This window comes from Camellia sinensis, chromosome 14 (assembly GCF_055761805.1).
Source record: "Camellia sinensis isolate YWXY chromosome 14, ASM5576180v1, whole genome shotgun sequence".
In the NCBI taxonomy this organism is placed as follows: Eukaryota; Viridiplantae; Streptophyta; class Magnoliopsida; order Ericales; family Theaceae; genus Camellia; species Camellia sinensis.
Genome location: NC_138974.1, coordinates 62881512 through 62953600, shown reverse-complemented (window position 1 = coordinate 62953600; position 72089 = coordinate 62881512). Strand labels below are relative to the sequence as shown.

At 36.5% G+C, this 72089-nt stretch overlaps 2 protein-coding genes and 1 long non-coding RNA gene across 5 annotated transcripts; 2 read left to right on the top strand and 1 right to left on the bottom strand.

The window, feature by feature from the left end:
* Positions 1–2861: 2861 nt before the first annotated feature.
* Positions 2862–3398, top strand: LOC114297212 (uncharacterized). Its single transcript, XR_014350552.1, has 2 exons — positions 2862–2946; positions 3129–3398. It is a non-coding gene; the product is annotated as an uncharacterized LOC114297212 (long non-coding RNA).
* A 21097-nt stretch (positions 3399–24495) lies between these two features.
* Positions 24496–31169, top strand: MIK (pfkB-like carbohydrate kinase family protein). 2 transcript variants are annotated; one of them, XM_028241600.2, is made up of 2 exons: positions 24496–25751; positions 29658–31169. In XM_028241600.2, exons 1-2 carry the CDS (start codon positions 24894–24896, stop codon positions 29943–29945), a joined length of 1146 nt encoding a protein of 381 aa, XP_028097401.2. In that variant the 5' UTR covers positions 24496–24893; the 3' UTR covers positions 29946–31169. The 2 variants fall into 2 exon arrangements, with proteins under 2 accessions (XP_028097401.2, XP_028097402.2); XM_028241601.2 differs by having other exon boundaries at positions 24743–25751; positions 28983–30370.
* LOC114297209 (peptidyl-prolyl cis-trans isomerase CYP20-1) lies at positions 30987–34921 on the bottom strand. Of its 2 annotated transcripts, XM_082905642.1 has the most exons (8): positions 34383–34917; positions 33944–34022; positions 32585–32656; positions 32425–32472; positions 32248–32271; positions 31841–32023; positions 31598–31673; positions 30987–31325 (listed from the first exon to the last, which is right to left on the bottom strand). In XM_082905642.1, exons 1-8 carry the CDS (start codon positions 34458–34460, stop codon positions 31187–31189), a joined length of 699 nt encoding a protein of 232 aa, XP_082761768.1. In that variant the 5' UTR covers positions 34461–34917; the 3' UTR covers positions 30987–31186. The 2 variants fall into 2 exon arrangements, with proteins under 2 accessions (XP_082761768.1, XP_028097403.2); XM_028241602.2 differs by lacking the exon at positions 32585–32656 and having other exon boundaries at positions 34383–34921.
* Between the last annotated feature and the right edge of the window lie 37168 nt (positions 34922–72089).

Sequence of the window (72089 nt, the reverse complement as noted above, 5' to 3'; positions counted from 1 at the left end):
ATCAAGTCACTTTAGCGGTCATGCTAATAAATCCAAATGAGCTCTTAATAAGCGGACGGTAATGACGAAAAAAAGAAAAAAGAATCTCAAGGTATTTTAAACAACTTTCACATGTTTTTATACACTTTTCATATATTTCAATGCACTTTAGCATGTTCGGCTAATCGCAACTAGTTGGACATATTTTCCAACTTTAAAACGCAAGCTTGTCATAGCTCTGAAGTCTGCTCAAAATTTGGGGACTTGGACAGAATCAGTTGCAAACACTTATGCATATGCACGTGCACAAATACTAGATAATTCATGAGTAGGAAAAGATGCTTGTTGTATGTGTCAAAATTAGGATTGATGTGTGGCAGAGGATAAAGGTTAGACTTGGTCATCTCGTATTGTGACACAAGGGTCATTTGGATTTCTCCTTATTTCAAGCTTAGGTACCCTGACAAATTTCTTCCTCCAATGTGATAAACACTAAATCACATCACCTCTCTAACACATCACATCAAACTCAACCCAAACCCAACTCAAACCCACTAATAAGTCAAAAAGTGCACTTTTTTAGGACATCCCAAACCAACCCTAAACTTTCATCTATTGTTGGTGCTTACACCTCTTCCACATGTCCACTTGCTTGATGTCTCCTTGGATTCACTTGTTATTTATTTTGCATTAGTGATTTATTTATTAAGAATCCTTTCACCACGATGTGTTCATTCAAAAGATTTATGATGGAATCTCCCCTGCACCTAAGGATAACCTTTGGGCATACCTGTTACTCTCTTCAATCTTAGATGATTCCTTAATGATATCTTGCATCATGGTTGTAGTTTATAATTGGACAAGTGAAAATTTTCTTGGGAATACAATCATTCAAGATGTGCTTTAGGTATATATCAACATGGAAAAATTACTTATAAAAAAATGACATGCTAAAGTCATTTACAGTCATTGGCTCTAGAAGAGTGAGTTTCAAAAAAAAAAAAAAATTGACAAAAAAAATTCAAAATTATCTCATCGTAAATAGCTTTGGGAAGGTTGATTTTCTTTAGTAATAGTTAGTCAGGCACTTGGAATAGTGTGAGAATGTATCCCAAAAAAAAAAGCTTTGGGAAGGTTGATTTTCTTTAGTAATAATTAAGTCAGGCACTTGGAAGATAGACAAGGATTGCCAAATTTATGACAGGTCCTGTGGGCCTTGACTATGCTAAAGGGCCTTCTTGGTGGGGGATAGTGTGAGAATGTATCGTATATATTCTAGAAATTTATTTTATAGGGTAATGCTAAGGGATACAAAAAATTTTATCAAATATCTCACATGGGTGTGGCGTCTATTTTTTTGTGAGTCTCACACCCATGTGAGACATTTAGTCATTCATTTGGTAGAAAATTTGGAGCCTATAGTATTTTTCTTGTGTATATATTATAGATTTAATATAATCACAACCATGCCTAATATATACACAATGTATTCAATTGTGTGTTTCAATTACATCAAGACCTTAGTTTATATAACTCTAACTCCTAAACCAAAAAAGGAAATATAAGATTTACATAATCACAACCGTGCCTAATATATACACAATCAGAATTATATCAAATCTATAATATATACAATATATTGCTAGAATATATACAATATATTCTCACAAATAGATATCAAGATTGCCTAGCCTTGCCCGCTGTTAAGGGCTAAAAAAACCCTGAGTATGGCAATCCATGGTCAAGGATCAAACTTTCATTCCATGTTTTCATCAAAATGGATAGAAGGATTCAATGTTCTGGTTGGCCGGCTTGACCTTCAAATAGTAGGTCAGATTGTTCTACTAGATATCTCTACAATTGTAAGTCTGGCAATATATGGTGCTTAGTGCTTACACATTTGCATGAACTTGGATGTATGCGAGGGCTCTTGAAACACATATTTGGTAGGTTATGAAGCATTTGTTTATTGACATGATGAAAACCTCTTACGGAGTTTAGGCAGTCTCGTTTGGGAAGTAGTAGTTTTAGTCTAAAAATCAAAAAGTTATTAAAAAAAATCAAAAAGCCTGTAACCTATACCAAAAAGTCAAAGATTTTCTTTTCTCTCTACTTTTTGCACATCTTTTCGTAAAAAATCAAAAAGTCATTCCAAACTTATAAGTTTTTTTTATCTCATATTTTAGCCAAAAAATCAAAAAGTTACTAAAATAGCATGTTCTCAAATGACGAAACTCATGGAAGCTTTGAGTGCATTGGGAGCTGGAGATACAAAATATGGTATATGAATGTTGAATTTTTTTGTAGTATTTTGTTAATGCCTGTAGTGGAATAGTCTCACCACCAGCTCATAGAAGCAACACTCGAGTGGATAGGGAGCTAGAGATACAAACATGGTATATGAAATGTTGGAATGTTTAAAGCACATGTTAAGAAGTTTAAAATGCTTATACATCTTGTATTGTAGTGTGTGCAATAAACATTATACAAATATTTTAAGCTTCTTAACACGTGCCCTTAAGACACATATTAACAAGACCTTTTTATGCATATAGGCCGACTTTTGCAAATAAAGTTTCTCTGTCCCGTAGTGAAAACTCCATTATCTATTTTTCCGACTCCTGTTTAGAATTGCTTGATATCATAATGACATTCAGTTTTTGCTACTTGATTTAGGCAATCTTCACTTAAATGGTTTATCAGGAAAATTATAAATTATAATGGTAATGGATGTTGAAGTATGTACTTCTCTTTAGTTTCCCCTATATGCTTGACTTGTTCTTTTGGTTTAATTCTGATTGGCACTCACTCCACTGCTATCATTGCATTAGAATGTTACATCTAGTTTTCAAATCTTATTTTTTGTTGTTTCTACTCACAGCAGGTCTCAGGTTTAAAACAGCTGTTTGTGGTTGCTTTTCAACTTCCATGTCGAGGGTTGCAAAGAAAGTTACATCTCAATGACAGGTAATATAAACAATTTTATTGTTGGGGGTTATTTTTTCAACTTTTCCTCATATAGCATTTTCCTTCTTTGGAGTTATGACATATAGGAATTAGGTACTATGTTGTGGATTGAATGCTTTATATTGCATGAGAAAGGCCGAAGAGTACCAAAGTAGTGTAGGGTTTTTCATCTGAAATTGCAGGAATTGATATTATGTAGTTTCAATGGTTTATGCCAGTGCCCCAGATAGGCTACCTGATTCTCTGGTTCTACTTAGGACCTCTGCAACAAAGGTCAATTCTGGGAAGGGGTTTTGTGTTCTAGGCATGCAGGTTTTATTATTTTTCTTCATAACTTGGAATACAGTTTAGATAATTAAATAAAAATATAAGTCATGAACATGGCCGAAATTAACTATTTTGAATAACAATGGGAGAGTACTGAGGAAAGACTTCGATTTCTTTGTTGAAAATTATTTATCTATTCCTTTTGTTTCCAATTTTTTTTTTTTTAAATGATAATCTAACAAATTAATGGTGTGGCGATTAAATTTAAGTATCAAATTTTTTATACATGCATTACAAATTTGATATCAAATCTTTGGTCGCAGGGGAGGCTTAAATGTCTTGCTACCGACAGTCTTAACGACTCTAATAAGAACAACATAATGTTAAAACTAGTCCAGCACAGATTAATATTAAAACTAGTCCAGCATACATTAATGTGTACTAATAAAATATTTAAATAAGTAAAAATAAAATAAAATATAATATTTATTGTATATTATGTGCTAGTCAAGTGGTAAGAGTTTTCTTCATCAAATTTAAGATTTAAAGTTCAAGTCTCACTTCTTTCATTTATCTAATTTTTATTTTATTTTTTTACCTAGAAAAATAAGAGACACGTGGCATAAGAAGAAGCAACCAAAGGCCAAAGCATTTATATATATTTTAATATACTTTTTTTATATTTTTCAACGGTAAAATTATTTTAGCAAATTGTCTCAAACTAATACATTGCTGATCTATTAGATGGTATTCAAATTTAATTCTTACAATATCATAATTTTTATATAAAAAATGATATAATATTTGAATTTTTTTATTTTTATTTTTTTGCTAGCACATTTGATGATGATTTAAAATGTTAATTTTGTATATAATAATTTTTTTATAAGAATATATTCTCTATCTTTTTCTAAAGTCTTCTTCCTCAGATCAAATTAAGTGGTACCCGGGAACCTCAGAAAGATAGTTTTGTCAAGACAAACCCACCGAACCGAATCAATAAATGGTGAACCACTTTCTACGATCCGCAGTTCAATGCAATAATGACCGTCGATCTCGCTTTAGTGCCCACATTTCCACCTGGAATGGAAGTGTGTGCAAATATTACGTGTAACAATGATTTCATTTTATATGGTTTCATTAATTCATAAAAAAATATATAAAAATTACAACTCAATTATACAGTTGTCTCAATATAAAATTTTTCATTCAATAGAAATATTAGGTTATTTAAATTTTGTTTAAAATTTTAATAAATTTTAATTTAACAATTAAAAGTTTGACCGCTTTATATGTCGATTTTATTTTGAACCATGAATTGAACTTGTTTAGATATATTTTCTGAGTACCAACACGTGGCAAGGTGACGCCGACGTGTGCCACGTGTCCTGATCGTTATGCCGAGGTCATCTTAGTTAGGCCGAGGTTATCTCCGAAGATATCGGAATCCGAGATAAACGGATAAGAGATAAGGGACAAGAGTCCTAGAATAAAGAAGAGACTTAGCCAAGATAAGGATAAAGCTCTTAGAGAGTTTATCTTTATCTCTTAAGGAGTTCAAAGTAAGTACTGAACAGGAATCCATAAAAGTCAAGCTTCTATTGGGATTAGGATTGAGGTAACTATAAAAGAGAGGCACCCACGTGGGTCTAAGGTACGTAATTTATATTCTGTCTAGTGAGTTAAGCACTATTGATTATCTTTGAGAGATATACTGACTTGATCGTCGGAGTGCCCCCGAGTGGACGAACCACCGCCGGAATCTTCTCTTTCTGTTACAGGTTAGCCAGGTGTCATCTATTCTACCAGTGTTCTCCAGCTGAATACTGAGTTGGGCAGTGTGATCGGAAAATCACTCACACAATTTGGCGCCGTCTGTAGGAAAGAAAGTAGAATAGATGGGCAGTAACGGGCAGAAGGAAAAGATTGGGGACGACACTCCTGCTGGGAGTGGGAGACCTATTGACCTTGATATCACAAGAGACGAATGCAATGCAAAAACTCGTGACCAGAATCACGGGGTAAAAGACGTCGGCCAGACTGGCGACGTACCAAAGAAACCTGATCAAAGCAGGTACTATAACGAGGACGACCTCCAGGTTTGGAAGGATAGGTGCCTACGGAGGGACGAAGAGGTAAAACAGATGGAAAACAAACTGGCAGACCTGTAGTCGGTCGTCAATTTCATGATGCAAAACAACGTCATGCAGCCACCGTTCCCGCTGCACGACACACCGATCCCAACAGGCAATACCCAGAAAGGAGGACAAAAAACAATCCCCGTAGCCCCTCAGCATAACGAGAGCAAGAGATACTCTCACCGACCTTCTAGGGAGGACAGACGAAGAGAATCAAGAAGAGAAGAATCACGGAGGACGCATTGCACAAAGGAGGCAGACCCCAAAGGACATCGAAACGTTCAGGGACAGGCGCTGTGCTTTGACACAACTCATGGAGAAGGGTCGAAAAGGGCTCACCACGAGGACGAGAGTAGTATACCGAAAAGACTGAAGTCAAAAGATAGCCGAGCTCCTGAGCGGAGCAAACAAGACTTAAGAGATTACCTCAAGAGGAAGCAACAGAATGCCGAAGCCGAGGTAACCTTCCCAGATAAGCCGAGGACACCATTCTCGGTGGAATTGGACAGGTTTGAGGCACCAAAGAGATTCAGTATGTCGAGGTTTCAAATATACGATGGTAAGTCAAACCCCAACTTCTATGTTGGACTATACTTGAACTCAATGGCATTGTATAGTGGAAACGAGTCGTTGCTCTGCAAAGTGTTTCCCTCATCCTTCGGAAAGATTACATCAGATTGGCTCCACAAATTACCAAAGGGAAGCGTGAGGACTTGGAAAGGCTTGGCTGAGATGTTTGTGGCTAGGTTCGTAACAAACAAGCTATAGCCATTAAGGGTGAACGCGTTGATGGCTCTGAAGATCAGCAAGGATAAAGGCCTTAGGGCCTATGCAAAAAGATACTATGAGGTATTCAATCGAATACCCGAATGTAATCAAGAGGTGGCAGTCGTATCTTTCAAAAACGGCTTGAAAGACAACTGTCCACTACGAAAGTCTTTGGCAAAGACATTGCCAAAAAGTATGGAAGAACTCATAGCAAGAATCGAGAAGTACGCCAGAGCCGAAGAAAACACATCGGGGGCTAAGGAGATAAAACAAGAGAAACGAAACGGCTCGCCGAAGCGAGGCCGAGGTAACAGTGGATCGAGTAAACAAGAAGCAGAACTGAGGGCCACACAAGCAGTAACAACTGTGTTCCGAATCCCAATCTACAAAGTCCTGGATCAAATTCGGAACCAGCCCTATTTCAGAACGCCAGAGAGGACTCCAGGAGAGTTCATGGGAAAAAACATTAGCAGACATTGTGCCTACCACAATGAAGATGGGCATACAACTCAGGGTTGTAGAGCCCTGAAAACACATTTGGAAGACCTAGTGAGACAAGGACATCTGAGAGACCTTGTCGATGAGACCAGGACAAGGGAAGAACGGGCAAGGTTACCTCAGGCACCAGCAGCCCCACCTCCCCCAACACAACAGCAGCAGGCAGGAGGACCTCGGGTAATCAACGTAATCCACTCAAAGGTCAACGAAAACGAAATCCGAGGAGAAACCCAGAAGGTAAAACAATTACGACGTGTCTACCAAGTCGGGGAGAAAAGACATCGGGCAAAAGAGTGCCAGGGACCAATGATAACCTTTACTGAAGCCAACCTAGAGATGGTCCAACATCTGCATAATGATGCCTTGGTAGTATCCCTCCAAGTTGGGGAGTGCCAAATGAAACGCATCTTGATTGACCAAGGAAGCTCTTGTGACATCATGTACGTCCGATGTTACAAGGAGCTCGGCCTTCACCCAGATGATATGGAATAATCCAATGGCCCAATGGTTGGGTTCAATGGAACGCCGACATGGCCACTGGGAACAGTAAGCTTGGAGGTACAGGCTGGCACCAGGAAGATCAAGATAGAATTCACCATCATCGATACACCCTCCCCTTACAACATCATCTTGGGAAGGCCTTGGTTACATGCAATGGGGGCAGTTCCCTCAACATTACATCAACTATTGCGATTCCCAACAGAGCATGGGATAGAGGAAGTCAGAGGCGATCAGCTGCAGGCGAAGAATTGCTCCATGGCAGCAATGAAATCTACTTGCAGCATACGAGAGCCAGAAAAGACAGAAATTAAAGATGAGGACGTGGAAGTCCTAGAAGACGTCGGCAAGGAGCCAGCCGAGAAGAGCGAAGAGGCACTAAAGAAAATCCTCGTCCAGGAGGGGGATGAAGAATGCTTCTTTCTTCTCGGCTCGAGCTTAGCCGAAGAAGAGGAAAAAGAGTTAGAAACTTTTTTGAGAGCAAATATTGAGGTGTTTGCTTGGACACTTTACGAAATGCCTGGCATTGACCCCGAGGTCACTTGCCATAAACTAAATGTTGACAGGTCGGCCAAACCTGTAATTCAACGAGCCAGAAGACCGACGTTGATGCACGTCGAAGCAGTAGAGGAAGAATTAGACAAACTTCTGGAGGCCAGGGCCATTCGAGAAGTACACTACCCGACATGGCTATCCAATACAGTGGTGGTAAAGAAGAAGAACGGTAAATGGAGGGTCTGCGTAGACTTCACCAGCCTCAACAAAGCCTGTCCCAAAGACAACTTTCCTCTACCCAAGATTGACCAGCTAGTAGATGCCACTTCAGGGCATGAAAGAATGAGCTGCCTAGATGCCTACAAGGAGTACCACCAGATAGCTATGTACCCCCCAGACGAAAAAAAGACAACGTTCATCACCCCAAAAGGCTTGTACTGTTATAGAGTAATACTTCTCCGGTTGAAAAACGCAGGAGCAACTTACCAAAGGCTGGTAACCAAAATGTTCAAACACCTGATCGGCCGAACAATAGAAGTCTACATCGACGACATGGTCGTTAAGACCAAGGAGCCTGAGGGTTATCTCGCCGATCTAAAAGCAGTCTTTGAAATCCTTAAAAAATATCGGCTCCGACTCAATGTATCGAAGTGTGCATTTGGAGTTAGATCTGGTAAGTTTTTAGGATACCTGGTGACTAAAAGGGGCATCAAGGCCAACCCAGATCAAATCAAGGCCATCCTAGAGTTGAAGAGCCCGACGTCGGCAAAACAGGTACAGATGCTAACTGAAAGAGCCGCAGCCCTGAACAGATTCATCAGCAGGAGCTCAAATAAGTGCAGACTTTTCTTCAACTTGGTGAAGAAAGCCACAGACTTCCTGTGGACAGAAGAATGCGAAGCCGCTTTGGCCGACCTGAAGAAGTACTTGACCACAGCTCCAATTCTTTTAAATCCAGAACCTGGGGAGGAGCTGTTCCTGTACTTAGCTATTTCAAAACATGCAATAAGTGCAGTGCTAATCCGAGAAGAAAAATGGGAGCAAAAGGCTGTTTACTATGTAAGCAAAACCCTAACTGATGTAGAAACGAGGTATCTATCCTTAGAGAAATTGGCACTAGTTTTAGTAATGGCTTCAAAAAAGTTGAACCATTACTTCCAGGCCCATAAAATTGTGGTGCTAACAGAGCACCCCTTGAAGTCCTTACTACAGCAAGGAGACCTGATAGGAAGAATAGCCAGGTGGGCGACCCTAGGCCAGTATGACCTGGAGTACAGGCCAAGGATAGCAATTAAAGGCCAAGTTCTGGCCGACTTCGTGGCCGAGTTCACGCCAAGTTCCATCAAACATCGGGCTCCGTCGAGCCAAGATGAACGATGTCCGGACAAGCAAGGAAAAACCCAGGCAAAGGCGAAAGAACAAAAAAAAGAAGAAAAACTCAGACCCTGCAGCATTTACATCGTCGACTCCTTTCGACTGTTCATTGATGGGAGTTCAAACTGACAAGGAGCAAGAGTAGGAGTAGTATTGATATCCCCAAATGGGCAGGTACTAGAACAATCAATTCGTTTGGGGCTCAAGGCCTCAAACAATGAAGCAGAGTATGAAGCACTCATTGCAGGACTGAAGTTGGCAGCAGCAGTGCAAGCAGACGAGGTAATAGTTTTTTGTGATTCACAACTAATAGTTAACCAGATAACAGGCGAGTTTGTAGCCCGAGATGAACGAATGTCGGCTTATGCAAAGGAAGTCATCAGACTGTCAGCCTTGTTTCAGAACTGCCGACTACTTCAGGTAAGCCAAGATGATAACAGTCACGCCGATGCGTTGGCCAACCTAACTAGTGTAGTACAACCTGGAAAAGCAAGGACGATAATGATTGACTACCTGTTGAGCCCGAGCATCAAACCAGTAACCACAGAGCATGAAACAATATGCGTAGACATGGGACCAAGTTGGATGGACGCAATTGTTGCGTTCCTAAAAGAAGGAAAGCTACCAGATGACCGCAAGGAGGCACACAAGATCAGATTGAAGTCGGCAAGATTCAGTCTAATAGCAGAGGGACACCTCTACAGAAGATCCTTCACTGGACCCCTTTTAAGGTGCGTATACCCTTTGCAGGTTGAAGATTTTTTGTATGAAATCCATGAAGGAATTTGTGGAAGCCACGCTGGGGGCAGATCACTCGCCCATAGGGCCATTATCCAGGGATATTGGTGGCCTTATATGCAAAAAGATGCAAAAGCCTACGTGAAGAAGTGTGAACAATGCCAAAGGTTTGCACCTTTGATATACCAGCCAGCTGCTGACCTGAACCCTGTATCCAGTCCTTGGCCTTTGCCCAATAGGGCATGGATCTCGTTGGGCAATTACCCCAAGCAACTGGACAAAGAAAATACTTACTGGTAGCAACGGACTACTTCACAAAATGGATAGAAGCTGAACCTCTTGCCAAGATCCGAGATGTGGACGTGAAGAACTTCATTTGGAAAAACATTATCACCAGGTTTGGGATTCCAAGAGAAATTGTTGCAGACAATGGAACTCAATTTGACAGTAAGCTAATCAAGAACTTCTGTGCGAAATTCAAGATCAAGAACTACTTTTTAACTCCAAGCTTTCCACAAAGTAATGGACAAGCAGAAGCATCCAACAAAGTAATTCTAGATGGAATAAAGAAGAGGCTGTAGGCAGCAAAAGGCAAGTGGGTACACGAATTGCCCAATATACTCTAGGCATATCGGACTACGCCGAGAAGATCAATAGTGGAATCCCCCTTCGCCATGGCTTATGGCACAGAAGCAGTCATTCCGCTGGAGATCGGCATCCTAGGAATCAGAACCAAGGGAGTAGAGAACGGGACTAATGATGTACTCTTAGCCCGAGATCTGGATCTTTTAGAAGAAAGAAGAGAGAAAGCTGCAATCCAGCTCGCAGCATACCAGCAGCAACTTGCAAAAGCTTATAACAAAAAGGTCAATCCAAGAGAATTTCAGATTGGTGACCTCGTCCTAAGAAAAGTCGTCGGCAACAAGAAGGATCCCAGAGAGGGCAAGCTTGGCCCAAATTGGGAAGGACCCTATAGAATCATCTCGGAACTGGGTAATGGGGCATATCGGCTTGAAGATAATGAGGGCAAAGAGTTGCCAAGACCTTGGAACACTTGTAATTTGAAATTTTTCTATCATTAGAATTTCTTTGTTCCTTTGCCATTTGCCGAAGTAAATAAATAAAGATTCAGTTCTCTTTTCAAGATACTTGACATTGTCTCTAGATTACATGCATAATGAGAACCCAAGTGGAACTCAGGTTCACATTAGGGGGCAGAGAGAAGACAAAGATGTTTAACACTTGTTGAAATTTGTAGCAATTTACAAGTTGAGTTAAACTAAAATCATTGCTTAAACACTTAATGAAATTTGTGGACAATTTACAAGTTGAAGTTAAGCCGAAGTCACTGTTTAACACTTGTTAAAATTTGTAGACAATTTACAAGTTAAGTTAATGTCACGACCCAAACCTGTCCCTATGGGTTTAGCATCATAACCGGCCAGTAATCCGAGACTATCGAAGGCTTGCTTAATAGTAATACAGTAAAACAGAGTACAGGAGCCTGGCGGAAGCCAATACAGTAAATAAACAATGTCCAATGAGCTGTGACAATCTGTATGCCAAAAAGACTTTTCATGCATACATATATATATATATACACTTAGAAAATATGAGGAAGAAGAACTCCGAAAATATGAGGAAGAAGGAATATATTTCTGTTATTTTCAAAACTTCTTATCTTACAAGACCAAATGACACTCCTTATATAGGAGATATTACAAACATCATTATAACCCATTATATGCCACTTACATATTATATATTACCACTATCTACCACTATCATATTATATACATGCTACTATCTGCCACCAACACCACTATCATATTCTATACATGCCACTATCTGCCACCAACACCACTATCATATTATATACATGCCACTATCTTATTATATACATTAACACAAATTTCCAGCATATACACACAGTGCAGAACAGTATGTACAACATTTATAATCATTCAGATCAGGGACCTAATCCCTATTAAACAGTACAGTAACAGTCTATACAGTTAACAAAACAGTTACAGAGACAGGCAGGGAAAATTAAAACACCTCTAAACCATAGCTTGACAGGCTCAGAACCTCGCAGTGAGGCACAGTGGTTGGTTTGACAAAAATGGAGCTTACCCCGACGCTACTAGCCGCGGTCTGGTGCCTGTACACCTACATATATATATGAGCAGTGAATAACATGATGCGTAAAGAGGTTTAGAATGAATGTCCTTACAGTAATGAAAACAGTTCATTAAATCAATATTTCAATCGTTCAGTCAGTGCAGTCATATGTGGTACATCCATTAGCATAACAGTACAGTAAACAGTAGGTCTTGAAAGACCGAACAGTCAATGATGGCCATCAATTAGTAAACAGTAGTGGTTCCAATAAGGGAACCGACAGAGATCTCTGTAACAGTAACAGTCAGTAACAGTAGTTGCTAAGAATGCCACAATACAGTTCAGAATAGAGGACATACATTCATTCTATTAACAGTATCAATTCAGAAACAGTGCAGTTCAATTGTTCAGAAGATAATCATTTTTGAACATATCTTTACACAGTTGTTACTCACAGAGGTCCGAGCTACAGTTAGGCTAGAGCGCGTCCCCAGTCGCCAACCCTACACAGTTTACAGATTGAACACACACTAAGCTACACAGTTGGGAAAGATAATAACTTAATCCCTATCTTGACTCGATGTTGTTCTACATCTATATCCTCATTAAGATGCCTTAAACTAGGCCTAAGAATGCCTAGGATGAAATGAGGATGCAAAGATTCACTTTAAAAACATTTTTAGAATTTTCAGAAAACAGGGTTCCAGCTCAAGCGTCGATTACTCTGCTCGAGCAGAAATGCAGACAAAAGTTTCCGCTCGAGCGGAGACTTAGACGCTCGAGCGTACTGCAAAACAGTCAAAAGTGCTGGATAGGTGAAAATCACGCTCGATTGGGCGCTCGACATCCGCTCGAGCGTAAGACACAAGGTCACGCTTGAGCGTCAATTACCCCGCTCGAGCGAACACCAAAACAGTGCAAAATACTGGGAGCACGAATTTTACGCTCGAGTGCCAGTCACTCTGCTCGAGCGTGAGTTCAAAATCTGGAATTCCTAGATTTGAACCTCAAGCTCAAATTCACCTTCAAATGTGTCAAATTCGATTCCTTTGGGCCCATTTCCTGGAAAACACTTTAAAACTCATAGTTTAACATGATTCAAAGCTCAATTTGTAAAATCAAGGCCCAAAGGTGAGGGAATTAAACCCAAATTCAACCAACATTTCAAGAACATGCTGAATGTGTAACATGCATGAATTCAACAACTTCAAAGCTTCAAAAGCTAGCTTAATTTAGCCAATTATTTCCAAAACATGATGAAATCATGGACTATACCAATAATATAAACATGCATGTACCAAATTCCATGTAGTGACCCTCAAAATGCTAGGATATAAGCATGCATGTATGGAATGAGCTTCAATTCAACATATAAGGACCAAAATCACTAGAGGCTCAAGAACCATGCAAGAATCAACTCAAATACACAATCAAGAAGGTAATTACTCTACCTTAAGTCTTGTATTTAAGTGTAGACACTCAATTTGCACAAATCCTCTATAATTCCTTCAAGTTCTCTAGCCAATTCTCAATTGAAGCCAAGTTCTCATTCTCTCACTTATCTCCTACGGTTTGGTCCCTCTCTAAGATGAACAAGAATGATGTGTATCAAAGGCTCCAAATGTTCCATGTAATGGGCCACTAAGTGGCAAGATAGTAATTAAGTCTAAGTGGTACAATTTATGAATATTTGATCTAATTTAACTATACCAAATCATATTGCAAATAAATATACCATAAAATCACATAAATTCTAATGATCATAAAACATCGATCAATTTCGGATTCGGCCGCCGACAAGGCCTTCAATTTGGCAATTTAAACATAAAACATGAAAAGATAATCAAACAGCCAAACAGATAGATAATGCATTTAAACAGATACAATCAATCAATCAGTTTCAGATTTCAGTCAGTCAATTCAGTATTTCAATCAGTTCAATTACTTTTCATAATCAGTCTCAGTTTAGCAGTAATCGGTAGTTTATCAGTAGACAGTGGTGAGAGTTGTTACAGTTAAACCGAAATCATTGTTTAACACTTGTTGAAATTTGTAGACAATTTACAAGTTAAAGTTAAATCGAGATTAATGTTTAACACTTGTTAAAATTTGTAGCAATTTACAAGTTGAGTTAAACTGAAATCATTGCTTAAACACTTGTTGAAATTTGTGGACAATTTACAAGTTGAAGTTAAGCCGAAGTCATTGTTTAACACTTGTTGAAATTTGTGGACAATTTACAAGTTAAGTTAAACCGAAATCATTGTTTAATACTTGTTGAAATTTGTGAAAAATTTACAAGTTGAAGTTAAGCCGAAATCATTGCTTAACACTTGTTGAAATTTGTGGACAATTTACAAGTTGAAGTTAAACCGAAATCATTGCTTAACACTTGTTGAAATTTGTGGACAATTTACAAGTGAAGTTAAACCGAAATCATTGTTTAACACTTGTTGAAATTTGTGGACAATTTACAAAGTTGAAGTTAAACTCAGATTATTATTTAAACACTTGTTGAAATTTGTAGTAATTTACAAGTTGAGTTAAACCAGTATGATGTTCAACATTTGTTAAAAGTTTACAAGTTAAGTTAAACCAAGAAGTTTGTCTATCCGAGGTGTGTCACCCCGAGAAAATTGTACAAAGAAGGAAGAAGTATGTAGAATATTCAAGTATAGAATCACACAAAAGTAGTCAAAAAAAGATAAAGGTACAAGCACTCAGAAAAGGAAAGTTGTATTAATATTCAGAAAAGGCACGTTGGCCAAAAGCTTACAATTGTTCCCACAAAAGAAAAGCAAACGTACAAAAGACAGAAGAAAAAAGACACGAAAACTAAGATTCCTCAGCATCGGCAGTGAGCTGGGTTGGGACCTCGAAAGACTGTTGAGGAGTCACCTCGGCCGCCTTCTCCGCTGCAAGCTCAGCATCAATCTCTTGCAAGGTTTTGTCAAGGCTCTTATCAGCAATGGTGACGTCGACTGATGCCTTCTCAGGAGCAGGGTCTTCAGGAATCTCATCATTTTCCTCATCTTAAGTCAAGTCTAGGACTTGCTCATTCTGAGGAGGGGACTTGACCCCAGCAGTATCTTTTGGCTTCCTCACCAAATCTCCTCCTCAGATTCAGAATCACTGCCAGATTGAGCAAGAGTTGGAGTTGGGGCTGGAGGGAATGAAAGAGGAATGAGGTCGGCATTTCTGAAGGGCGAATCCTCGGGGAAATTAAGCTTCTTTAGAAGAGACATCCAACTAAGGGTGAAACCCTTATTGCATGTCTGCTTCACTTGAATTTCATAAGCCTCCGTGACGTCGGCCATACCTTGAGCATATGCCTTCTCGTCGGCATCCTTGATTTCGGCTTCTTTCGTGGCCAAGGCCTCTTGAAGCTCTTTTTGGGCCTGCTCCATCTTTTCCTCGGCCTCTCTTTTTTGGGCCTCAGAGACCTTTCTAATGGCCTCGGTAGATTCGGCTTTTTCTTCGGCATCGGGTTGGGCCTTAATGGCGGCCTCGGCCTGGTCTTCTAACTTCTTCATTTTTTACTATAAACCTTTATTGGTCTTTTGAAGAGAAGAGAACTCCCTCTTTATCTCGGCCAACTTCTCCCGGTTCTCAAAAGACTGAATTGAGAAGGAATGAGCATGCTGAATGGCCTGAAATCGAACAAAACGAAAGTTATTAGAAAATTTCTAAGTATGAAAAATAAGGAAAAAAGTACCAGATGAAAGACACTTGCTTGAACGGAACGCTGAAGCATCAAGGCATAGTTTTCATACTCGCTGAACCCGGCGTTTCGCTCCAGATCGCCTGGAAGAAGCAGAGCAGTACTGAGCGCAACGCCGACATTTATATCATCGACGCTATCGTTGGCCATGATCGGCTTATCTTCCAAGGAAATTTTGAGGGCCCAGGGGGCAGCAGGTTTCTTAGACCCTGAGGTCGTTGCAGAAGACGACCTCGACTTTTTTATTTGGGCCATTCGGATGGTTGGGCTTCAGAGCGCCTCTTCCCAACAGAGGGTTGAGATTTGTCACTCTCAGCCAACTTGGAGATTGGCAGAGCATCTTCAGACTCAATTTGAGTAACTTTAGCCTTTGGCTGAGCCTTTTTTATTTTTATCGGCTTCGGTGGAGGCATGGTTTGTGTTGGTTGTGCATCAACATCAGAAGGGATGCTGGCCAAGAGATCTCTTGCAACTGGTTTAGGGCGACCCATCTCGGCAGTAGAAACTGATTGGCGTCGACAGCAGCGTTGGGATATTGGAATCAAGTATGGAGCCGAAGTTGACGGTTGCTCGGCTGGATCAGAGGTTGACCTTTGGTTTGTCCGAGATGTAGATGTGGTCTGTGGCATTGTAGCAGAAGGTGAAGAAAGGTTTTTCTTCTTCCTCCTGGGGACATCGGGCAAGGCTGACTTGTACATTGGAATAAAATTAAGAAGCAGAGGCGCCGTTCGTTTATGAACTGGCAGGTCCAAGAGTCTCTTCAAATCCTTGCTGGGAACGAAGGATTGGTGAAAGTTCTTTGGTGGCTTAGGAACAGCTGCAAGAAAAACAAACACTAAGAAATAGATAAAGTATGAAAGACTTTAAAAAACAAGTAGGTATAAATGCAGGGCTCTTACCATTGCCCTCTACAAAGACTGATCGAAGGAGAGGAAAGAGATGAAGGTCTTTATCTGGGGCGAACTCCCAGTTCCCCGAAGTAATGAAATAATCATCCCCAGCTCCCTTGTTGGAGTCAGGGAGGTCGGCGACAGTTTTGTATTCGGTGGACCTCGGCTTGAGGTAGTAAACGTAGCCGGTGTCTTTTTTGAGGCCACGCATAGTGTAGCAATACTGGATATCGGCTAATGTGATCCCAGTGTTCTCTTGTTTTGCTAAGGCTATGATACTATTGATGGTTCGATAGGAGTTGATGGAAAGTTGCATTAGGTTCAACTTGTAATAATGAAGTATTTCACGAAAAAGGATGTTCAGTGAGAGTCGAAGTCCACACTCAATGAAGGCTACCACAGGGAAGGGCATGGAGTGATTAGTAGGCATGATGGAGTCATCATCCCTAGCCAACCTCAGATGGACGTCGGCTAGGATTTCAAACTCTTGTCTAAAGAATTCTAGTTTGGATGGGGTGTTTACTCTATGTTTTCACATGCCCAAATGTTTACTCTATGTTTACTCTATGGAGATATCGGATTTCAGGAAGAAGTATTTTTGGAAGGTTTAAAGGACCTTGGCTAAAAACCTAAAAGTACACTTTGATAAAGGTTTGTATGGATCTAGAGGAAGTTCGTTTCAATTTTTTCCTAAATTATGGGTTCTACAGACAAATCCCAAAACCTAAGTCTATGGAATCGAAGACTGAAGGCACGAATCTGGAAAAGACACAAAAAACAGAAACAAGAACGAGTTTCAGAATCAAGAACAGAGATGGTCTACCAAGAGCATAAAGAATACAAGAAGTATAGGGCCAAGAACAGTGGCAAAAATACAGGGAAGTGGTGAAACAATGCGTATGTTCAAAATATGGGCAAGGACAAAATCGTGAAAACATATTCAAGTATATGATTCACAAGTTAAAAGTTTGAACAAATGTAGTAATGGCAGCAAGTAACAGAAAGCATCAAAGAATTGAAAACGAAAGGAACAATAAACTCACCAAAGAAAAGAAGCCGATGTAAGGATCGCCGAAGTCAGACACTGGTTACGGAAGTAATAGAACGACGAAAGCTTCACCAGAAGGAGGAATGAAGGCAGTTGCAGAGCTTGAAGCCTGTAACAATGGCGTATTCAAAGTGCTAGAGAGAGGAAAAAACAAAGGAATCGATGTGAAAGTGAAGAAAGGGAAGAAAAAGGAAACAAGTTTTGTCAAAAACTTGAAACGGCGGCAAAAAAGGATAATTAATGCGCCTGGAACAGTGAAATGCGTCAGACGACGCATGTAAGCATGAAACGACTAATAAGCACGTCCGGAGTACGATCCAATAAGGATAAAACGCGTGAATGAAACGGTTGAAAAGTGATGTTTGACAGCTCATACGCATAAAGGAGTTCATTGGAGTTCTTGTTCTTTAACAAAAGACATGACGGCCAACATGATGATCCCGGCTGAGATACTATAAACCGACGTACTGGAAGAAATGAATGATATAGGTTCCATCACCTCAGAATGCCGAGGTAATAGAACCTAAGGGGCAGTTGTGGGGATTTATTTTCTGGATACCAACACGTGGCAAGGTGATGCCGACGTGTCAGCCGAGGTGCCACGTGTCTTGGTCTTTATGCCGAGGTCATCTCGGTTAGGCCGAGGTTATCTCCGAAGATATCGGAATCCGAGATAAGCAGATAAGAGATAAGGGACAAGAGTCCTAGAATAAAGAAGAGACTTAGCCAAGATAAGGATAAAGCTCTTAGAGAGTTTACCTTTATCTCTTAAGGAGTCCAAAGTAAGTACTGAACAGGAATCCATAGAAGTCAGGTTTCTATTGGGATTAGGATTGAGGTAACTATAAAAGAGAGGTACCCCCATGGGTCTAAGGTACGCAATTTATATTCTGTCTAGTGAGTTAAGCACTATTGATTATCTTTGAGAGATATACTGACTTGATCGTCGGAGTGCCCCCGAGTAGACGAACCACCGCCGAAATCTTCTCTTTCTGTTACAGGTTAGCCAGGTGTCATCTATTCTGCCAGTGTTCTCCAGCTGAATATTGAGTTGGGCAGTGTGATCGAAAAATCACTCACACAGAACTCATATAACTGGTTTAGTTTTATTTTGTGTTGTTTGTTCAGGTATGTATTATCATATTTTTTTTATTGTTGATTTTGTTTTAATTACTCCCCACATTACTTTTAGAATTAAACTTTTCTTCAATCACTCACATTTTCAAGGCGGGTTTTGAGGCAAGGCGAGTAAGATCGCCGCCTCGAGCTCTCAAATTCTATCTATAAACAGGGCACAAAATACTGTTGATTTAAAGTTATGTTTGGTTAAGGAATGATCATTTTATTTAATTTTGTTTTATTTTAGTGAATCAAACACTATATTATAATATTAGTAGTTTAAAAAAAAAAGTTTTACAAAAAATTTTAAAACAATAATTGGTGAATTATTTAAAACTAATAGATGGTTGGTTGCTAAATATATAAATTATTTACAAAATATTGTTTGACTATGCCAATTATAATTATTTCTAGAGAATTTTTATTTTTTTGAAGTTGAAATTGATCAAATTTACAATTCAATCTACTACATTAGAAAAAAAAGTATAAATAAATTAGTAATGTTAACAATTGAAAATATTCAAAATTTATCTCAATAATTATGTTTTTTTGTCAATCTCAATGACTATGATTATGTCAACTAAAAAAATCATATGAAATGACTCGAAAGATATAATATTATAACTATTGTAAAACATAAATTATAATTGATTCACTTATTAATACACTAATTTAAAATTAGATATCTCATTTAATATTTGATTCACTTATATGGGTAAAGATATAGTAATTTTAATGTTTATATATACAATAAATTTTGTATAAGCAAAAATAAATCAAAAATTGTTATTATTTACCAATATATATATTTTTAGCCATGCCTCATTTTTTAAATTCGCCTTGAGTCTTCAAAATGTTAGGGCTGGCCTTGCACGTATTGTGCAATTGAGGCCATAAGTTTTATCACTGGTCTCATTTTGGTGATTTAAATTTTTATTTATATTCATAAAAAAATTATATTTAGATGATTTTATATATTTATCCTTTAAAATAAATAAACAATAAATAAAATTTTATAAATGTATCTCTATTTTGAATATAAATATAATAAAATTAAGGAAGTGTTGGAGACCCACAATTTCGATTTCTAAATTCACCCACAATGAACGGAGATAGATTTTACACAATTGAGTGTGTGGCTAGTGGCGATTCCAAGAATTTTTCAAGGGGTTCATAGGTGCTGTTTGGTGTAGCTGTTAAAATGGATTATAGATTATAGCTTAACAGATTATAGATTATGACTTTAATCAGAAGCTGTTAATCTGTTTGGTATAGCTGTTGGATTATAGATTTAAGTTGCTGAGTAGTGTTTGTTAAATAAGCTGTGAAGTACCTTTTTCAATTAATTTTTATTTTTTATTATTCACTATTTGTCTACATTTTTCATAAAAAATAATAATAATATTTAATAGTCCATTTATGTCTTTTTCTATTTTTAAAAAAATAAAAAATAAAAAAATCTAAGAGTATAACCGTGAATTACCATATCCACAGCAGAAGCTGATAATCAGAAGCAAGGGGTGAGCAGCTTCTCAGAATCAGCTTTTTTGGCTTAAAATAAGTTGTTAGAATCAGAAGCTGTTTGAAATAAGTTTAACCAAACAGTCCAAAATAACTTTTTAAAAGTCAGAAGCCATAAGTTGGCTTAAAAAAGCTCCACCAAACACCCCTATAGTGAGTACTTCACAAATTCTTTTCAGGGTAGGCATTTAAAATTTTAATTTTTTAGACTTTTCAAATCACGCACAAATAAATAAATAAAATAAAATTCTAATATATTTATATAATTATTTAAAAAAATAAAATATAGATACAAAAATTTATATAAATATATTTTATTTTTATCACTGGCATGACAAAATGAGATTTTTTTTTTCTTATAAAGTCTAATTTCTGTATGGTTAATTTGTACAATAAGTTAGGTTCGTTTGAGAAGTAGGTTGGTTTTTTGACTATTTTACTCTGGGACTAAAAAGCCTGATTTGAGAAGGGTTTTTTGGTTTTTTTAACTTTTTGTGAGAGAAAAAATGTAATGATTATAGGTTAGATGTGATGTTTTGTCTTATTGAACTAAAAAATCTATTTTATTTTTTTTGACTATTTTAGCCAAAAAAACCCAAACCCATACTTCCCAAACGAGCTCAAAATAAGTTTTTAATTGGTGAAGTGTATACTTGTTGAGAAGGTATTTTGCATAGGTTAAGGAAGCAAAACTTCAAAACGTGATGTGTGTTTACTTCACAAAGCATGTATATTGATTAAATGGTTATGAGATGGGTTGGGTTGAGTTGAGTGTTCAAAAAAATGGGTTGAATCAGTGTTCAACTAAGATGGGTGTTCAGCAAAGTGGAATAGTGTTCAACATAAAGGGTTGGTTTGGGGTGTCCTAAAAAAGTGCACTTTTTATCTTTTTACGAAAAGGTGTGCAGAAAAGTAGAGAGGTGATGTGATGGAAAAAAGATAAAAAGATAAAAAGATGGATTATATAGTTCATGTCAAACTAACCTAAAGTTTTGAACTAAATTATATATATATATATATAACAGAAAAAAAATTACCAGGATATTCAGGCCAAGTTTGGGGACTTCAAAAAAAGTCAAAAAGTCAAAAAGTTACTCAAAAAGTTAAAAAGTTAACACTATTCACCAAAAGTCAACAATTACGGCTGCACAACTCCCAATTAAAATTTTTCTCTACAAATCAATTTTTACAATTTTTTATTACACATTTTTCAATAAAAAGTCAAAAAGTTAACCCAAACATCCATATTTTCAACCTCAATTTTTTAGTCCAAAAAGACAAAAGTACATTTTTTTAGTCTTCCCAAATTTGGCCTCAATTGAACACATTTCCTTGGTTTTAGAGTTGCACTGTGCGAGACAAATCAAATGTTAATACTTATTCTGTCACAATATTATATGTCAAATTATGAGAAAAAAAAAATTGTGAGTCGTAAATATTTAAAATTATATATACTATTATTATTAAGTGAAAGTTTTAATTTTAGTATAGTGAAATTTTTGCTCAATTCATATTACGTGATAGTGTTATTTATTTATCTTTTTTTTAAAAATTATACAAAAAATGGGTAAGGCTTGAATCATGATCATGAATTTAAGATCGGAGAAATAATATCATTTAAATTAAGTATACATTATAATATTAATTTTATAATTGTTATTATTATTTTTTTTACTTATTTAAGTATGATGGACTCTATGGACGCATTGGATTTGCATGTTGTAATCCATTGAAAAATGAGGAGAAATATTAATTAGTGCTATCACTAATGATGTGGCAGTGGATAAGATCCACTACCACAATATTTTTTATGCTTTTTTTAAAAAAAAAAAAAAAAAAACTGTCAACTCATTAATATTGTTTTAGAACACTAGGACGTAGCATTGCTGGTAATCCATTAGCGTGAAATCACGAAAATTCATGCACGCAGAGCAGTGAAAGAAAAGAAGAAAAAAACGGGTGGATCTGTTCCATCTGTCGGTCTAAACGTTCTCCGCGTTGCCGCGCGTCACCTCTCTTGACCGCAAATGCGTAGTTGCGTAATTGTCACATTATTATTTTATGAGTAAATTACATTAACACTTGCAATTTCTATTTAATATAAATTTTTTGATATTTTAAAAATTATATTTTTCTTTTTAATATTTATCATCTCATTATAAATTGTGTCTTGAATTACTGGCGTCATATCTTAAATTTTTTTAAATGATCATTTTATCATTTTTCTTATTATTTTTTTTTCTATTATCATTACATGATATAACTTTTTGTCATATTCTTATTGATGATAATATAAAATATAAATTTTATATAAAATTTTTAAACACAATGATGTAACTTAATAGTTATTTTTCACTTTAAACAAAATACTCATAAATATGATTTATATTTACAACAATATCACTATCATAATATTTTTATGATATTGTTTGTATCAATTTTCATATATAGATATAATTTTTCATTTTTATTTCTATTATTATATCTAGAGTAGATCAATTTAATTTAGATATATTTAAAAAGTATAAAATTTATACAAATTTTTTTATAAAAAAAAATAATTAAATGTAACAAAATAAAATAATGTATTGAATTTTTGTATTTTTTTTTGTATTTGGTGAATTTAAAAAAATATAAAATATTATACTTTTTAAGTATATCTAGATTATGTGTATTTAAAAAATACAAAAAATATTAAAAAAATTCAGTAAATTATTTTAAAAAATGCAAAAAATAGTTAAAAAATATTTAATTTTTTATGTGAGTTAAACCAAAGAAGACGATTGTTAATTTTTTTTTAAATGACATGAATAAAATATCTATATTATTATTATTATTATATATATATATATAAATTAAGAACAAATATATTATTTTAATTTGATAAAAAGTAAATGTAATTTTTTTAAATATGAAAAAAAAAATCTGTACTTATTATATATATGAATATTTATCTATAAATCCCATCTTGAGGAATGGTGATCTATTTAGTCCTAAGGATTTTCTTATAAACCAATTAGTCCTATTGATTTTAAAAATGTAGATTTAATATATTATTTAAAAATTAGATTTACAGTTATACCCTTATTTCTATTATGTTTCTTCTCTTCTTCTTTTTTTCTTTTGTGTTAAAAAGGTAAGATACACTAAATTTTGGATGAATTTTTATATAAAAATCTTTTTTATTTGGAAAACATTGCAAAAGGAATATAAAAAATAACTTAAAATATGGAATTCTTCAAACATTCTAAAAAGATGTGAGATTTTTCAAACATTTCAAAAGGAGTACAAAAACTACTTGGTAAGTTTTGGCAAAATGTGTAATTTCAAATTGTAATACTCCAATGTAACACTCAAACGTAACACTCCAATGTAACACTCAAAAAAAATCTTTATGTAATATCCTAATGTAACACAAAAAAAGCTTCTTATTGTACTTTTTTCAAACGTAACACTCCAATATAACGCCCCCAAAAAAACTCCTTAGTGTAACACTTTAATGTAACACACACAAAAATTTCTTATTGTAACACTCTAATGTAACACACAAAAGAATTTTTTAGTGTATTTTTTTCAAACGTAACACTCTAATATAACGCTCCAAATAAACTCTTTAGTATAACACTCTAATGTAACACATATAAAAATTTCTTAGTGTAATATTCTAATATAACACACAAAAAAAAAAAAAAAAATTTAGTGTACTTTTTTTTTTCAAATGTAACACTTGAATATAATACTCTAAAAAGACTCAATCCACAAAAACTCTTTAGTATAACATTCTAATATAATATACAAAAAAACTCATTAGTGTACTTTTTCTCAACGTAACACTTCAATAAATACTAAAAAAAAATTCCTTAGTATCACACTTTAATGTAATATACAAAAATAAAAATAAAAATTGGTGTACTTTTCCCAAATGTAACGCTTCAATGTAACCAAAAAAAAATAATTTTTGTGTACTTTTCCTAAATGTAACACTTTAATGTAACACTACCAAAAAAAAAAAAAAAGAATGTTAGATTGTTCAAACGATTCCAAAAGGAGTAGAAATATTTCTTAGTAAATTTTGGACAAATGTATAATTTCAAATTGTGAGTGTTACGCTTGGAAAAATTACACTAAGAAATTTTTTTTAGTGTTTTTGTGTGTTACATTAGAGTATGGTACATTGAAATGTTACGTTTGGGATTACATTGATTGAAGTGTTACGTTTGGAAAAAGCATATTAAGGAAATTTTTTTTTTTTTGGTTACATTACAGCGTTACGTTTGGGAAAAGTACATAAAAGAGTTTTTTTTGAATATTGCGTTGTTACGCTTGTAAAAAGTACACTAAAAAGTTTTTTAGTGTTCGAGGGAAATCCAAAACTTCTATAGTACAAATTGTCCAAATATGTAATTTTATATTTAAAGAAATTCAATTTTTTTCTTAAAAAATTAAATCCAAACATATAAATGACTTTACATTTTAATGAGATCTTTAAATTCAAAAAAAAAAATAAAAATAAAATAAGAACTAAACAACTCACAATACCACATTTTATTGTTCACCCAAATAAATGTCTATAAATAATATTTGACCTAATTGCTTGCATATTATATTGCCCTATTGTGTACACGGCGCTTAACGAACCCAACCTCTGACTTCTTTTGAGGATCACGACAAATGACACAATTCAAAATCCACCGCCACCACCAACACCAACAACAACAAATTGAGATCCTCTAGCTCCGATAATCTCACCCATGGTCAGAGAAAATCAAGAACAAGAACACCTTTGTCGTGGCCTAATCGTCGGGAATTACTGCCACGATGTTCTCATCAAAGACGACGTCGTAATCGCCGATAGCCTCGGCGGCGCCGCGGCCTTTATCTCCGCCGTCCTCGACGGCCTCTCTATTCCCTCCGCCTACGCCTCCAAGGTCGGTCCCGACTTCGCCTACGATGTCAATCACCACCCCATCGTCTCCTCCTCCTCGCTCACCACTGTCTTCCACGCCCATTTCTCTTCCGAACCCACCGAATCGAGACGCCAGGATCGGGTCCTCAGTCGGGTCCGATCCTGCGATCCGATTCTCCCATCGGATCTTCCCGACTCCAGATTCGATTTCGGTATGGCGGTCGGGGTCGCCGGAGAGATACTCCCCGAAACCCTAGACCGAATGCTAGGATTATGCCGCGTGGTGTTCGTTGACATTCAGGCGATCATTCGAGTTTTTGATTCTGAAGATGGAACAGTGAGGCTGGTTGGGTTGATGGAAAGTGGGTTTTCTCACCTATTGCCTCGAATTGGGTTTCTCAAAGCTTCGGCTGAGGAAGCCCCTTTCATTGATGTTGAGGAGGCTAGGAAATTGTGCTGTGTTGTTGTGACAAATGGGAAGGACGGTTGTACTGTGTATTGGAAGGATGGGGAATCCCACATTGCGCCATTTCCGACGGTTCAGGTCGATCCCACCGGCGCTGGTGATAGTTTTTTAGGGGGTTTTGTTGCCGGGCTTGTTCAAGGGTTGCCGGTGCCGGACGCTGCACTGTTGGGTAATTTTTTTGGTTCTCTCACTGTAGGGCATGTTGGATTTCCCAATTTTGACTCAAGATTGTTGCAGGTTTGTTCTGCCACTATAGTCTTTTTTGACATTTCCATTTAATTTAATTTATTTTATTTTGTGTCTGTTCAATTCTTTTGTTATTGCAGTCCAATTAATTGGAAAATTGAAATTTAGGCATCTATACAGCCCTAGTTAATTTTGAGGTTCTTGAAATGGGAGTGCTTGAGAGAGGAAGAGGGTATTGCACTGATTGCATGTACTTTCAGACAATATGTTGGAGAAGTTTTTCATAGAAAATTTGTTATTGCAATTGAAATTTGCAACTTTGTGCGTGGTGCAGTTTTTCTATAATCTATTAGATGAAGTTTTTGAGTAGGGATAAATTGATATGCATTTGAAGTTGAGAACCGCAACGAGAGGTGCATTCCATGTCATGGATTTTGTTGGTGCTATATGTCAAAGGTTTGCAAATGAGAAATTGGGCTGGGGTTTTGAATTTCCTTGCCTAACTCGCAGGATTGAATTCCAACTTTTGTTAGTTGATCAACTTGACCTTTATATTTGCAAACAGAGTCTTGATGACCTAGGTAAATAGTTAGCAGGAACCTATTACCATTGAATTTTCCTGTTGATTTTTATTCTTATGTAAAGGTAAAATCTTTAGCTATGTTCTGTTAATTCTTTGAAATTCTATCTGAAAATGAGGGAAGCTACCTGGTTTAAAAAAAAAAAGAAAAAGAAAAAGGTTACCTGATAGAATCAGGATGCTCAAGTAGTTGGTGTTTATTTTATGTTTGTTGTGAAGCAAAATTGCAGAACATTTGAATTCCTAGTTGTTAGGTTTTATTTCTTGGCAATCCCGTTTGACAAAACTCCTTTGAGTTGTAATTTTCTTCGCACTTTTTATTTCAGTGAGGCTATGAGTGTTTAGATGCAAGTCCAATCCGAATTGTGCTTTTCAGAGAAGTTTGTGATGATAAAGCGTTCAAGATTGCCACTTCGCTGATTATGACGGGGATCGAGCTGCCCGGTCAGCTCGCGGGGGTCCAGGGGGCAGCGCCCCTTGGCGGGTCCGGGGCAGCGCCACGGCGGGGTCGAGGGGCAGCGCCCCCGAAGCTAAATGCAAAAATGCATTCCAAGTTGCCTGTCCGCTCGAGCGGACATACCCGCGCTCGAGCGGAGAATCCCTGGTTCCAGTAGTTTTGGTCGCCTGCAAAAATACTGAGATGTGTGATTTCGCGCTCGAGCGGGCTTTCTGACGCTCGAGCGGACCTCTGTTATATCACGCGCAAATTTTACTGAAGACGCTCGAGCGGGCTGTTGGGCGCTCGAGCGGAGATCGCGGGACAGATTCTATAAATTCGCGTGTTGGGTCAGATTTTAGGATTACTTCTCCAGATCTTCTTTTTGGTTTCTAGGGTTTATATCTGGGGATACTTTGTGAGTTTTCTTTGATGTTTGATTGAGTATTCAATTCATGGTTTAAAGAGAGTACATCAAAGGTTGTGTTTTTTTTTTTACAAAAGAGAGAGTTGTTCTTCGGTGGATTCTGAAGAATTCGAGCCTGAAGCTTTGGTGGATTCCTTGGTGGCTCATCGTAAAGACAATTCCGAGGTGAAGATGGGGTTGGAAGAGGCACATAGAGGTTGGTTCAATTAGGCGTTGTGGATTCGCTAGGTAATTGAGAGTATACCTGTGTAATTCCTTTAAATCTTCTTAGTGGATTGTTCTTGTGGCTGTTGCCCGTGGTTTTTTGATCACAGTTGGAGGTGTCCAATTGTGGTTTTTTCCACGTTAAATCGTTGTGTCTCTTTGTCTTGATTGTTTGATTGGGATTGTTATATTCTGCTTAAAATTGATACATAATCATAAATCAACATCTAGAGGATTTCTAGATTTTTCACTAGTAACTTAAAATTTTTGGATGAAAAATCGGTAAGATTTTTTAAATTTGTATGTGCCAAGGTTTTAAAAAACGGCCGCAACCGTTACGTAACGCCGTTACGTAACGGTTTTGGCGGTTACCGCCACCCGTTACGGCCGCTTTTGCAGTGTGATCGAGATTCACAAGTGTGTCGGCCGTAGCGGCTGCCATAGCGGTCGTAACGGTGCCGTAACAGCCGTAACGGCTTGTTACACACCGTTGCGTAACGGTTCCAAACTGTTTCTTTCGAAAAAACACAAAAAAAAAAGCTAAAAATGGGAGACGAGGGATAGAGAGAAGAGAGAAAATGGAGGAGCAAGAGATAGAGAGAGAGAAAGAGAGAGAAGGGAAGATAAAGAACATGTTATTGACTTGTTGAAGCTGTAAGACCTATGCTATTCTATTCAGCTGCTATCACTCAACCATTTTGTTTGTGTGTGTCTATATATATATTGTTTGAAAATAATAATAAGTGTGGTCATTATCTATTTGGATTGGTTAAAATATGTATATATATATATATATTTAGGCTCTTATTTATTCTCTTACTTTTGTCATTGTTTATCTTATATATAATAGTTAGTGATTGATTTTTTGTATAATATAAAGTCATTAATTATCAAAATAAAATGTAAAAAACTCAATTTATAGTGATTTAAAAATATGAAATATATTGGATCATACTTAAAAATTTACAAAAATTGATTAATATTTATTTTTAACCCAATAAATATAATCATGGAAAAAAAATATGTATATCGGTAAGTTTTTTTCAAATTGTGCAAAAAATAAAAAAATTCACGGTTCCGGTTACCGCAACCGTTACGCTACGGCCTTTACACCCCGCAACCGCAACCGCGCCACCGCCACCGTTACGGCGACCGCAACCGCTTTTCAGAACCTTGGTATGTGCCAATTGCTTTTTCCATTTTTATGTCATTTGTATTGTTTGGAGGCTAATAACTCTAAAACCTAGGTTCTATTGGCCTTCTTTTTTTTATAGACCACCTTTTTCTTCCTTACACTTTGGCTCCAACTTGGTGGGGATTTTTGGGACTTGCTATTGCAAATATTTTCATATAAATTTTGACAAGAGAAGATTAATGGAGAATTAATAGTTGAACAACTTATAGGAGTAAAATGAGTGTTGCTTCCTATGGAAACATAGATTGAGTTAACCAATTGGAATGATTTCTTTTTCTGACTCGGAGAACCTCTCAATGAATTCTATTATGACTTGGTAAGATTTTGCACTGTAATTTTTCTATTATCCTGCCTGGTTGTAAATTGTCATAGCATTCTATTGTTATTGTACTTGTGCATACTTGTGTTCTTGCTTATGATCGTTATGTATGTCTATACAGGGTGTTCTCATCTTAGAGGTTCCATGCCTGCAGACTGAGCTTCCTCTCCTCCTGCTGCTCTGTTTTCTATTCTTTCTTGTGATGCCTCCTTAGAGGCTTTGTAGCCCTTGGGCTTGTTTCCTTCATTCAAAAAAAACAAAACAAAAACAAAGTCACTCTTTTAAGACGGCCATTTGTTGATTGGGACCCTAGATCCACATTGTTCTTTGAGCCCCTGGTTTGCCTATATTTTCACAGTAAAATTGATCTCACTGTTTATCACATATAACAAAAAGTTCCAAAAGTTGTAACAAAAACTTAGCTGGGTAAGGCTTTTGGGCAGGAAGACAGTGATGGGTGCCAAACATGTAATTTTTGCTAAGGTGGTTTTGTTCATGGGTATGATGGGCTGAAAATTTATCCTTTAGAATGCAACTGCCAACCGTAGGAGATCATGAGAACCAAGGCCTGACCCAGAAGAGAATATATTTTTAGATCATTTGAAGGGAAAAGGAGGAATAGAAGGAAGGGGAAGGGGGCAGAAAGAAATTAAGCTGTTTTACGAATCTAACATGCTGATTATTTGATTGTTCCCACAATTTTTTTTGAGTTTTATCTATCCCTTTTTTCATAACTGCAATATTTAAATTCCTTCATACTGGATAATTTTTCTCATGACCTTTTTTTTCCTTTCAGAGAGTCCAGGATGAGGTGCGGAGGCGAAAGTTGCAGTGCAGTGGCTGCATTGAGGAACGAGATGGTAGAATGAAGTTTGTGAAGCCATTAGGTCATGATCAATTCCATGCATCACTTGCTGCAACCAAATTAACATCCTCCTGTAGTAACTGGGAATGCCAACAGGAATTGCGGAGTTCTCCTGTAGCGGTAGAGCAGGATATCCACCAGCAGTACACCAGTCAGCAGAAATTATTACTTAATTCTGTGTTTGAAGAACCAATTCAGTCGGTTAATAGAACACCTTGACACGGGAAATCCTCCCAATTTTCCAGACCCCTGTTCATTTTTCGATTATGCATAGGTTTTTGGTTGAACAAATAAAGATTTCCTAGCATGAAGCTTTGTGTTGGTTATGTGATCTAATTTGTGAAGCATTCAATAGGCAAATCAAACCCTCCACCTCCATCTTGTATAGGCCAGGTACCTTGTGTGCTCACAAATATATTTTCCCGGCTGTGTAACATTTTGAACAATAGACTTGACCAATTGCTTTCTGAATGGTGTGGATGTCAAGGATCTGAAGTTCGGGTAGAGGCCATAGGTGGCTACAACTTGCCATAATTCCAAGGGTGCAAGCATGAAATGGTGGTGTAAAATCATGGTGATTATGGTCGCTGACCCTTGATGCATAGTTCACTTTCTAATACAAACTTGATTTTTGTTTTCAGCAACTCCACTTACGTCCTGGTTTTTGTATCATTCATTTTAACTTAAAAAGGATATAGTTTAGTTATATGTTGTTTGGCTTCTAAGCAAGTAAAGCAATGTTGCCTAGCCTATACAGATGCTGTTTTTTTTATTATCATTCATTCTCTTTCAAGTGTAGCAAAGCACGTGTGACAAAAGTATTGTCTGTGTTCTTATTTTCTGCATTTTGCCCTTTGAACGGCTTAGAATAAGCAGAAACATAATGAAGGGATGGAAGTAGCATCTTTGGAATCAATCTGCCTATTTTCACTTTTAAAGATTGGTTCCCAAAATGATGTGATATGCAGTTTGATTATAAATGTGCGAGTGATTGATAAACAACACAATCGACATCAGGTTAGCTTTCATCTATCCAGACCTGTCAGAAAGGTCCCAAGTCCGGTGAGAGTTGAAACTCCAAACCAAATCACATTGCACACTGTCTTGCTTAATCTCACCAGCTACATCTCTCTTTGAATTGGAATTTGATATTTGACACTTGTTTTCATTTCTTTTCCTTTTTTAGGTGATGAGCTAATTCAACAAGGGGTAGCCTAACCCCCAAATAAAAGAAGCTGATATGCAATTCCAAGTCAGTGGTACCAGCACTAAATAAGATTTAATTACTTGAAAAAGTCTGAAATAGAGGAATATCCTAATGATCAAGGTTGATGCAGAAAAATACCACCTCAATCTATGGGGTTTATTGATTACACAAACCACGCTAGCTTAATGAGATCGTTGTTGGAACGAAGGAAAGCAAAACAGCTGCCATTGATCGAGTAAATCAAACAAGAACATTACAAAGGAAGTTCGCCGCTGTCAGCAATTTGAACATTGCTCTTGGGAGTGCCACTCTGATTGCCTTCAGCTTCAATCTTGTAAACCACATCCATGCCCGATAGCACCTTTCCAAACACCACATGTCGGCCATCCAACCTGTATATAAATTCAAAAATAAAATAAAAATAAAGTAAATCTAAGTAAATTATAAATTTAAAGCCACAATTGTGATACTCCAATGTCTAGGAAACCACTAGAGATGAGCATGCTCAAATAGGTTAAAAGATGTGTTTGGAAGAGGACATGATCACTTATGATAATTTGATCCAAGTCTATTCTCAAAAGCCAGTAGAAGTACGTAGATGAATTTTTCTATGATTTATTAAATAAAATTTTCTCTCTTCTACCATAGGTGCATTAGTAGTTACCAGCTAGTTGTGACAGTTGTAATGAAGAACTGTGAGCCATTTGTGTCTGGGCCAGCATTTGCCATTGAAAGAAACCCTACACGCAAGAAGCAAAAAGCAAAATCTGTTCAGCAGGCAATACAGAAATAGATTTCTTGAATTATGTTGATTATGTCATACTTGCAGTTTGTAACGATGGATCTTTGTTGAAAGTTTGGAACTAGTAAATAAGTCTAGGGTCCAAAAATAATACTGTAATCATACCTGGGCCAGTGTGCTTCAGCTTGAAATTCTCATCAGCAAACTTCTCTCCATAAATTGATTCTCCACCTCGTCCATCACCAAGTGTAAAATCACCGCCCTGGAGCATAAAGCTGGGAATAATTCTATGGAATTTGCTCCCCTTGTAGTGAAGAGGTTTCCCACTCTTTCCAACACCTTTCTCCCCTGAAATAACGAACATATTACATACATGAATGATTTAACTAATTCTGTATGTCTAGTACATTCAATATATTGATCCTGAAAAAAATGGGAATAAATAAATATCCTGTTCTTAGATTAGAAAAAATTTAGACGGGTTGATACTTGATTTGATCATGAAAGGAATAAGAGTTCTGAAATGAAGTACAAGATGCGTAATGGCAACCAAACTGACTTCACTACTGTACCTGTGCACAGTGCTCGGAAATTCTCTGCAAAAGTTCAAAAGTATTTCAGTTAATTCCCACATTGTTAAAAAGTAGTATACAATAATCCATTACCAGAAGAAAGAATAAAAAATACAAGCACACAAATCATATATAATCCATTGTCTCTAGACTCTCACGCTATATACACTATCAAACCTGCTGTTTTAGGAACTGCCTTCCCAAAGAGACCCATGACAATACGACCTGAAAAAAAGAATGGTGATGATTAGAAAATCTCAAAATCTAGGGTATATTTCTGTGGACATAAAATTTACTTTGAAAAAAAATATAAATAAAAGGTGTATGCGGTTTGTACTTAGGGAGGGAAGCCTAAGCAATATATAGAGCCAACAGCATCTCTCCATGCCCAAAGAAACTAGAGGAAATGCTAAACAAAAAACATGGAAGCCCAGCACATGTATTATACATATATTCATACATTTACAAATATCATTTTGTTTAGATCAAAAACATGTTATGAACATCTCTATTGGTATACTAGTGAGCTACGTTGTTGGAAACATCACCTTACTTTCACATCACCAAAATTGATGTGCTAACAGCAATTTTTATGAAATAATAATTCATCATGCAGTCAAAACGAGACACATGTAGCTCAGTCTGCCACTTTGCCTTGAAAAATACAACAATCAATATATGCAGGGCATGTTTGGTTGCCAGATAGGATAAAGAGAGGATAGGACTATCCTTGGAATAAGTGGCGGTATAATAGGCCTCACAGGATAAGGGAGGATTGTGAATGATATAATGTATATTGTTCAATCACATGTTAGGGAGGGACGGGATAGGCTAACATTATTGTATGCCACGAAAGTGATTTATTCCACTCCAATGGGATAGAGTGTTCTATCCTGATACGCTATCAGTTGTCAAATTATGAAACCAAATATGAGATAAATGGATCTCCCAGACAACTAATCCAACCCCCCCCCCCCCCCCTCTTTTATCTAGCAACCAAACATGCCCATAAAGTACCACCAACTCCTCCAAATCAAACCAGAAACCAAATGTGAGATAAATGGATCTCCCAGACAACTAATCCAACCCCCCTCTTTTATCTAGCAACCAAACATGCCCATAAAGCCTCCGTTTGGGAAGTGGGTTGGCTTTTTGGCTTTTTGGCTTTTTTGGCTATTTTAGCCTAGGCTTAAAAGCTTGGTTTGGGAAGGGCTTTTTGGCTTTTTTGAGTTTTTTTGTGAGAGAAGAATGTAATGATTATGGGTTGGATGTGATGTTTTGTTTGTTATGGCTAAAATAGCCTATTTTGTTTTTTGTGGCTAAAATAGACAAAAAAGCCTGCAAACCCACTTGCCAAACACAGGCAAAGTAACACCAACTCCTCCAAATCAAACCAGAGACTTCAACAAACCAAGACTGCATTATGACTTATGTCATATCTACTCTATCTATTACATATAAAGCACACAACTCACTAGGTATTACAATCCACATCATATTTTCCCCAAATATTTGCCTTAACCAAAACTGTTAACCACCAAGACTCTCTCTCAAGTCCCACCCACAATCTCCTACACAAAGTAGTGTGCACACTCTTCTAGTATACATATAATTCCACAAATTTAGCAAACCAAAACATAATATAATTGGAAACATGATAACCAGCAGAGTACAAATCCATGTTGCAAGAACATACCAGCAGGTTTTCCGGCAATCTCAACATCAAAGTAAACTTTGTGAGTCACTTCCTTTAAATCCTCCTTCGATTTCTTCGCCTGAAAAGCAAATCACATCATCACATCATCCACTACACACACACACACACACACACACACACACACAAAACAGAAAAAACAGGAAAAAAATCCAATCTTTGTCTAACCATACCAAATCAATCCGTAAACTACATGAAACAAAGCCTTGTTTACTCTAATATTTCTACAAATTAACACAATCGGTTCAAAGTATACAATTGATAATCAATTGATCAATTGCAATAAGATATGTAGATCTATCATCAATTAAACACAAAAAATCTCAGATCGGATGTGATTTGTGAGGATTCTATGCTGGATCAAATCTGAAGATGAGAGTCAATCAATCATCTTTGTTATAGATAGATAGAGAGAGAGTACCTGAGTGAGGGCTAGGGTTGCGAAGAGGACTAGCGTCCACACCAGTGCGAGTGAGAACGATCGAGTTCTTCTGGCCATTGTCTCTGGTTTTCGACACACCCTTTTGGTTTCGCCTCGCAGCCTTTGATACGAAGAAGAGGAATTGAAGAGATCAAAGTGGTAGTACCAACAGAAGATGAAGGAAAAGAGAACTTCGTATGTTGTACAGCGAATGACTGTGATCTAAGGGGTAGCCAAATAGAAGTTTGACACCTCATCCCGTGACGTATTTTTGTTCCATGCTATTGGTTGTTGGGGCGTGGGCTCATAGGATTACACTGACCTACATGAATTTTTTTGTTTTGAGTTGTTTGGGATGACCTAAATAAGTGTATTTTTTATCTTTTTACGAAAAGATATGTAGAAAAGTAGAGAGATAATGTGATGGAAAAAAGATAAAACGATAAAAAGTGTGTACTTATTTTGGGTTGCCAAACTTGACCTTAATACATATTTCTCCCACACTTTCAAACATTTACACTAAACCCCTGAAAAAATTTATCTTTTAATGGTAGGTCATTCTATTTCAACACTCTTTTGTCTCATTGCACTCTTTTTTTTTATTTATTTATATATTTATTTATTACAATCTCCCCTTCATCTAAAATTATCAAAAAAAAAAAAAAAAAGTCTCAAAATTCTTAAACAACTGCACTTTAATTTCTTAACTCGCTTATTTATTTATTATTATCTCCACATATCATCATCACTGTCACTATTGTCGTCGCTACCCTTAGTCTCTATATTGTAGCATGCCACTCTCCTCTCATAAATATGATTTTTTTTTGCTATCTCGTCAATTGCATTGGTGAGAAATGAAAAATGAGGCTACAAGAAAGAAAATGGATATAAAAATAAGGTCATAGCAGTTTGGAAAGTTATGGAAGAAGATCATGGCAGGGAAATGGGATTTGAAGGAAAAGTATATAGGAAATGAATTGATTGTAGCAGAGAAGAAACTTAAAAGAGAGTCGTAGCAGAAAAAAGAAGGTTGCAACTGTAAAAAGAGCCAAAAGTATATAGTAGTAGCAACAGTAGTAGTAGTAGTAATAAAGATGGTTGCTAGAAGAGAAAAGGGAGATGGGATTGTAGGTTATAGCAGATGAGAAGAGTCATCAATAGAAAAGGGACTGTGGTTGATAATTGGATAAAGCGACAGTAGCAATTGAAAATGAAGTTTAATAGTGGACTAGACATAGTATTTGAAATATTTGTAAACATTTGAGCATGTTTAGTATTATGATGAGTGTAAATAGAAAAAAATTAATATTTTTAATTTTTGTTCGGTAAATAAAATCAACATTTAATGTTTTCAACAATGTAAACTTATCTTAGAATCCCTATTGACTCACAATTATCCATGGTTATCAGAATCCCGATCCGGATCTTACGATCCTACGATCTTACGATCCATTTGAGTACAATTGATCCGGATCATGTAAAAAACTCTTTATAGGTAGGATCTTTCGATCCTAGTAGTGGGATCTTATAGGATCGTGGAATCCCAATCCGAATCCGATCCTATCCGATCCAATTTATAAGCCTTGTTTTGTATTGTATGACATATTTTGTTGTAAATTTTATATTTGTTGTCTAAATACCAATTTATGTCGTCAAAATAAATAATAAAAATTAAGTAGTATTGAATCAAATAAACTAAGAAAAACAAACTAGGAAACAAACATTCAAATATTGCGGTAATTTAAGAAAATTAAATAGTCGGAAAAACAAACTTCGCTTTAGCGAAGTCTAAAAAGGGTAAGATGATTGCAACTTTATCCTAATTTCTGGAGAAATTATTTTTGTGACTCGAATCCGCTCCACCAGGGATGCTAATGACAAACTTTATCATTCGACTAAGCTACTCTTTTGAATTCTTAATCTATTTTCATTTCCAATTTTGTTAAATATTTTTTCTTCACTTTTTATGCATTATTGTACATTGTAAAGTATTTTGTTATAGAATTCTTCTTCTTCTTCACCTTCTTTTTTGATAAAATACAGAACTTTTACCATCGGGTTTTCTATTGCATAATATTATATGTACATTTTACATGAAGTATTATATTTTTCACAATATATTCACTTCTTTTTAATAGAATATAGGTTCATTTTGTGTATACTTTATAAGAAATATTTATTTAAATTAAATTATTATGTACTTTGTCTTTTTCGGTAGGATCTTACGATTCTCGATCCGATTCTACGATCCGATCCTATAAACACCTCCAACGATCCAACGTAGGATCCCGATTTTAACAACCTTGCAATTATCTCTCACCAGTACCCTCGTTTATCCTACAAAAACCACAAATTTATCTCAAAATCCTTATTTCTCAATTATCTCTCTCCACTGACCCTTACTTATCTCACAAAAACCATCATACAAATCTATCATAGCAGACCCTCCATACCATAGCCTCCACCATTCACTACCTCAGAACAAGCCCACCATGCACCACTAATGGTTTGATCTTATTATGGTGACCCAAACCCTATATTATACAAATGAAACTAATGGTGGGTCTCAATATGGGACCTGGAGCTGCCAGCAGCGATCTACTGTGAGCCGGTGGGGGCTTTTTTAGAGTCTTCTTCGATGATCCAAACCGTCATACTGTAGGATTTGTCGAGTATATCATCCATACAAAAAATCAAGTTAATAAAAAATTCGTAACCCTATGATCAAATTCAAATTGTTTTAAAACAATTATCGAGATAATGTTAACCATTTATTTTTTTAAAAAACAAATGTACTCTTGTTATAAAATTATAGATTTCCAATCAATTGATTTTTTGCATGAATGATCTATTTAACGAACCCTACAATATGAATAGTTCAAATAATCAAAAAAGACTCGAAAAAATCCTTCACAGGAGCACAGCAGCACCCCCAGGTTCCTTAATATGGTAACCCAAACCCAATATTATTCAGTGTGATTGGTTTTAATTTTCTGAATTTAATTTTTTAAAAATAGAACTTTTTGTTTTTCGTATTTTTTTATTTTTAGTGAATATTTTTAAAATTTAAAGTAATTTTTTTACTTCTTTTAGATGCACCTTACTTAGATGTATCTAAAAGTAAAAAAATTGTGAAAAATATTTTAAAAATTAATAAATATACAAAAATATGAAAAATATACCAAATTTTCATATTTTTTTATATTTTTAGAATTTAGTGAATTTTTTAAAGATTTTTTTTCACAAAAATTATACTTTTTAAATGTATTTATATTAGGTGTGTCTAAATATTTAAAAAATTGCTTAAAATATTAAAAAAGATCAATGAAAAGAAAAAAATATATATATATATAGAAAATAAAAAAATAAATTTTTTTGAAAAGTAAACTCTGAAAATTAAAACTAAGCAGATTGATTGGTGGGCATTAATATGGTAACCCAAATCCAAACCTAATATGATGCCCATGAAGTTAACCGGGATTTGAACTGGATTAATTTGAATTAAAGTTAAATTTAAAATCACTTAGATCTTTGTCAATTTCAAAATTTACAAGGTTTGTTTTGGCAGCATCTAAAAAAGTCAGTTTATTGGCTTGTTGACTTATTTGAGTCATATCATTTCTCTACTTTTTTATACGTGTTTTTGTAATAAACAAGAAAATTATCTTATAAGTTATACTCAAAACAACTCTTAAAAATTAAATCAACATTTAGGAGTCATTTGGGAACATACAAAAAAGGGAGCTTTTTTGATAAATCCATTTTCTAGGAGTTTTATTCCATCCAACCCATATTCTTTTTGACTATTCCATTAGGTCCAATTTGAGATAAGAAGATCAAAATACCCTTTTCATCTACTTATGTTACATTTAATTCACATTATTTTTTTATGTTTCAATAAGTCCTATGGGTGACATAATTACCAAAATACCCTTAATGTGAATGTTCACACCGTCAATATAAATGTTTATATCGTCAATGTGTAGGGGCCCGGCTCATGTCGATCCTCGTGGGTGCCGGGAAAAATTTGAGTCGGGCCGGGACGGCCCACAAGCCAAAAAAATAGGCCCGACCCGGCCCGTTGATAATATGAATATTCACATTGACAAGTTAACATTCACATTGATGGGAGTGTAAAATTGGCTTGCGGCCCGTGGGCGGCCCGAAACCAGCCCGTCGCCCGGGGCGAGCCCGGGCCGGCCCGTTCACAATATGAATATTCACATTGACATATTAACATTAACATTAACATTGACAGGAGTGTAAAATTGGCTTATGACCCGTGGGCAGCCCGAAGCCTGGGCCCAGGCCGGGGTCGGGGTGGACCCGGCCTGGCCCATTGACAATGTGAATATTCACATTGACATGTTAACATTCACATTGATAGGAGTGTAAAATTAGCCCGCGGCCTGTGGCCGGCCCGAAACCCGCCTGCGGCTTGTGGGCTGCCCTGGGCGGGCCCGGCCCGACCCGTTGATAATGTAAATATTCACATTGACATGTTAACATTCACATTGATAAGAGTATAAAATTAGCCCGCTCCCCGTGGCTGTTCGAAACTAGCCCACGGCTCGTGAGCGGCCCGGGGTGGGCCCGACCCGGCCTGTTGACAATGTGAATATTCACATTGACATATTAACATTCACATTGATAAGAGTGTAAAATTGACTCGCGTCCCATGGGCGGCCCGGGGCTAGCCCGGTCCGGCCCGTTGACAATGTGAATATTCACATTGACATATTAACATTCACATTGATAGGAGTATAAAATTGGCCCGTGGCCCGTGACCCGTGGACGGCCCGAAGCCCGCCCGCTGACCAGGGCGGGCCCGGCCCAGCTCGTTGACAATGTGAATATTCACATTGACATATTAACATTAACATTGATAAGAGTGTAAAATTAGCCCGTGACCCGTGGGCAGCCCGAAGCCCGGCCCCGGGCCGAAGCGAGCCCGGCCCGTTGATAACGTGAATATTCACATTGACATGTTAACATTCACATTGATAAGAGTGTAACATTAGCCCGTGTCCCGTGGCTGCCCGAAAGACGCCCACCGCCCGTGGGCAGCCCGAGGCGGGCCCGGCCCGGCCTGTTGACAATGTGAATATTCACATTGACATGTTAACATTCACATTGATAAGAGTGTAAAATTGACTCGCGTCCCATGGGCGGCCCGAAGCCCGTGGGCGGCCCGGGGTGGCCCGGGTTTGGGTCCGGGCCTACCCCGGGCCGCGGGTGAGTTTCGGGCAGCAGACAAGTTTTACACTCCTATCAATGTTAATGTTAACGTGTCAATATGAATATTCATATTGTCACGGGTCGGGCCAAGCCCGCCTCGGGCTGCGATCGGGCTTCGGGCCGCCCACGGGCTGCGGGCCAATTTTACACTCCTATCAATGTAAATGTTAATATGTCAATGTGAATATTCACATTACCAACGGGCCGGGCCCGCCCTGGCCCGAGGTCGGGCTACGGGCTGCCCACGGGTCACGGGCCAATTGTACACTCTTATCAATGTGAATGTTAACATGTCAATATGAATATTCACATTGTCAACAGGCCGGGCCGGGCCAGTCTCGGGCCGCCCACGGGCCGTGAACGGGTTTCGGGCAGCCACGGGGCGCGGGCTAATTTTACACTCCTATCAATGTGCATGTTAACATGTCAATGTGAATATTCACATTGTCACGGGTCGGGCCAAGCTCGCCTCGGGCTGCGGTCGGGTTTCGGGCCGCCACAGGCTGCGGGCCAATTTTACACTCTTATCAATGTGAATGTTAACATGTCAACGTGAATATTCACATTGTCAACGGACCGGGCCGGGCCGGGCCCGCCCCGGGCAACGGGCGGTCTTTTGGCAGTCCATGGGCCACGGGCCAATTTTATACCCTTATCAATGTGAATGTTAACATGTCAATGTGAATATTCACATTGTCAACGGGTTGGACCGGGCCCGCCCCGGGCCGTCCATGGGCGGCGGGCGGGTTTCGCGCCGCCACGGAACGGGGGCCAATTTTACACTCCTATTAATGTGAATGTTAACATGTCAATGTGAATATTCGCATTGTCAACGGGCCGGGCCGGGCCGAGTCGGGCCCGCCCTAGGCTGCTGTCTAATTTTATACTCTTGTCAATGTGAATGTTAACATGTCAATGTGAACATTCACATTGTTAATAGGCCGGGCCGGGCCCGCCCACGGGCCGTGGGCGGGTTTCGGGCAGTTACGAGGCGCGGGTTAATTTTACACTCCTATCAATGTGAATGTTAACATGTCAATGTGAATATTCACATTGTCAAAGGGCCGGGCCGGGCCCGCCCCGAGCTGCGGGCGAGCTTTTGGCCGCCCATGGGCCGCGGCCCAATTTTATACTCTTATCAATTTGAATGTTAACATGTCAATGTGAATATTCACATTGTCAACGGGCCGAACCGGGCCCGCCCCGGGCCGCCCATGGGCCGCGGGCGAGTTTCGCGTCGCCACGGGACGGGAGCCAATTTTACACTCCTATTAATGTGAATTTTAACATGTCAATGTGAATATTCACATTGTCAACGGGCCGGGCCCGCCCTGGCTCGTGGGCGGGTTTCGAGCCGCCCACGGGCCAATTTACATTCCTATAAATGTGAATTTTAAAATATAAATGTTCACATCATTAAATTGCTAATCGTTGAAAAATTATTTATATGGGTATCAAAATTAAATATAAGGGCATAAGTGTCCAAGAAAATAGTGTAAATCAAGAAAATTGACTTTATGGAATAAAACTATACATACATAGGACTAAATGGGTTAAAAAATTCCTTCATAGACTTCTTAGGTAAAAACACTTCTAAATTGGACTTATCAATAATGACCCCTACAAAAAAGGGTTAAAAGCTAACTTTTAATTCATTTTTAATCACATTACCCCCTCACATAAAAAAATTAAAAGAATAAAATTTTAACCATTGTCTCAAAATAGACTATTAAAAATCGAACCAATCCAACACTTGATAAATCTCGATTGCTCAGGGTTAGAATTGTGGTTGTACCTTTACTACTTTATTATAAATACTCATTACAATAAGAACTTCAGGGAAGAAAAAAAAATGTAACGCAAATTATATCGCATAATTGAGCATAGTGTATTTAAATATAATAAATAGTCACAGCCAATTACATGAAGATGTGTATACATTATATAAAAAATTTGTTGGAAATAATGGTTTTATAGGCTTATTTTGGGTCATTTTGAGCTCAAATTTGGATGGGACCCACATGTCTTTTGGGGTGGGTTCAAAAAGGTGACGTGTTCCTTACCACATGGTAAGTCACACGATGAAGACAGTTCGTCAAAACCATTTATGAGTGAATGGGAAGTTGATGTCGTTTTCGAGTTCGTGAAATGAACAATTAAAGAATTAAATGTGAGTTTTCTAGTAAAGTGGCAACACTTGGGTTGGGCCCCTAAGGACACCCCAAGTTTGTAGAAGGGAAGAGTTATGGACAAAGTGAACCTTGGATCAAACCACCACACGCGCACCGCCGCCAGCCGTGGGTGTGGGTTGTGGGTCGGGTCGATTCTAACATTAATTTTTTAAAAAAAATTAATTTGAATTTTTTCAAATTCTTGCGGGAAAATTTATTTTTTTTGAATGAAATTAATTCAAATTTTTTGTCCAACTTTGTGCCTCCTCCTGTCCGAAATTCCTTCCACTCTCCAACGATTCAAACTGTCCAAACAGTTATAAAACTGCCCAGACAAATTCAAAATTGCCCAGCAGTTTCCAACAGATCTAAAAATTGTTTGTACCTATTCAGTTTGAAATTGAATATGTTCGATTTGAAAGTGCACCTGTTCAGACAGATTGTTTGGTCACCAATCTGCTGTAAATACCAGGCCTTTCCAGTAGATTTCTACATCTGAGAAACTCTGAAATTCTCTTGGTTCCTTCCGGTTTTGCTCCTTTGCATAAATTTTCTTCATACTAGTTTTTAGGAAAAGAAATTAGAGAGTATAGAACGCAGGTTTGGTTCACCGTACAAATTGTTTGGAGTACTACTACAATTTATGTAAAGATCATTATATATTGGAAGATAGACGTCTTTTATCCGTAAGCACCGAAGCGAGGTGAATTGGTCTTAAGGACAGAGTGTCACACACTCGACTTGATCTATTTTGTATTTTTTATTTTGGTAAATAAATTCAGTAAGTAATTTATTTTATTTGTTTGATTTAGTTTCAAGTTATTTATTTTACACAGAAGATTGTTCCAATAATCTTAAGACAAATTCGAATTATTCTGTTTATACAAAAATTTTCGTGTGTTTCATTTTCTTCTTTTCTTCTTCTTGCAGAAATTATTTTATGTGGTTTTACAAAGAAATATTCTTGTTGGAAAAACAAATAGTAGTAATATACTGTTTGACAAATAGTAGTAATATATTGTTTATTTTCTTTGACAACTAGTAGTAATATACTGGTGTCATTAACAATTCAGAATATTTATTTGTGAAGTTTGTCAGAAATTAATTTTGATTTTTAGAAATAATTTCTAAGTGTTCATTAATTAAAATTTTGTTTCAGTATTTAATTATTAAAGTGTTACAGAAATTTAATTTTCTGTATAGAATTAATTTGTTTAAATAAAATTTTATTTTATTTTATTTTCAAATTAATTGAAAATAAATCTTACAATTCTTGTTTCTTTTGTTTTTACATAATTTAATTATGTGATTTTAGTTTAATTTTTTGTGTAGTATAAAATTTTAATTATAATTTAGAATTCATGGCTACTGAAACTGGTCAAACTAATGCTCAAACAAGTATTAGTATGGTGGCTACAATTACGCCAACTCCTCCTCCTGTTGTGACTGTGCCAATCAATCACGGTGAGAAGTCAGAGAAGTTCTTAGGAACTGATCTTAAAAGATGACAGCAGAAAATGTTGTTCTATCTTACTACTCTAAACCTGGCGCGCTTTCTGCATGAGAATGCTCCTACTCTGAACGAGGATGAAACTGACCAGCAAGTGATTGCTGCGGTCGATGCCTAGAAATATACTGATTTTCTTTGTCGGAATTACATCTTAAACGAACTTGAAAACACATTATACAACGTCTACAGCCCTATCAAGACAACAAAGGAACTATGGAAGTCTTTGGAGAAAAAGTACAAAACAGAAGATGTTGGCTCAAAGAAAATTGTGGTTGTCAAATTCCTGAATTTTGTGATGGTTGATTCAAAGACTGTGATCAGCCAAATTCAAGAGCTCTAACTCATTCTGCATGGCATTCATGGAGAAAGCATGTCTCTCAATGAATTCTTCTAAGTTGCTGCTTTAATTGATAAATTATCACAAGATTGGAAGGAATTCAAGAACTACCTCAAATACAAGCGCAAAGAAATGACTTTGGAGGAATTAATTGCGCATTTGAGGATTGAGGAGGACAACCGCAATTCAGAAAAGTGGGCTAGTAAGCATCCAATGAAGTCAAAGGCAAATATGGTGGAACATGCTCTAAAAGCCAAGAAACGAAAGTTTTCTAGAGAAAGTTCCTCATAAGGCTTTAAAGGAGGAGAAACTAAAAAGTACAAGTTTAATGACAAATGTTACATCTGTGACAAAGAGGGACATCGGGCCAAAGATTGCCGTAGCAAGCGCAAAGGCAAAGGAAGATCAAGCAAGAAGCCTGCTCAAGCCAATATGACCGAAGTGAACAAAAATTTCCAATGGTGTAGATGACATAAATCTTCCTGCAGTTGTTTCTGAGGCAAACCTTGTCTGAAATCCTAAAGAATGGTGGGTGGACACTGGTGCTATTCGCCATATCTGTGTCGACAAAAAGATATTCACACCTTATTCTATAGTGGATAGTGGTGAACAACTTTTTATGGACAACTTCTCGACTTCTAAAGTTAAAGGACAAGGAAAGATTATTCCGAAGATGACATCTAAAAAGGAATTCACTCTCAATAATGTGTTGCATGTACCGGACATTCGCAAGAATCTTGTTTCCAGATCATTGTTGAGTAAAAATGGGTTTAGGCTAGTTTTTGAAAGTGACAAGTTTGTACTGACCAAAAACGAGATGTATATAGAAAAATGTTACATGTCTGATGGCCTTTTTAAAATAAATGTAATGACTGTTGTACCCTCTATTATTAATAAAAAATATATCTTCTTCTTACTTGCTTGAGTCTTCAAATTTATGGCATAGTAAGCTTGGACATGTTAATTATGGATCTTTGCGTAGATTAATTAATATAGAATATTTACCTAAATTTGACATTGATTTAAATCATAAATGTGAAATTTGTGTTGAGGCAAAATTATCCAAATCTCATTTTCATACAATTGAAAAAAATACAGAACCACTTGAATTAATTCACAGTGACATTTGTGATTTTAAATCAATTCAAACTAGAGGTGGGAAAAAGTATTTTATCACTTTTATAGATGACTATACCAGATATAATTATATTTATTTAATTCGAGCCAAGGATAAAACTTTAGAAACTTTCATTCAATTTAAGAATGAAGTTGAAAATCAACTTGGTAAGAAAATTAAAAAATTAGGAAGTGATAGAGGTGGTGAATATGAATCACCTTTTGGTGAATTTTGTAAAAAACATGAAATAATTCATCAAACCACCGCTCTTTACTCACCTCAGCAAAATGGAATTACTGAAAGAAAAAATAGGACTTTAAAAGAAATTATGACTACCATGTTAATAAGTTTTGAATTACCTCAGAATTTGTGGGAGGAAGCAATACTTTCTGCTTATTATATACTTAATAACATACCCCGAAAGAAAGTGAATCAAACACCTTATGAAATGTGGCATGGGAGAGTACCATCCTTAAAATACTTAAAAGTGTGGGGGTGTTTGGCTAAAGTGGCTAGTTGTAACAACCCTAACCCATAATTAACACTAATCCATGCTTAATTATGCCTAATAAGTGATTAAAGTGAATTTTTGCATCATCTGTTGCCTTATTTGAGTTTATATCTGTTTAATGTACAATGATCTGTTCATGTTTTCGTTCTGTTCTGCAAATTGAAGGCCTTATCGGCATCCGATCATGAAATTGACTCAAGTTATGTGTTATTTGGAATTTTTACAATATTATGGTGGGTTTAATTAAAATTTGATTCGAAACGAATTAATTAGAATTAATTAATGCCAAATTGATTAACTTAAGCCAAGTTTAATTAGAGCTCCTTAATCAAGCCTATATAAGGCATATGAGGCCTCTAGGCTTTATTTTACACACTCACTTCCTCATCTTTGGAGTCTTCAAACGTGTGAGAAAGGGAGAGTAAGGGAGAGACTTGAGATTAACTAGAGAAATGAGTAATTACAAGAAAATTGTGGAGAAATTAGAGGAACCAAGCTAGGCTTGCTAAAATTCAAAGGAATTGCCCATTTTAGGTAAGAATTTAGCTCTAGACTTGTGACATTGAGTTAGTAACATGTGAATTCCATAGAATCGTAAGATTACATACAAGAATCAAACCCAAATAATGGAATTGGGCGTGATTCATGTATGCATGTGCATTTCATTACATTTGGAGTATGTCTTCCTAAGAAATTCTCTCATGAATGTACTAACTTAAGCTTAGTTGTGGGAATTCATCATGTTTTACATCCTCTTATCTCATTTGATCTTGTTTTGAAGGGTTTGAATCCAAGTCAATACACGCATGGTATATATTGTTATGTTTTCAAAATTCCAAAGTTGAATTTAAACCAAATGACAATGCTTTTGGACTTAATTTTGTGAAATGATTTAGAATTCTCACCGTTTTCCAAGTTCATAGATGATTCCTTAGGTTTTTGGCCCAAATGGATGAGTTTTGTAGCTTTAAAGTTGAGTTTTGAACTTGAGAGTGCAATCTGGAAATTCTAGAATTTCACCATCTGCTTGAGCGACAGAATTTGCACTTGAGCAACCACTCTGTGTCTTGCACCTTTGCTCGAGCGACCAAAGGACCGCTCGAGCGTAAAATGCATGCTCCTAGAAGTTTGCGTGTTTTGCAGACCGCTTGAGCGACAATAGTTGCGCTCGAGCGAGGGCATGAGTCTTACGCTCGAGCGAGTGACGAACGAGCATCGAGTGGAGAAATTTAGTAACCAGTACTTTTGTAGATCGCTCGAGCGACGGAAGTCATGCTCAAGCGACCACTCACATTTTGCATGTTTGCTCGAGCGAAAGAAATTGCGCTCGAGCAGGACCCCTGTTTTTAGCATTTTAACTAAATGTCTTCAAATACATTTTTACATCCTCATTCCATCTTAGGCATTCCTAGGTCAAGATTAAGACACCATAAAGAGGATAAGAAGTAGAAACACGCCAAGATAAGAAAGAATTAAGTTAATGTTCCTGGGTGTGTAATTTAGCACGTGTTCACTTTGTAACTGTGTAGGTCACACGCTGCAAGACGTCTGACTTGTCATTCTGTCTGTTTGCCTTGAAGCCATTTGTTAATTGTGAGTAATAACTTTGTAAAGCTATGTTCCATTATAAGTATTTTCTGAATGATATAAGATGATCTATTTTCTGTAATATTATTATTTTCTGCATAAATGAATGGTTGTCCAATATTTCTGAAATGTATTCGTGGCATTCTTAGCTTTATATGACATTTGTTATCTGTTCTGTTACATCCCAATCATGGGTCAACTGTACGTCTCATGAGCCAATTGTTATGGATCCTTCTATATACGTCCCTTTATGGGTCAACTGTACGTCTCATGAGCCAACTGTATCATCTTCATGCACATGAATCAACTGTATGCCTTTATGGCCGTCCCTTTATGGGTCAACTGTTTTTGTTAGGGCTAATGAATGTACCATGTATGATTAACTGCAAATTCCAATATTGAGTATGAAACTAAATCTGTTTCTGTTATGAACTCTAATCTCTAAACATGATCATGAACCTATTTCTATTAACTACTGATTTTGGACAACATTCATTAAAACCCTTTACTTGGTTATTATTCACTGGGCTCCCGCTCACCATTTATATTATGTGTGTAGGCGATCGGGCACGCGACCAGGCCCAGGGTTGATGGCCTAAAATCCTGTTTTGTCAGCCACCTTTTGCACCTCCTGAGGAGGATTCCGATCAAGTCAAGCCTTGTGGCAATGTTTTATGAACATGTAAAACTTTGTTTACTTTTGGGTTGTGAACAGTTTTTATTTGGTGATCTGTACATGGAGTGGCGTATAATTACTGTATCTATGTGACGTCACATATACGTTTGTAAAAGCTTATAAAAATTATTTTTGTCCCATGTATGTCTGCACGGCTCAATGGACGTTGTATTTTGTATATTTGCTTCCGCAGCCCCTAATTATATGTTATTTTGTCCAGACGTCTTTGGTAATCCAAGGATTACTGGCCAGTTACAACGCTAAACCCATAGGGGCGGGTTTGGGTCCTGACACTATTTCTAGTCCTAAAAAGACTAAGATAGGCTCTAAAACCGTTGATTGTATTTTCATTGGTTATGCCAAGAATAGTAGTGCATATCGGTTTTTGATTCATAAATCAGGACATTCCAAAATGCATGTAAGTACTATTATTGAATCTTGGAATGCATCATTCTTCGAACATGTATTTCCAAATAAGACTGGACAAGAGACTAGTAATAATAAAAGATCTTATGATGCTATTATTAGTCATAATCAAGAACAAGGTCAAGAACAAGAGCAAGAGATAGATCAAATTGATGAAGAGGAACGTAGGCGTAGTAAACGTGCTAGAATCTCAAAATCTTTTGGTCTAAATTTTCTAACATTTTTGTTAGAAAATGAGCCTTTAACTTTTAAAGAGGCTATGTCCAGTCCTGAAGCTCCTTTATGGAAAGAGGCTGTAAACAGCGAAGTTGAATCTATCTTACAAAATCACACTTGGAAATTGGTGGATTTACCACCAGGGTGTAAACCTCTTGGATATAAGTGGATTTTTAAAAGAAAAATGAAAGCGGATGGATCAATTGACAAATACAAGGCAAGACTTGTGGTCAAAGATTTTAGACAAAAAGAATGCCTTGATTACTTTGACACATACTCACCGGTTACTAGAATAACATCTATTAGAATGCTAATTGTTATTGTACCATTGTACAATCTGGAAATTCATCAAATGGATGTGAAACCGCTTTCTTAAATGGTGAGTTAGATGAAGAAATTTACATGGAACAACCAGAAGGATTTTCTGCTCTAGGAAAAGAAAAAAAAAAGTGTGTAAATTGGTTAAATTATTATATGGTTTAAAACAAGCAACAAAGTAATGACATGAGAAATTTGACAAAGCAATGATGTCAAATGGTTTCAAAATTAATGAATGTGACAAATGTGTTTATATTAAAAACACAAGCAAGGGTTATGTTATAGTATGTCTTTATGTGGATGATATGCTCATCATAGGTAGTAATTGTAACAACCCCGACCCATGATTAACGTTAATCCATGATTTCATATGTCTAATAAGTTATTAAGATCAAATTCTGAATTAATTACATACGTGTTGCATTATTTGTGTTTATATCTGTTTAACGTAGGAAAATCTGTTCATGTTTCTGTTTTGATTTGCAAATTGAAGGCCTTATCGGCATCCGATTCAGAAATTGACTTGGTTTTTATGTTAATTAGAATTTTTGAAATTTTATAGTAGGTTTAATTGAAATTCGTTTCAGAACAATTAAATTAGATTAATTTAATCCCACGTAATTAGCCTTAATTAACTATCATTAGGTAAACCTATATAAGGCTTCTTATGTGCTCTCACTCAATCTTTTCTTCATTCTAACATATTTTAAGCTCTCTCTCACACACACAACGTGTAGAGAGAGAGAGAGAGAGAGAGAGAGAGACTAGGGAGAAGTCTTCAACAAGGAATTTGCTAGGAGATTTGGAGAATTACTCAAGATTTTGACTAATTGAAGCTCAATTGGGTAGCCTAGGTAAGAGCTCAACCTTGCAACCTTGGAATTGAGTCATTTAGCACATGAATACAAGTAAAATAGGTGAATTCATATGGGAATTGAGCTAGAATTGAAGAAAGCTAAGTCATTCCACACATGCATGCATGTTTCCTAGTATTTTAAAGTTGTTTTCAAAGCTCTTCTCACATGCATGTTGTAATTCTAGCATGGTTTGAAGAGTTTATAACATTTCTCACTATTGGACCTCATTTGATCATGTCTTGGAAGCTAAGAACTCAAGTGAATATGTATGCATGACAAGTTCATATCATGTTCTTACATTTCAAGTTGAATATTTGCATGTTTGACATACTTTTAGGCCTTGATTTCATGAAATGATCTTCAAATCATAACATTTTACAAGTTCCTACATGTTTTCCAGAATTTTGGCCCAAGAAGATGAGTTTTGAGGTGTCAAATTCGAGTTTTGAGCAAAGACGAGTAATCTGAAAATTCCAGAATTTTGCTCTCTGCTCGAGCGTGAGATTATGTGCTCGAGCGGCCACCTTTGTTTTTGCATCTCCGCTCAAGCGACCTGAAGTTCGCTCGAGCGTGAATTACATGCTTCTAGAAGTTACGTGTTTTTGCAGACTGCTCAAGCAACAAGAGTTGCACTCGAGCGGAGGAATGAGTCTTACGCTCGAGCGACCATTGAGCGTGAAAATCACATAACCAGTACTTTTTTGAAATTTTCAAAACGCTCGAGCGGAGGAAGTTTCGCTCAAGCGTTCTCTCACATTCTTTTGTGCCTGCTCAAGCGAAGAAAACTACGCTCGAGCGTGGACCCTATTTTTAAAAAATTTGACCAAGTGTTTTCAAATGTATTTTTACATCCTCATTCCATCCTAGGCATTCCTAGGCTAACATTAAGGCATAGTAATGAGGGTAACGTGTAGAAACACACTATGAATAGAACGTAAAAAGTTAAGTATGTTCTAACATGTGTTTCAAATGTGTATTTGTTATGTGTTGATGTAGGTCACGTGCCGTAAACCGTTTGATTAGTCTGCTTTGTCTGTCTGCACCCGAAGCCAACTGTGAGTAATAACTTAGTAAAGCTATGTTTAACTTTATTTATTTATTTTATAATGAAATAAGATACGTTTTCTGAAATGTTACATTCTGTATAATGAATGATTGTCCAAATTTTGGCATGTATTCGTGGCATCCTTAGCATTATGTGATATCTGTTAGCTGTTACCCGGTATCAGAGGTTTCATTATGAAACTTAATATGTCTGTCAACTGTTACCCGTACCGGAGGCTCCGTCATGGAGCTTAGTATATCTGTTACCCGTTACCCGGATCTAGAGGTTTCTTGATGGAACTGGTTACTAATAACCACCATATGTTCTGCATCTGTTCTGTATCTGCTCGGTTAGCACTAATGGATGTACCACGCATAATTAAGCATGAACTCTGACCTCTATGTATGTTTTGAACAAGGACATGAATATGAATATGAATCTGAATTATGATTTTTAAATCTGGTATGGATTTCATTCATTAAATCCTTTACTCCGTTATTATTCACTGGGCTTTAGCTCACTATTATATTATGTATGTAGGTGATCAGGCATGTGATCAGGCTCAGAGTTGAGGACCTGGCGTCTCAGTTTTTGTCAGCCAACCTTTGTGCCTCCCGAGGAGGTTCCGGATTAGGTCAAGTTTAGTGGCTGTTTTTGTGAATGTACTAGACTTTGTTTCTTTTGATTTACGGGAAAAATTTATGATAATATGTTCATGGAGTGATGTGTAAATACTATATCTTTTGACGTTACTCGCAAGTTTATAAAAGTTTTAAATTATCTGTTCCATGTATGTCTTCACAGCTCAATGGACTACGTATATTTTGTATATTTGCTTCCATAGCCCCTAACTATATGTTATTCTGTTAAGAGGCCTTTGGTAATCTAAGGATTACTGGCTGGTTACAACGCTAAACCTATATGGGCGGGTTTGGGTCGTGATAGTAATAATGATATGATTAAAACTACCAAGAAAATGTTGAATAAATATTTTGACATGGAGGACATGGGGATTGCTGATGTAATACTTGGTATGAAAATTACCAAAATATCAAAAGGATATACTTTGTCACAATCACATTACATTGAGAAAATACTCGACAAGTTTAGCAAAGATGATGATCATCTTTTTCGAATACTTGTGAATGTTAATTTGTTTCTTTCTAAGAATGTACAGGAAAATATTTCTCAATTAGAGTATGCCCAAATTATTGGAAGCTTAATGTACTTGATGAACTGCACTCACTCAGATATAGCCTATGCAGTAAGTAAATTAAGTAGATATACGAGTAATCCAGGAGTAGAACACCATAAAACAATTATAAGGGTTCTAAGATATCTTCGATTTACTCGTAACATTGGGCTAAATTATACTAGATATCCAGTAGTACTTGAAGGATACTGTGATGCAAATTGGTTATCGAATACTAGAGACTCAAAATCCACCAGTGGGTATGTCTTTACTCTTGGTGGGGGGGCTGTATCTTGGAAATCTTCAAAATAGACTTGCATTGCTAGGTCTACTATTGAATCAGAATTCATAGCTTTACATAAAGCTGGGAAAGAAGTAGAATGGCTTCGGCATTTCTTTGAAGATATTCCAATGTGACCAAAACCCTTCGGCACTTCTTTGAAGATATTCCAATGTGGCCAAAGCTGGTGCTGGCTATATGCATACATTGCGATAGTCAATCAGCAATAAGTAGAGCACATAGTCATATATATAACGGTAAGTCACGACACATTCATCGTTGACATAACACCATGAGACACCTACTCTCTAATGGAATTATTTCTATTGAATATGTGAAGTCTAAAGACAACATAACGGATCTACTAACCAAAGGGTTAACAAGAGAGTTAGTTAAAAATTCATCGAGGGGAATGAGACTTAAGCCTATTAAATAAGAGTTACCACAATGGCAACCCAACCTAGTTGACTGGAGATCCCAAGATCTAGGATCAAAGGGACAACCGAGTTGTGTATGACTCATAAAGATGACTGGGGAGTAAAACTCCTACTTATTTCTGTGATGAAATTGTGATGTCTGCAGCGTTTTAGGTTAAGTAATATTTTTAATGATTCTTATATCTAAGTATACCTAGTGGAGTATGGCAGGATACTCTTCATAAGAATCACCTATGTGAGTATGAACTGGACCAGTTCTATGAGATTTGTGAAGGGCTACAATTCTCTAAAACACTCATGAAAGACCAGATTGTTCAGGGCCAAAATGAATACAATAGTGAGAACTAAACTGTGTCAGGTGATATACTGTGTGAGTTCTATTGTCTTGGTTTACACAAATGGTTGAACAGTTCAAGACATCATGTTCACTAGTTAGTTAGAAAATTCGATAGTGTCTCACAAGGGAAGGTTCAAAACCAAAAGCTACCTATCTTTTGCAGAATATTTCAAATTTTTGTATTCTCTGTAATTAGATCATGTTGTTATATTTTCTCTCCGTCAAATTCCATTCATGTGGGGGATTGTTGGAATTAATGGTTTTATAGGATTATTTTGGGCTATCTTTGAGCCCAAATTTGGATGAGACCCACACGTCTTTTGGGGTGGGTCGAGGTGACGTGTTCCTTACCGAATGGTAAGTCACATGATGAAGACAATTCATCAAAACCATTTATGAGTGAATGGGAAGTTGACGTCGTTTTCAGGTACGTGGAATGGACAATTAAAGAATTAAATATGGGTTTCTTTGTAAGGCTTGTCCCACATTGAAACTTGAAAAGAACTTATGTATGTGTATAAGTTCTAGGTGGCAACACTTGGGTTGGGCCCCAAGGGGCACCCCAAGTTTGTACAATGGAGGAGTTATAGACAAGGTGAACCTTGAGTCAAACCACCACACGTGCGCCGCCGCCACCGGGCGTGCCAGGCGCGGGTGTGGGTTGTGGGTCGGGTCAGTTCTAACATTAATTTTTTGGAAAAAATTTATTTGAATTTTTTCAAATTCTTGCAGAAAAAATTTATTTTTTCTGAATGAAATTAATTCAAATTTGAATTCAAATTTTTTGTCCAACTTTGTGACTCCTCCTGTCCGAAATTTGTTCCACTCTCCAACAGATTCAAACTATCTAAACAGTTATAAAACTACCCAAATAGATTCAAAACTGCCCAGCAGTTTCCAACAGATCTAAAAACTGTTTGTACCTATTCAGTTTGAAATTGAATCTGTTCGGTTTGAAAGTACAGACAGATTGTTTGGTTACCAATCTGCTATAAATGCCAGGCCTTTCCAGCAGATTTCTATATCCGAGAAACTCTGAAATTCTTTTGGTTCCTTCCGGTTTTGCTCATTTGCATAAATTCTCTTCATACTAGTTTTTAGGAAAAAATTAAGAGAGTATAGAACACAGGTCTGGTTTGCCGTACAAATTGTTTGGAGTGCTACTACAATTTGTGTGAAGATCATTGCATCATGGGAGATAGACGCCTTTTATCCGTAAGCACCGAAGCGGGATGAATCTGCCTTAAGGACAGAGTGTCACACACTCGACTTGATCTATTTTGCATTTTTCATTTCGGTAAATAAATTCGATAAGTAATTTATTTTATTTGTTTGATTTAGTTTCAAGTTATTTATTTTATACAGAAGATTGTTCCAATAAAATTTGTGTAACATATATTATGTGACAATTTATTGGTATATTTGTATTGCTATAGGCTAATCTAAAAATTAAACCAATCTAGTTGGATTTGTGGATTTGCAATAATTAAATTTAGAAATGAACTATAACCGATTCAATCCACTAAGGAATAAGTTTGATTTTTTATTTTATTTTTTTTTTCTAAGGAGGGGAGGAGAATCCCATAAATTTATAAGGTAAATTGTGATACCGTAAATATTTAATTAATACCACAATCAACCACCATTATTAATAAGAATAATAATAATAATCTGTAATAGTAAATAATAATGAAAATAATAAAATAAATAAACTATACGTGCTATGTAAATTAATTTGCCATTGTGGTTATCAAATATATAATGAACGATTTATTTGGAGGCTAAATTAATCACTAATTAATGTGAGAAGATTGGCATGTATAGATTTAGTTAAGCAAATTAACTACCATTAATTACGAAGATTTGCAAATATGCTGAGAAGAAGGAATGTGAGCCATCTGGACCACCTACGATTAGGGAGAGGAGGTGATTCATCACCTTAGGGCCATTAGGTAGAATGAGTCATCACCTAGTTATGTGTATAAAAAGGGGGATGTAGCCATCTTAATTTTCTTAAGTCATTATTTATTATTATTATTATTACCTTATTTTATTTTTGGACTTCATTAATTATGTGGTTACATGAGAATTTAATGTGGTATTTAATTAATTTAATGTGATATTTAATTATATATAATTAATTTGAATATATTGATATATTTTTTTTTATATATATAAGGTGTTATATATATATATATATTTAATTTTATATTTATATTTATATATGTTGTAATTATGTTGTATTTAAATAATATAATATGTTGTAAAATTAGGTTATAAGCATTAGAGAGGTGTTGAAAAAAAAAAAAAAAAAGGAGAGCAGCCGAGAGAGAGAGAGAGAGAGAGAGAGAGAGAGTTAGTGTAGCTAAGAGATGGAGAGCGTGAGTGCAGCAGAGAGAGTAAAAAGAGAGACGGGAAAGAGAGGTGAGGTGGAGAAAAAGGAAGAAAAAGTTAGGGTTTTGTTTTGGAGGCTTCATTAATTTTTTAAATATTTCTTTTATATTCAAAAAATAATTGTGAGTATAAAAATCACCTCTCTTGATTTATGTTTAATTCATTATTTTTATTTATTTATTTTTATTTATTTGATGTTAGTTTGATTTTGTATTTACATAAATGTGATAGATTGATTTTAATTATTTTGATTAGTTGTGTATGTCAGGTTTATGGATTTTATATGTATTTATTTTATGATTGTAATCACACTCATGCTTATATGAAATTAAAATAAATTAGGAACCTATAGATAAATTCCTTACACTCCACCATGACTTCATGAATTGTTATTTTATTTGAGTGTTGGTAAGGAAGAGTGTATAAAAAAAATATGAGATTTTGAGATTTATTTGAATGTTTTAGGCTTGACATTGTTATGTTTGTTCTCATGAGTAGATGAGAGATTGTGTGTGTGTATATATATATATATTGTTGTCTCGTTCTCATGAGTAGACAAGTGCTTTGATTTACGCGCGTACGTATATGCTAACCATTCGGGGAGTGTGGGTCAAACTCGGGACGACATGCCCGTGCAAGTTTGGCTTCGGAGTGGTAAGTATACGGGAGGTACATGAGATATATGTGTAGGCCGGAAGTGAAAGGCCGAAGTGGTGAAGTTAAGGTACAAATAATGAAATATAAGTTTATTGGTGTAGTGTGAATTGTATTGATTTGTACATCTTCAAACAAATAATAATTGACCTTAATAAATTATGAAATTTGGGCAAAGGCATGTATATGTAATTCTAGACAACTTTTGTATTTTACCTTTGTACTAAAAAGATCGATTAGAACTTATAATCGGATGATCGTGGTTATAGTAGTTTATATTCATTTTAGCAATGCATATTTTAGAGGCTGTTTTAACCGATGAAACGAACTTATTTTTGTTGGTTTCGCGTAAACTGAAGTAGAACATTATTCTGAACACTTTTTGTGTTTTGAACTTTTTTGAAAAAAATCATCTTACAGCAGTTTTGTTTCATTTTTAGTTCCAGATTTTTTGATCAAATTTCATTTAGGATTTTCTATTAAGTTTTTCTCTTAACCTGTTCAGTTTCTACTAAATTTGTCTGTGTTTTGTACAACTTTTGTTCTTTGAGTTTTGGTCAATTCGAGTTATTTAAGCATAAAATAGTGCATTTTTATACTTCTTCAGCAAGTTACTTATGATTAAATTATACTAACTTTATTTTTTTTGCAGAATGGTGGGTCTTACTAACTTTTTGTCACGACCCAAACCCGGCCCTATGGGTTTAGCACCGTAACCGGCCAGTAATCCGAGATTACCGAAGGCCTGCAGAACAGTAATATAGTAAAACAGAGTACAGGGCCTGGCGGAAGCCAATACAGTAAATAAATAGTGTCCATTGAGCTGTGACAGTCTGTATGCCAAAAAGATTTTTCATGCATTCATACATATACAAACAGTACAGTCTATACAAAATTTACAGTCACACGGTACAGGGACCTAATCCCTTGATAACAGTATAGTAACACTCGGTCTATACAGAACAGTAAAACAGTACAGAAGGGGGAATTGTAAAAGACCCCTAAGCCTTAACAGGTAGGCTCGGAACCTCGCAGTGAGGCACATAGGCTGGCTTGACAAAACTGGAGTCTAACCCACGCTCCTAGCTCCGATCTGGTGGCTGAGCACCTACATATATATATAAACAGTGAGCTAAAGCCCAGTGAATAACATAAAGCGTAAAGGGGTTTAGAATGAATGTCCTTACAGTAATGAAAACAGTTCAATTCAATCAGTATTTCAGTTGTTCAGTACAGTAAACAGTCATATGTGGTACATCCATTAGCATAACAGTAACAGTAGGTCTTAAAAGACCGAACAGTAATGATGGCCATCAGTCAGTAAACAGTAGTGGTTCCACGAGGGAACCGACAGAGATCTCTGTAACAGTAACAGTAACAGTAAACAGTAGGTGCTAAGGATGCCACAATACAGTTCAGAATATAGGACATACATTCATTCAGTTAACAGTAATCAGTTCAGAAAACAGTACAGTTCATTTGTTCAGAAGATATTCATTTATGAACATATCTTTACACAATCGTTACTCACAGAGTTCTGGGCTACAGTATGCTAGAGCGTGTCTCCCCAGTTGCCAACCCTACACAGTTCACAGGTTGAACACACTAAGCTACACAGTTGGGAAATATCATAACTTAATCCCTAATTTGCCTTGGTGTGTTCTACAACGATATCCTCATCTAAATGTCTTAAACTAGGCCTAAAAATGCCTAGGATGGGATGAGGATGCAAAAATACACTTAGAAAACATTTCGCAAACTTTGCTGAAAATAGGGGCTTCGTTCGAGCGAGACTTTCTCCGCTCGAGCGTAAGTCCAAAATCAAAGGCTTCGCTCGAGCGAGGAATCCTTCGCTCGAGCGGTCTGCAAAACAGTAAAAGTACTGGATGCTGAGATTTTACGCTCGATGGTCGCTCGAGCGGAGCCCTGGACAAAGGTGCTCGCTCGAGCGGGGAATCCTTCGCTTGAGCGAGGAAGCCAAATCTGGAATTTCCAAATCTGCCTCCCAAGCTCAAACCAAGCATTCTACCATTCCAAACTCGACCTCTTGGGCCCAAATTCTGGAAAACATCACTAAATTCAATGTATAACAAGTTTCAAAGCTCAATTTATGAATTCAAGCCCCAAAGGTGAGTCAATTAAAACCACATTCAAACCCATTTTCAAGAACAACATTCAAACATGCATGAATGAGTTTTAAACCAAATTGAAGCTCCAAAGCTTGCTCAAATGAGCTCATTTCTTTCCAAAACCAGATGAAAGCATGGTCTATAACAACAATATGAGCATGCATGTACTAATGTCCATGTAATTAACCTCAAAATGCAATAATACTAACATGCATGCAAGAGATGAGCTTCAATCCAACATGTATGCACCAAAACATGGCTTAACTCTACAATTAAAGCATGAATTGTGCAAGAATGAACTCAAGAACAACAACAAGAAGATGAATGTCCTACCTTAGTCTTGTATTCAAGGTCTAGGAGCTCAAAGTAGCAATCACACTTCAATTCTCAAACAATTCCAAGCAATTCAAGATGAAAACCAACTCCTCAAGTCTCTCTCTCTCTAAGGTCGGTTGAGGCAAGAAGAGGAGAAGAAATGTTTGGTTTGATCACATACGTGGAGTGTAAAAGGCTCAAGAGGTGTGATGTGGTGGCCACTAAGTGGCGGAACGGTAATTAAGTCCAACTCTTCAATTAGCTTATTTAATCTAATTTAATCATACCTAATCAATTTTCAGATAATTATACCATAAAATCACATTAAATATGAGGGTCACGGAACATCAATCGGTTTCTAGTTCGGCCGCCGATAAGGCCTTCAATTAGCAGTTTAAACATATAAACATGAACAGATAATCAGACAATCAAACAGATATAATGCAATTAACTAACATATACTCAGTCAATTCAGTTTCAATTTCAGTCAGTCAGTTCAGTATTTCATTCAGTTCGATTATCAGTCAGTTATCAGTCATTATCAGTTTCGTTTAACAGTAATCGGTGATTATCGGTAATCGGTCAGTCATTAATCAGTAAACAGTATGAGGGTTGTTACACTTTTTATGCAGGGCTGACCCATCATATTTTTATTTTTATTTTGTTTATTTTATACTCAATTTTTATTTCGTTGTGTACGGACAAGAAACTAAATGCCACTGTATCTCGGAAAACTACTCATTCACCTCGGTGCAGATGGAACTACTTGTCTTGTCCCGTAACAAGAATTAAATGTATTTTTGTTTGTGTTTGGAGGACACGTTGGTGTCAAATTTTTGTACTCATACCAGTATACTTGTATACTGACCCGTTTTGTCTCTGGGCATCTCGTGTGCATTTTGTTTGAACGCAGCCGAGCTTTTTTTGCAGGATTAGTTGGGACTACGGTGATGTAGAGAAATAACTATAGTTGTTGGACATGTCATTTGGACTTCTTTTGTTTTCTTGAGCTTAGGATTGATATTAGTTTATGTATTTTTTTTTTTATGACCTTAGTATTTTGATAATTTGGCATGGTTTGTAACTTTACATAATTTAAGTTATTTTGACTATTTATTATTACTTTAATGTTGGAGGTATTGGTTAGTTATGAAATTATGGTAGATGCTTTGGTTGGCGTTTTGTTAGTTTTTTTTCCCCTTATGATCTTTTGAGCATGGAAATTTACTTAAACCTTTTTGAGACAAGAACGTTTAGATTTTTGTGTTACCCCTAGGATTTGGATGATGAAATATTAGTTGGGGCTTATTCCTAATTTAATATTTAATTGTTCGAATTTTGGGGCGTGACAGTTTGGTATCAGAGCTCTAGGTTATCTTAGACTTGTGAGAGTTTAGGTGATCCTCGGATTGTGGAAACATAGGTTAACTAATTTAATTTGGTGGTTGAATTTATTCTAAGTATTTATGAACGAATTTTTTGTGTGTGTTAACTTGAAGGTGATGGCTGGAAGGTATGATTTGAGAAGTGCTGAACCCAATGGCACAGAGGAAGAAGTAATTACTACTGCGGTGGCGATAGCGGTGGTAACAACTGCTACCGAGGTAACCAATACGGTGCAGGTTAATGTGGGGGAGATGATGGCTTAGTTACTTCAGGTTGTGCAGAACAATAATCAAGGTCAGCAGAGAGATCCCTTTGTGAAGAGAAACAAAGACTTTGGTTCTTCGTGAGGTCAAAAATTCTCTGGAGATGGAGGACCCATTGCAGCTGATGCTTGGGTTAAGAAATATGAGATGGTGTTTGGTCATATGTAGCTCACTGAGGTCCAAAAACAGAAGTTCGCGACACATCAGCTTAAGGGAACAGCCCTATTTTGGTGGAATTCGTGGAAGAAGGGTCTAGATTTGACGACTTTGACTTGGGCAGATTTTAAGACCCATTTTGACCAGAAGTTTGTTCCTACTGTTGTTCGGTCTCAGCTAAGTGATGAATTTTCAAAGCTGACTCAAGAGGGTAAAACAGTGATCGAACATGGATCTATTGACCTCTATTCTGACTGTCACTCCTGTGACCTTTGTTCTGTTCTGTTCTGTACCGTGGATATGATTATTTATTTACATAATTTTTGTATTTCAGTTTCTACCACTTTAAATAATTTGTTTATTCAAATTAAGTTATGTTACTATTTTAGCTTAAATAACTATCCATGGTTATTTTGTATTCTCTATACTCTTGGTATAATATTTCTCATTCTGCTATGTGCTTATAGCTGTTACCCTTTCTGGTGATGAGATTTAAGGAAGACCCGTAACCTCGTGTAGTGAAACCTACACAAGAATTTGATGCTGATCCGTTATTTTTTTTTTTCTCCTTTTTGTTTCTACTGAGGGCCAGTCATTGAATAATAAAATAATAAAAACCCTATAGATGTATTTTCTTTTATCAAAATGGTAGAATGAAGTAAATTTTCCATTTAGCCTCCGCCTGTGCCATTTAACTTGTTACAATTAGAATTACTTAGTAAGTTGCGATTCCAGCCCTAAGCCTTGGGGTTGCGTCGTGACAAAGGTGGTATCAGAACAATGGTTCATTCAAAAAAAAAAAACCCTATTTTAATTTGATCAGAAAGTTCAAAAAGTTATAAATAAAACTATATAGGTAGATATATATAATAAAATAAAATGACTACATTATAAAATAAATAATTACCTGCGACGTTAGCCTTTTATGTAAAATCTCACGTTTATTCTGGTGATGTAGGGATGTCCGAGATTTACCTTGATGAGGCATTTTGAGAGGAGCTGGGGGCCATTAATTTAGAGGATATTTTAGCAGAGCACCCCGCCCCCGCTTCACCTGAAGGATGGAGAGACTCGGAGGATATAATTAGGAGACTGGGCCTTACCCAATTGATTGGTCGGCCGATATATGTACAGACTGATCCTACTGACGTACCATACTTATTGTAGAGGCAGAGCCATGCCCACATGCGTAGATGCTTTCTCGAACCCACCCGTGTCCTCGGCCTTACCCTAGGATATGACTGCCCGCACTATAACGTTGGCCTTTTGCCCTTAGATTTTGTGGCAAGAAGGGAAAATGTGTATCTCGAGGACTACTTCTTCACCAATATCCCTAACCCGTTGGAAATTATTAATATTCAAAATGTTGATTTTAGTAATGACCTATCATACATTAAGCAACCGGAATGGATCATCGATCGGGCGTTTTGGGGATACATATAACCCGTTCCCATTTACACAGTCCAGGCAAAGTGGATGTGTTTTGGTGTGGTACAGTTGGGATGAGAATTTAAGCTTTTTATGCAGCATTACTTCCCGTGGTTGTTTGACCCGTTTCCTACCACTCTAGATTTGGTAGAAGAAAACTTCTTTTTATAAGCTAACTATGATGCGTTCTAATCCCTTTTTTATTTGGTTTTTTTTGTTTTTTTGTTGTATCACAGGGATGAAACACTAACATATTTTCACTTTTAGATAAGGATGTAATATTAATTGTAAAAAAATAAAGTGGGTAATTTATATATATTGCGCTATATATGCTTATATATCTATGTTGCGTTATTGTCACAACCCAAACCCGCCCCTATAAGTTTAGCCTTGTAACTGGGCAGTAATCCGTGATTATCGAAGGCTTGTTTTACAGTAATGACAATAATATAATATAAAGGGGCTAGCGGAAGCCAATCAATAATACCAAATACCGTCCAATGAGCCGTAAAGACTTAAATGAACAAAACAAATTTTACACCCTTGGAATTATACAAACACTTAAGTCCATAATACACATGTGTTCATAACAAAACATAAGCTAGGGAATTAAATACCATTGCCAAAAACATTTGACAAACTCAATAAACATTCTTATCTTATAACCACAATGTTAAAAGGGTGAATTTTGTTAATCATATTATTTAATTTTGATGATATCTAAAATATTATTTGCAAAAATCTGAATTTTTTAATATACATATTATTTGACATAAAATATTATCTGTTTAAAAAATATATATTTGTTAAATATTATTTAAATAAAAATATTTTTGAAAACTCTACTATTCACTTTTTGAAAAATTAGACTGATCACTATTTACTTTTTGACAAAATTAAAATTGATTAATTATATTGATTGATTGGTTGTATTATTTTGACAAATTTAGTATTAATGGGTTGTCTTCTTTTGACAAAATTGACATGGAGTGGAAGGTTATATTTAATTTAAAATCTTTATAACATATACAGAAAAATAGTATATATGATCAGATCTATTATAAATATTACTTAAAGGGACTTTACTATATATGTAAATATTTGATTAGAATATTATATAGAATGCATATAATATAAATAGAATATATCATGTGAGCAATGAAATTTTTTACACTACATTGATTATATCATATTATAATAAAACAAGAAGAAAAAGATGGAGTTATATATTATAATAAAACAAGATGGTGCAAATCATTTGCTTGTTTGAAAATTGTGAACTTTGTATTAAATTGTCTACAAAAACGGTGGCTCCATGTTTGAAAAAACAAAAAAGGAAAAAAATTAGTTTTTCTTTTATCTTTTTAATTATTAACATTTGCTGACTATTTAAAATCAAGGAGCGTGCTTATGTAAGCCATGACGTTAGCAAGGAGCGTCCAACGGGTATATTTTTGTGTATAAATAGAAGTGTTGTGTGTGGAGAAAAATCAAGAACTTGAAGAGAAAATTTTCTGTGAGCTCCAAAATTCTGAGTATATTGTATTCTGCTCTTTCACTTTTAGATCTAAGTCTAGCCTTTGTTCTTACACTTTCATATCTACTCTTTGTGAGAGAATTATTGTAAAAGAGGGTTTAAGTACCACTTATTCTTGTTCCTTATTTTTGTGAGAGATTTTGTAAGGGTAAGGCATTTATTGTTGAGTGAGGCTCAATAGATAAGAGTAAGTCTTGTGCCAAATCCACAAGCTTGGTGGTGTATTTATTCAATTGATAGTAAAGAAATTCTCAATGAGGTTCCTTGGGGAATGGGCGTAGGCTTGGCGTGCCGAACTGCTATAAAGCTCAATGTTTGATTTTCTCTCCCTATCTCTCTTACTTTTATATTGATAATTATTATTTTATTTTTTTTATTTATTGAAATTTTGAATATTGTGTTAATTTTAATATTGTGACATTTTTAATAACCCAATTCACCCTCCTCTCTTGGGTTGCCTACCTGGGATAACAATTGGTATCAGAGCCTAAACTCTAGTTTGTGTGACTTAACCGTTTTAGAGTAGATCATGGCAACTAGAGTTAAGTCACACACGCATCCAATAGGCCACCACTATTTAGCGGCACAAATTTTAGCTATTGGAAAACTAGGATGACCATACATGTTCAATCTAATGATTATGAATGCTTAATGATTATGAATGCTGGAAAATTATTTGCAATGGTCTAAAAATTCTTACCAAAACCGTAGATGGACTTAGGGTACTGTGACACCCGAATGTTTTAAAGTTAACATTACGATAATAATAATAATAATAATAATAATAATAATAATAATAATAATAATAATAATAATAATAATAGGTATATATATACATGTAGTGACAATAGTAATAATAAATAAATGATAATAAATAAATGCATAATTTAAGAGATTGGGAATTTTATGGTTAAAGAAATACGTTGTGAAATATTACACATTAAATATTTTAGTAGGTGGTAAGTGGTGATTTATAGTTGGGAAGTGAGGTTTTTAAACATGAACCTAACTTATCCTTATACGTAAGTTTTAGGAGTCATCTCAAATTACCAAAGAAGGTAATAGCTTTTAAATTAAAAAAAATGGTCAAATGGTCAAAATAAGTCCATGGTCAAAGAAAAAAAAAAGATAAAATCAAACAAGATTATAAATAAAGAGATAAGAGTGGACTAGAGACTTACACGCGTTAATTTATGGAACTCCTCGTAGCTTGTTACCCAAGAATTTTTGTCCTATAAATAGAGAAGATTGGTATGTTAAGGCAACGGAAAAACAAATAAATAGAGAGAAGAAAGAGGACGGCACGGGTGAGAATCTTGAGTGGTGGAAAGAAAAAATAAAGGAATTAATTTAAGGTAAGTTATATTCTACCTTGAGTTACCAAAAAGTATTTTACTTATGTTTTGATTTACCAAAATCTATTTTATATAATTTATGTTTTATTAATATATTACTAAAAGTTATGTTTTATAAAAGTTTTAGCTACGTGGTTTTATTTCTGAACCCTAATTACTTAAAAGTGAAACCCATGGATATGTATGTTCTACTTTTAAAGAATATTTGGCTATGACCTTATATGAAAATATGTTTTGTGAGTACCACCATGTGAGTCCCATGCCTTGGGGGACTTAAACAACCATTGGCTAGTGTTTGACCACTTTGTGATCTAGTGTTTGTCATGGATCCATTGACCAATGTAGTGATTGTCACTTAGTGATGTACCGTGGTTACAGTGATTATTTCAGTTTTTGGCATTTAATTAATTTGTGTATGCAACTCAACTCAATTTATGTTAATATTTTAGCTTAAATAAATATCCATGGCCATTTTGTGCCCCTACACTCATAGTATGATATTTCTCACTTTGCTATGTGCTTATAGCTGTTACCCCTTTCAAGTGACGAGGTTTAGCGGGATCAAGATGGAAAATGAATCACTATGTTATTTTGTTTTCTATCTTTTATTATTAGACTCTTGTAGTACAATGAAATTCAAGTAACTATGCTTTACTTCCTTATAAATAAACAGTTGGTACCCAGTTATTTATTTTAATTTATTTAATTTATTCGCTTGCGCTGTGATTACAAAATTATCCGAATTACATTATTTTTATCTTGTTACGACGCCGAGCCTTTGGGTACCGGGTTTGGGTCGTGACAAAAGTGGTATCAGAGCAATGGTTTTTTTTTTTTTTTAAATAATAATAATAAATAATTAAATGAATAAATAAATGAGTAAAAATATATATATATATAGTACAAGTTTTAAAATTTATATAATTTTCACATTATTTACAATTATAAAAAAAAAGAACATATATGTATTAAACTTGCATTATTTTGTATTATGTGGTATGTCTAACGCAAATAAACCATGTTATCTGTATGTCTAGGCTAAGTTTTCTTGTGTTGTAGGACATGGCGAACCTAATGGAGCTATTCTGGTACGAGCCCCTAGAAGCTCATCTCCTCCCGAACCAATTAGAGGGTTGGGGTGACTCAGAGAGTCTTGTCAGGCAAGCCCATCCAACACTTGACCATCTCATGAAAAGATCCGTTTATTTACAGGCTGACCCCGATGAGGACTTATTATTCTGGAGACTTAGCCGAGGTAGCACTCGTGAAAGGTACATAGGACCGACCCACGTTGTTGGTCTTGCTCCGAACCTAAAACCACCACATTTTCTAGTCGCATCTCTACCCGTAGGCTTTGCAGAAAGGAGGGGACCCACATATCCTAGTAGCCATATTCGCACCACGACACCCCCCCAACACATTGCCTATATCGCAGCTGTGGACTTTACCGACGGTGCATCATACCTGGAGACACCGATACGGATTACTGGACGGTAATTCTGGGGTTATGATCACGGTACTCCTGTTTACATGGTTCAGGTAGTATGGGGTTGCTTCGGAGTTGAGCTTAGTGGGTGGGAGTTTGAGTCCATCATGCAAATGAGTTTCCGGGGTTGTTTCATGGACTAGTTTTCCGAAGCCAGTTCTCCTGGTGGCCTAATGGACCATTCTAGATGTCTGACCAGAAGACCCTTTTTGTGAGCTGACCATGAGTAGTCTAATCTTTTTGTATTTGTAGGATTAGACATTAATTTGTGACCACCAAACTAACGCCCTATGTATGGTAACAATGATGTATATGGTATTAATGTGGTAATATCAACATGATGGTAAAACTAATATGTTATATATGAAAGTGGTGATATTAATAGCAAAACTAATACGGTATATATGAATGTAGTGATAATAGAACTAATATGTTATATATGACGTTGTATCAAAATTGTCTCAATGTGATGTCACGCTTATATCATTTTACCTTGTAGTAATGGCCAACGAAGGAAATGAAACTGGATCATCAGTCAGCGGTACCATCCCAATGGAACAGATCATGGAAAGGGCTGTCACCAATTTTTTACAGGCCTTGCAGTAGCATAACCAATGGGACATTAGAAAGACAAGAAGAACCGACTTCGATTAAACAATTTCAGGAACTGAAACCCACCACGTTTATCGGCAGTCCAAACCCACTAGTAGCAGAGGCTTGGGTCAGGGACATGGAGAGAATCTTCCGCGCACTACCTTGCACAGAAAGACAGAAGGTGACTTTTGCCACCTTTACCTTCATGGACGATGCACAAGAATGATGGCTCCTTACCTTGGAAAAGGAAGATATTGTGACTTGGGTGAGATTTTTAGAAGTATTCTATGAAAAGTACTTTCCAGATTCACTACGAGAACAAAAAGCGTCAGAATTCATATATCTAAGGTAAGAAACCATGATAGTGGCCGAATATGAAAGTAAGTTCACACAGCTAGTCCGGTTCGCGACATATGTCATTCCCACCGAAGCTCGAAAAGCCAGGAAATTTGAAGTAGGGTTGGATCCTGAAATTAAGGACAGGATGGAGGTTTTGAAACTACCAACCTATGCGGCGGTGGTAGATTGAGCATACATTGCGGAAAAAGGGATTAAAGCCTTGCGATCTGGAGAGCCAAGTCAGAGGAAGCGATATTGGGAAAGAGATAACAGAAGGCCCAGCATCACACCTCCCAAGAGAATAAATACGAGCGCAACCAGTTCAACCGGTCCAAGCAATCAGAGCCCTACAAATCCTAAAGGAGGCACCACTCCAGCTTGCTCTACCTGTGGACGAATTCATTGGGGACCATACCGTCAAGAAACGAGAACATGCTTTAGATGTGGCCAAGTTGGCCATTGGCTGAGGAATTGTCCAACGCTCGTCCGCCCCTTTGAACCAGTCCGAAAACCTGCAGTACTTGAAGGAGCGAGAAAGGAACAAAAACGCTAAGGAAGAGCTTTTGCCCTGGTGCTTGGAAACCCAGAAGTTACTGAAAATGTTGTGTCAGGTGCACTCTCTATTTGTGGTCACTTAGCCCATGTTCTTTTTGACTCTGGTTCAACTCATTCTTTTGTTACACCACACTTTGCTACCAAGTTGGCGCCAACACCCGAGCCCTTAGGATACATACTATCTGTGTCTTTTCCCTCTGGAAATTCCGCCCTTAGTACTGATGTATACAAATCTTGTACTGTATCCTTAAAAGGTGAAACCTTACATGTGGACTTGATACCCCTTGGTATTAGTACCTTTGATGTAATCTTAGGAATGGATTGGTTAGCTGCTAATCGTGCCTCTATCGATTGTAATGCCAAAAAGGTATTCCTCAGGTCACCAAACCAACTCGAGCTTGTTTTCGAAGGAACTGGAGCCTCTCCCCCTCCATGTATTATATCCTTCATAACAGCCCAACGATTGCTAAGAAAGGGTTGTTGTGGTTGTATCTGTTATGTGATTGATACTCAACAAGAGACCCCCACACTTGATATGATCCCCGTAGTTCAAGAATTTCCGGATGTGTTTCCTGAAGACCTGCCTGGCACCCTAGTTGATCGGGAAATCGAGTTCATCATTGAAACCCAACCTGGTACACAACCAATCTCAAAGACCCCTTACCGCATGTCCATGGCAGAATTGAAAGAACTAAAAACTCAACTCCAAGAACTACTAAATAAAGGCTTCATCCGACCAAGTACCTCACCACGAGGAGCTCCGGTACTGTTCATAAAGAAAAAGGATGGTACAATGAGGTTATGTATCGACTATCGAGAGCTAAATAAAGTCACCATAAAAAATCGGTACCCCCTGCCACGAATTGACGACTTGTTTGATCAATTGCAAGGCGCCCAAGTGTTCTCAAAAATTGACTTGCGTTTTGGTTACCATCAACTAAAAGTCAAAATGGAAAGCATCGAAAAGACTGCCTTCAGAACCCGTTATGGGCACTACGAGTTCCTCGTCATGCCATTTGGTGTCACCAATGCTCCAACGGCCTTCATGGACCTCATGAATCGAGTGTTCAAACCCTATCTTGATGAGTTCGTCATTGTCTTCATTGACGACATTCTCATATACTCCAAATCGCCAGAAGATCATGAACACCACTTGCGAAAAGTTCTACAGACATTACGTGATCACAAACTTTATGCCAAGTTGAAGAAATGCAAATTCTGGATCACTAGTGTACACTTCCTCGGTCACGTCATTAACAAAGATGGCATTTCAGTTGATCCCCAAAAGGTTGCAGCTATCGTGGATTGGCCACGACCTACTAACATATCAGAAATTCGAAGCTTCTTGGGCCTAGCCGGCTACTACCGGCACTTTGTGCAAGACTTCTCGAAGATAGCTTCACTATTGACCCAGCTAACTCAAAAGAACACACCCTTTGAATGAACGAACAAGCAGGAACGTTGCTTCCAAGAATTGAAGGACAGACTCATGACGGCTCCAATACTAGCGCTCCCCGCGGAAGCAGAAGGGTTTATAATTTACAGTGATGCCTCATACAATGGTTTGGGTTGCGTTCTTATGCAAAACGGGAAGGTCATTACTTATGCCTCTCGCCAACTAAAGACTCACGAAAGGAACTATCCAACTCATGATCTAGAATTGGCTGCAGTGATCTTCGCCCTCAAAATCTGGCGTCATTATCTCTACGGAGTAGCCTGCAAAATCTACATTGATCCTAAAAGTCTCAAATATCTGTTTACACAGAAGGAATTGAATATGAGGCAACGACGATGGCTAGAATTTATGAAGGGCTATGATATAGAGATCCATCATTATCCCGGAAAAGCTAATGTAGTAGCAGGCGCACTAAGTCAAAAAATGACCAAAAGTTTGGCATGTACCCTCGTTCCCCACAAGATCCATGGATTGCTCGCCAACATAATCGTGGAACCCGAGTTGATTGAAGAAATTAGAGCTCGCCAATGTGAAGATAAACTTTTAAAGAAAAAGTACGAGGAGCAAGGAAAAACGCCTGATCCTGACTTTACAATAAGCAATGGGATGCTAAAATTTCGCAATCGAATTTGCGTAACCGACCTTCCAGAACTCGAGAAGAAGATTTTAGTAGAAGCTCATAGCTCGAGGGTTGCGATCCATCCTGGTAATGCGAAGATGTATCACGATCTACGGGAACACTTCTGGTGGACAGGAATGAAGAAAGACATAGCAAACTATGTCTCCAAATGCCTGCGTTGTCAACAAGTTAAAGCAGAGCATCAGAGACCTGCAGGTATGTTACAGCCACTCCCTATTCCCGAATGGAAATGGGAGCATATTACTATGGATTTCGTGGTTGGGCTACCGCAATCAGTCTCAAAGAATGATGCAATATGGGTTATCGTAGATCGATTGACAAAGTCGGCGCATTTTCTACCAATCAGAATCATGTACTCCCTCTCTAAGTTCGCTACTCTCTACAACAGCACCCCAGTTTCAATCGTATCCGATAGAGGCCCCCGTTTCGTGTCTCACTTCAGGACCAAATTACAAGAAGCTTTGGGAACCACTCTAAGGTTTAGCATGGCTTACCACCCGCAAACTGATGGGCAATCTGAAAGGACAATCCAGACTTTGGAAGATATGTTACGTTTGTGTATACTAGACCTCAAAGGTAACTGGGATGATCACCTACCTTTAGTGGAGTTCGCATATAATAATAGCTACCATGCAAGTATTGGAATGGCACCGTACGAGGCACTGTACGGAAGAAAGATGTCGATCACCTCTGTGTTGGACGGAAGTCGGAGATAGAAAATTATTAGGCCCCGAGATCGTGCAAGTAACGAGTGATAAAATTTAACTCATCCAACAACGAATTCGCACTGCCCAGAGCCGCCAGAAAAGCTATGCAGATACACGAAGATGAGACTTAGAATTTCAAATAGGAGATCATGTATTCCTTAAAATCTCACCGATAAGAGGGGTAATCCGATTTGGGAAAAGAGGAAAGTTAAAACCACGTTACATCGGCCCATTCGAGATACTCGAAAGGATTGGTCCTGTAGCATATCGTCTTGCGCTCCCACCCGAACTATCCAATGTCCATAATGTGTTTCACGTTTCGATGCTTTGTCGATATCTTCGAGATCCAGAGCATGTTGTCGATCATGAGAACCTAGAAGTTCAAGAAGATCTCTCCTACGAAGAGCAACGTGTACAAATTCTCGATCGTCGTGATCAGATCCTTCGAAATAAAACTATACCCCTCATAAAGGTCTTATGGAGAAATCATCGTGTCGAAGAAACAACGTGGGAAACTGAAATCCAAATACGAGCCAAATACCCACACCTCTTCGAAAACCAAGGTACGTCAAGTTTAGGGACAAACTTCTTTTAAGGAGAGGAGAAATGTGACATCCAAATGTTTTAAAGTTAACATTACGATAAAATAAATAAATAAATATAATAATAATAATAATAATAATAATAATAATAATAATAATAATAATAATAATAATAATAATAATAATAATAAAAATAATAATAAATAGGTATATATATATACATGTAATGATAGTAATAATAAATAAATGATAATAAATAAATGCATAATTTAGGAGATTGGGAATTTTATGGTTAAAGAAATACGTTGTGAAATATTACACATTAAATATTTTAGTAAGTGGTAAGTGCTGATTTATAGTTAGGAAGTGAGGTTTTTAGACATAAACCTAACTTATCATTATACGTAAGTTTTAGGAGTCATCTCGAATTACCAAAGAATGTAATAACTTTTAAATTAAAAAAAATGGCACTTGGAAAACCTATGCTTAATGGCACTTGGAAACGAAAATGAGGTAAATGACAAATCCTTTACATTTGATGAATTACAATTAGCTTTTGATATGAATTACATACTGAATTTAAGAAACTTAGTTTGAAAAGTAATTGTCAAAAGAAAGTAATTTCAAGTTTATCAAAAGAAAATGAATCATTGACTTCCAAGATAAATGTTTTAGAAAATGAAGCCATGAAAATGAAAAAGGAAAATGAGATTTTAACTCGAAAAGAGTCTTCAATTTCTGAAAAATATTTAGTTGTATTGCAAAAAGAAAACGAGTCTTTAAAAAAGGAGCAAATTATTTTGAAAGAAAATATTGAAGACTTGAAAAATACTCTTTCAAAATTCACTCAAGGTAGAGAAATTTTAGATAAAATTCTTAAAAATCAAAATCGTACTTTTGGTAGAGTCGGAATTGGATATAAACCTTTTTCAAAAGTAAAAACTGTCAAAAATGGCTTTGTGTATGCATCTTCTAATCACTCTCATCTCACATGTCATTTTTGTAGTATAAAAGGTCATATTTTACCTTCATGTCCTGTTAAAAGAAATCCTTCTGCTAAAATAAAAAAGATGTGGGTCCCTAAGGACATTTCAAGAGTATCAAATTCTAACTGTTATGGACCCAAGAAAAAATGGGTACCAATAGAGAAATCAAATTTTTGTAGGTATGTTTCAAGACAAAATCTAGTAACGATAGATGATATCTTGACAGTGCATGTTCGAGGCACATGACTGGAAATAAAGCTATGTTCGCCACACCTCAACCAAAGGATGGTGGATATGTGACTTTTGGCGACAATAGCAATGGTAAAATCATTAGTGTAGGAAGTATTGGTAAAAATCCCTCTCCTATTATTGAAAATGTTTTATTTGTTGAAGGTTTAAAACATAACTTGCATAGCATTAGTCAATTATGTGATAAAGGTTGTAGAGTTATTTTTTAGAAAACTCATTGCACTATTGAAAACACCCTAGAAAACAAAACTTTATTTGTAGGTTATAGACATAAGAATGTA

What these genes read in the sequence shown, in the direction of transcription:
- LOC114297209 (XM_082905642.1), bottom strand. Translation starts at nt 34,460, where the DNA reads ATGGCCAGAAGAACTCGATCGTTCTCACTCGCACTGGTGTGGACGCTA. An exon ending in CAACCCTAGCCCTCACTCAG is followed by an intron (nt 34,023 to 34,382) that starts GTACTCTCTCTC and finishes TTTGCTTTTCAG; the next exon opens with GCGAAGAAATCGAAGGAGGA. An exon ending in GGCAGTTCCTAAAACAGCAG is followed by an intron (nt 32,272 to 32,424) that starts GTTTGATAGTGT and finishes GAACTTTTGCAG; the next exon opens with AGAATTTCCGAGCACTGTGC.
- MIK (XM_028241600.2), top strand. Translation starts at nt 24,894, where the DNA reads ATGGTCAGAGAAAATCAAGAACAAGAACACCTTTGTCGTGGCCTAATC. An exon ending in TTGACTCAAGATTGTTGCAG is followed by an intron (nt 25,752 to 29,657) that starts GTTTGTTCTGCC and finishes TTTTCCTTTCAG; the next exon opens with AGAGTCCAGGATGAGGTGCG.